This window comes from Pyrus communis, chromosome 2 (assembly GCF_963583255.1).
Source record: "Pyrus communis chromosome 2, drPyrComm1.1, whole genome shotgun sequence".
In the NCBI taxonomy this organism is placed as follows: domain Eukaryota; kingdom Viridiplantae; phylum Streptophyta; class Magnoliopsida; order Rosales; family Rosaceae; genus Pyrus; species Pyrus communis.
The window spans coordinates 33767794-33827968 of record NC_084804.1 but is presented as its reverse complement, the minus strand read 5'-3'; the positions used below and the strand labels follow the sequence as shown (position 1 = coordinate 33827968).

The 60175-nt window shown below is 37.5% G+C and overlaps 4 protein-coding genes across 12 annotated transcripts; 1 reads left to right on the top strand and 3 right to left on the bottom strand.

The window, feature by feature from the left end:
• Nucleotides 1-26540: 26540 nt before the first annotated feature.
• Nucleotides 26541-27301, top strand: LOC137723119 (vacuolar iron transporter homolog 4-like). Its single transcript, XM_068462291.1, has one exon. The coding sequence runs from the start codon at nucleotides 26615-26617 to the stop codon at nucleotides 27299-27301; it is 687 nt and encodes a 228-aa protein (XP_068318392.1). The 5' UTR covers nucleotides 26541-26614.
• Nucleotides 27302-29497: 2196 nt separating this feature from the next.
• On the bottom strand, nucleotides 29498-38427 carry LOC137724391 (eukaryotic translation initiation factor 5B-like). The gene is made up of 12 exons (XM_068463137.1): nucleotides 38246-38427; nucleotides 35169-37949; nucleotides 34970-35077; nucleotides 34779-34879; nucleotides 34577-34667; nucleotides 34377-34487; nucleotides 34148-34213; nucleotides 32666-32725; nucleotides 32015-32572; nucleotides 31250-31369; nucleotides 30216-30335; nucleotides 29498-30133 (listed from the first exon to the last, which is right to left on the bottom strand). Exons 2-12 carry the CDS (start codon nucleotides 37890-37892, stop codon nucleotides 30068-30070), a joined length of 4125 nt encoding a protein of 1374 aa, XP_068319238.1. The 5' UTR covers nucleotides 37893-37949; nucleotides 38246-38427; the 3' UTR covers nucleotides 29498-30067.
• Nucleotides 38428-39872: 1445 nt separating this feature from the next.
• Nucleotides 39873-42612, bottom strand: LOC137724360 (cytochrome b-c1 complex subunit 6-1, mitochondrial-like). The gene is made up of 5 exons (XM_068463110.1): nucleotides 42473-42612; nucleotides 42324-42355; nucleotides 41639-41723; nucleotides 40154-40243; nucleotides 39873-40077 (listed from the first exon to the last, which is right to left on the bottom strand). Coding segments are annotated over exons 2-5 (210 nt in total). The 5' UTR covers nucleotides 42326-42355; nucleotides 42473-42612; the 3' UTR covers nucleotides 39873-40044.
• Nucleotides 42613-43447: 835 nt separating this feature from the next.
• LOC137724359 (protein WHAT'S THIS FACTOR 1 homolog, chloroplastic) lies at nucleotides 43448-50097 on the bottom strand. 9 transcript variants are annotated; one of them, XM_068463107.1, is made up of 4 exons: nucleotides 45836-50097; nucleotides 45681-45732; nucleotides 45534-45596; nucleotides 43448-45439 (listed from the first exon to the last, which is right to left on the bottom strand). In XM_068463107.1, exon 4 carries the CDS (start codon nucleotides 45395-45397, stop codon nucleotides 44171-44173), a length of 1227 nt encoding a protein of 408 aa, XP_068319208.1. In that variant the 5' UTR covers nucleotides 45398-45439; nucleotides 45534-45596; nucleotides 45681-45732; nucleotides 45836-50097; the 3' UTR covers nucleotides 43448-44170. The 9 variants fall into 9 exon arrangements, with proteins under 9 accessions (XP_068319208.1, XP_068319205.1, XP_068319209.1 ...); XM_068463104.1 differs by having other exon boundaries at nucleotides 45534-46735; nucleotides 46939-47023; nucleotides 49870-50097; XM_068463108.1 differs by lacking the exon at nucleotides 45681-45732 and having other exon boundaries at nucleotides 46939-47023; nucleotides 49870-50097.
• Between the last annotated feature and the right edge of the window lie 10078 nt (nucleotides 50098-60175).

Genomic DNA, 60175 nt, shown 5'->3' with positions numbered 1-60175 from the left:
AAAGCCTAGGAAAGCTAGGTTTTTGGTGATGATGTGGTGATGTGATAAGCCTCGGGTTTGATGGTGATGGAGTTATGATAAGAAGCCTAGGTAGGCTAGGTCTTTGGTCATGATGGGATAAACCTAGATGGGTTTTTATTTGAAAGTTAGCCACACGGGTCGTATGTCATTATGCAAGTTAGAGTTGTAGTCGGACTCCACAATTATATGTGTCAAGCAAATATCTACCCTATAAATCTATAAATACAGGGCGTTGTGCAACGTAAAAAGGCCCTCCAATTCAACACACAATTGCTCTGCGCAAAACCTTTCAAACATCTTGAGATTTTTTTTTTATTTTCTTTTTCCACCGACACATCTTCAGTTTAGATAAACAGCATTGTTGCCGTAAAATCAGCCGACCGAGGAGCATCTTCAGTTTGGATAAACAACACTGCGTCGAGACCGACTGGTTACCTATCCAAGTCTCGGCCGAGAAGGGTTTCTGAATCCTTATTAGCAGAGGTCATCTTATTAGCCTTTTCGGCGAAGTAAAGTGTTACGAATTACAACATTCGACACATTGAACGCCGAGTGATTTTATGATTAGATATTCACAAGTGAGTTTCAGAGTTCAACATTTTGACGGCCGAACCACATTTACCATCAAGACACACATCACCTTTGAGTACTTGTGTCCATATAGTCTGGTGTCGATTCGACGTGTTTATACTCTCACAAATATAATCACTGTGACCGAATTCGGCGTCGACGATTCGTGAACTTCGCAGAACCAGCAGCCTTGTCTTCAGGCTCAAGAACCCAAAGACCGAGACGTGTTCTTTCTCCGGTCGCAGTTACAAGATCAATAAGTCAGCAACGCACTCAACGCAACATCAACAAATTTTACTCCTCGGTCGAGCTCGGCTGACGAGTTGGCACGCCCTGCATCAACCGAATGATGTAGTTAGCTCATTAGTTACTCGGCCTGCGCGCCACGTAGGCTTTGTAATTTTTAGGGTCAACATTTTGGCACGCCCAATGGGACACAATACTAAAACTACGAAGTTCACATGATATACCAAGATCACAATCAGGATGAGATTCGACGCCTATTCGAGGAGATTGTCGAGCAACAAAAGCTCCTTGGCCGAATCGTCGAAGCAAATAAAGAAAGGGAGAAATCTTTCTCTTAAATGATAAAAGTGAAAGTTCATCGCAGCTTACAAGATCAATGGTTAAATGACGATAAATTCGATATTATGAGTGGTTCGATAAGAAAACGCCTTTTGGGTTCAAATCAATTCCATTTGAAGAATGGTTGGATCAAAAGACCGAGGGACAATTTTTCGCTTCGGCCACAACCAACATTTGGCCTAAAAAAATTGTTAATTTGGCCGAAGAACAAAGGCCACCTATTTTTTCGATTGAGACTGAAAATATGGTCCGCCAGAAAGAAAAACCTAAGCCACCTATTTTTTTAGTCAAGACTGAAAGTGTGGTAGGCTTAGAAGAAAAACCTAAGTCACCTATTTTTTCGGTAGAGACTGAAAGTGTGGTAGGCCTAGAAGAAAATGTTCAAGTTTCTGAGCCAAAAATTGACTCAGAAAATGATTCATCAGATGAGTGTTCCAATGACGAACAAGACCAATACACGACTTCAGATCATAAAACCACATCAATTGATATGGTAATTGGAGACGTGGTTTTAGATGCCGAAACTACGCCAATTGACATGGTTATTGGTGATAAAGCCGATATGATGAAGTCCTGTTCGGCTAAGTTTTTCGAGTTAAAAGCCGAAATTGGCGAAATTATGCCTGGGGGGCATAATAATTTTTCAACACATTCGGCAGCTGATGATAAAAAATCTTTCGTCAAGCCGAACATATTTGGAGATGATATGTTATTCGGCTTTGAAAAATCTCAAAGTGAAAGTTTTGATGTAAAAAGATCTCGGTTTGGAATAAAGCATCGTTGGCCTCCTCCTGATTATGATTGAGTTGTTTTCATTTTCTTTTGCTAAAACAAAAGAAAAAGAAAAAAAAAAGGAGAATAAAGTATTTTCTTAATCATTCGACCGTGCAGGCCGAGACGTAAGAAAATAAGGGGGTCAACGAGCAGTACGAATGGTTAAGCATATATGCAACATATATTTGTACAACAAGTCAACATGCAGTTGCATTCGTTGTTCATTGCGGCCAATTTTTTGTCTTGGCCGAGGACCTTGTCATGCATTTGTTAGGAGAAGAATTCGGTCACTTTTCTTTTCTTTTGCTAATATATAGGGGTGTGATATCCACACACCCCATTTTACTTCTCACACACCTTTTAAATTTTCGACCGTCGGATCGGATGAATTGAAGAAGATCAACGGACATAAATTATCAAAGGTGTGTGAGAAGTAAAATGGGGTGTGTGGATAGCACACCCCTATATATATACTTGGTGTAGTGTGCAATTTGTTTGAAATGACAAGCCAACATCATTATAGCCTTGGTGTTAAAGTCAGCCTACATCAGGCTACTTATATATATGGCACCTTTTTCTTCTCGGTTGTGGCAACCTAAAATAATATATATATGCCAACTACATGTACAGCAGTGTCACATCAGGTTTATATATACATATATACATATATATATATATAGGCAGGTCGAGCTCAGGAACAGTTTTTATTGACCTCGACCCCAATTACTCTCGGCCTCAGTCCTGCTTTATGGCATTGGCAAAACAGAGGTGGCTTTAATGTCGAGGTACAAAATTTGTTTTGGCAATACGATGAAATGTTGTTGACGACGAACAGTTAATTTCCTTAAACATTCGGCTTACAGGTCAAAGTTCAAGGAAACTGGGGGGCAATGTTTGGATCCAAATTTACACCATTGGCCCATGCAATCGAGACCGTTGATTGAGCATAATTCCAGACCGACGGATGAAAAGGTGAAGGTAATTTTATTATTAAAAGATATTATTATGATTTTATCATAATAATTATCTTTTAATAAAGAATTGTTTTTATATAAGATAAATGGGATGCAAACTATATCTCAAGCTTTGAGATTCTTATCTGGTCAAGCAGCAATTTGTGTGCAAATTAAATGTTGGTCAAATAAAGACTATGAGGAGATACATATGAGATTGAATGGGTGATTGACTGATGCCGTGCAAGAATTGGATGTAATGTATTTGATGGAAGATGGTCTTTAAAGTATCAGATAATAAGGCATGCATGATGGGATTATATTTCATTTTATTATACATGCATGGGATAAAGGCTACTGCGGCTGTTTTGTAAAAGATGATGAAAGCCTAGGAAAGCTAGGTTTTTGGTGATGATGTGGTGATGTGATAAGCCTAGGATTTGATCGTGATGAAGTTATGATAAGAAGTGTAGGTAGGCTAGGTCTTTGGTCATGATGGGATAAACTTAGATGGGTTTTTATTTGAAAAGTTAGCCACACAGGTCGTATTTCATTCTGCAAGTTAGAGTTGCAGTCGGACTCCACAATTATACAGCCGTGTCAAGCAAATATCTACCCTATAAATACAAGGCGTTGTGCAACATAAAAAGGCCCTCTAATTCAACACACAATTGCCCTGCGCAAAACCTTTCAAACATCTTGAGATTTTTTTTTTATTTTCTTTTTCCGCCAACACATCTTCAGTTTGGATAAACAGCACTGTAAAGGCAACCGGCGAACATCTTCAGTTTGGATAAACAACACTGTTACCGTAGAATCAGCCGACCGAGCAGCATCTTCAGTTTGGATAAACAGCACTGCGTCGAGACTGACTGGTTACCTATCCAAGTCTCGGCTGAGAAGGGTTTCCGAATCCTTATTGGCAGAGGTCATCTTATTAGCTTTTTCGGCGAAGTAAAGTGTTACGAGTTACGACATTCGGCACATTGAACGCCAAGTGATTTTATGATTGGATATTCGCAAGTGAGTTTCAGAGTTCAGCATTCTGACGGTCGAACCACATTTACCATCAAGACGCACATCACCTTTGAGTACTTGTGTCCATATAGTCTGGTGTCGATTCGACGTGTTTATACTCTCACAAATATAATCATTGTGACCGAATTCGGCGCCGACGATTCGTGAACTTCACAGAACTAGCAGCCTTGTCTTCAGGCTCGAGAACCCAAAGACCGAGACATGTTCCTTCCCCGGTCGCAGTTGCAAGATCCAGAAGTCAGCAGCGTACTCAATGCAACATCAACAAATTTTACTCCTCGTCTGACGAGTTGGCACGCCCTGCATCAACCGAAGGACATAGTTAGCTCATTAGTTACTCGGCCTGTGCGCCACGTAGGCTTTGTAATTTTTAGGGTCAACAGAAAGATTTATGCTTTCTGAAGAATTTAAATCTGGAGAACTGCAATCTTTGTGAAGGAGAAATTCCCAAGGATATTGGTTTCTTGTCTTCTTCAGAAATACTAAATCTTAGTGGAAACCATTTTGTTAGCCTTCCTGCAAGCATCAGTGGGCTTTCTAAGTTGAAGTATTTTGAATTGCAAAATTGCAAACGGCTTCAACAACTGCCAACCTCTCCATTAAACAGAAAATTATTATATAGGCACGGACTATTGTGCTTCCTTAAAAATGCTCCCATATTTACCACATGCTTGCAGAGTAAACGGGTTTTGGTTGTATTATGTCAATTGCTTCAGTTTGGCTGGAAATCATGGTTGCAATGCCATGATGTATCCAATGCTAAAGAGATTCCTTCAGGTATTTCCTTTTCTCCTATCATCCCCCGTCTCCTTAGTTGTGTACATTTATTTACGTTGTTCCTTTATGCAGGAGCTCTCTCATTTTTTGGAATTTTTCAGTATAGTAATTCCTGGAAGTGAAATTCCTGAGTGGTTCAACAACCAATGCATAGGAGATTCGGTGATTGAGAAGCGACCTTCGCACTCATGCAATAGCAAGTGGATGGGGTTTGCTGCGTGAGCTTATTTGTAGCTAGTCCAAAATTTTCAGCTTCCACTAGGGAACTAAATTCGCTAGGACATCATAAACATGTAATTCTATGTACTTGCAGTTTTGGTTCAAACAACACACTTCCAGAGGGGGGTATGAGCATTGGAGTTTGTCTTAACAAGGTAGCGTCAAATCACCTTTGGTTGGTCTTTCTATTTAGGAAAATTCCTTTTGCAACGAGGCCATGATCATGAGGCCAATCGTTGGAAGAAATGCAAGGATCGGATTCGGTTTCATTTCAAAACAAGATATGTTGTAAAAAACAAGACATGCTTGAAGGTGAAGAAGTGCGGACTCCGTTTAGTGTATGAACAAGATACAGAAGAAAGAGCTAAACCGGACGATGAAACAATATTCCAACAAAAGGATTTCTTTGTGTGAGGATATTACCAATTGTGATTTTGACGAATCAAAAGCTGTACAACGAGATGTGATTAAGCAAACACATGAACAATACAGTAATGAAGCGGGACCCAGTGAAAGTGGAAGTTCCTCCAAAGACCAAGTTGAAGAGGCATAGTTTGGGGAAAGAATTGTCATAGTGAGTTCACTTTCATTTGTAATTAGGAGGATTTTGTTCCCCGTTTAAGTTTGTATAATTAGGGTCAATATTACTGCATATTATTACCTTGTAAATCAAGTTTGTAATATTTATATATTGCCTCCTAAGTGAGAAGAATAATATTAGACAATTGAAATCTCAAAATAAACATAAATTAGAAAGATCCTAGGATTTTTGCTCTGCTTGTTCCTTAAAAAATAAAAAAAAAATAAAAAAAACATTTATGAACCCCTCCCATGGAGAATGTTCGCCCCGTCTCCTCAATGTTGAAATTTCCATCACCGATTCCACCCTAAACGCTACTAATCCCAATCCTACCATGAACTTGATGTCTAAGTAAGAGTCACGATCTAGGCAGGTGCTTCGGCGAGTCTAGACGGGTGCCTAACCCACCTAGACTCGCCTAAGCACCCGTCTAGACTCACCAAAGCATCTATCTAGATCGTGACTCTCGCTTGGACAAAAAATAAATAATTTTCATTTTGCATTTTATTTTTTCAATACTTGTAAGATATTTGTTAAATACTTGGATAAATAGTCATTATATGTTTGTTCCCCATGTTTTTAATATGTTCTTACTTTATAATCTGTATGTCATTTTACTTTGCAATTTATGTATCATATTACAATTATGTATTTTTTTTAAGTATAATTAGATATTTATGTTTATGTTTTATATAAAATTAATAATCTGCCTATGCTGCTAGGGCTCAACCAACTGTCCAGTTAGCACCTATCATCTTTTAAAATCTTGGTAGTGTGCGGAAAAATACGTAACAAGTGAATTATATAACAATTCTACTTGGAACCTACAACATAGTAATGTAAGGTCAAGTCCTTTCTGCTTTTACACTTTTTTCTTCATTCCCTCTAGAATTTGTTTCTCATCTCATAGATGGACATATTGGACCATTGTTTGGCACACCGTATAAGACACCGAATAGTACTATATAATAAGAAGTAGGTGTTCGATGAGTCTTGTACTAAATAAGCATCAGATTATTAGTCTAGCCCCACCTATTTAATACCTCATACGCCTACTTGTTTATTCCAAGCAAAACCTTGGTATTATTTAGTCGGGTTCACCGTTCATGCCCAAAACGATAGCACGCTCGCTTTTCTCCAACCTGTAGATTGCAAACTCTTTTCTCTCCTTCTTTCTCCATCCCCACCTTCAATCAGCATCAAGAAGATTTCGAACTGAATCCAGAGGTGGCAGATAGAACCCAAAGTGTTGCCGATCCTGTTCACAAGATATTATCTGAGTTTTTGGCTTAATTGTTCCTTGATTTTGTTGATGTGGGTAAGCTCAAAACTGGGTGAGATTTCATCTGGGTCTTTGATTTCAATGGATTAGAAATCTCAAAATTGGGTTTTTTTTATTTTATTTGGATTTTTTTGCTGCACTGATTATAACGACCTGTCCCAAATTTTATGAAACACGGAACATCGAGGGTAATTTGTAATTTCACTTTGGTTGGGATATTTATTTTAAATTTTTCCTTTGGTGGATCTTGTAGTGTAAGCCACTAGGCCCACAAGTTGTCTCGTGTCCCCTCTCTGTCTCCATTTTCCCAGTTGAACTCTCTCTCCCACTTTCTCATTTTTCTCGACCTCATTTCTCTTTAACTCCCTTATCTCTCTCAGCTCTCCCTCTCTCGAACTGTTTGATATCTCTCGTCCCTCTCCTTTCCCTGCAAGTGCAAACACCTAGCCACGATCACCACCCCGGTGAGACTACAATACCATAACCTAATCTTTTCTACCCATTCCCGCGTCCATAATCGAAGGGACGAGCCTCGAGCGCGCTGATCTCTTTCCCTCTGCATAGGGAGGCATTATTCATCGTCTCCCCAACGAGTCACGACGAGATAGCGTCGTTCTCGACGGAGGAAACTACTCGGAGAGATTTCCCCAAATTTCGGCAAGAACCTGAGCCTTCCAGGCCATTTTCCAGCCAACTCCGGCCGCGACACTACTCCAAATTGGTGTGTTTATTAGTGGCGATTTCGTCCTCCCTTGTTCGAACGGCTCTTCGATGACGGAGTATCTATAAGTGGACCCCTTCCAAAATGCATGATTTAATTACTAGAAATGCATACATGAAAAACATGATTTTATGACTACATTTTATGAAACGTTTATTGAGTTATTAGATTTACACTTTATGAAATATCATGCTTTATCGAATTTACATTATTGAGATATTTATAAATATGATTTATGATATGATGTTTGAGCTATTGAGCTCCGATTAAGATATATTTTAGAAAGATTATGTTCATGATTTTCTATGCTTGCTTAGTGGATATTCATACTCTGTGCCTTCGGGAGGGCAATGTAGTGCCTTTGGGCGAAAGATTTATATATGCCTTCAGGCGGGCGATGTGGTGCCTTCGAGTGATTGTGATACCACTACTAAGGATTTTATATATGATATATGTTTTATGAAGGTTTTATGGCATGCTAGGGTTTTCGGAAAACCTATTACTTATTATGCTATACTCAGATTTCTTGTTATCAAAGGATTGTAGTGGAAGGGTTAAGTATTAAGTTCTTTTTCTTGCCTTGTAAATAAGGACTTTTAGTTTATAATCTTGTATGCTTGAATGGAGGGAGTTCAGAGCTCCTTAAGTCATTAGTGAGTCATCAGCTTTTAACTTGTAATGCCACTAGAAAGTGTTCTTTGACTGGTAGTTTAGTCTTCATCACTTGTCACTTCAATTATAGACACGTGGCTTGTGTCCCTTGGCTGAGAAGGCCTTAACTTGCTTCTGGGCTTGATGCTAGGCTTTGGGCAAGTTCCCTTTTAATTGGCATCTTTGAGCTTTCCCCCATTCAAACCCAATGTTCAAATATTGACCCAAACACGGCCCGTAGCAAATCACCTGATTTCCAACCCAAAACCAAAGCTACCCGAAATGAGCGAAATTATCATTGTTTTAACTTGATATATCAAATTTACTATTTTCACAATGGGGGAAGAAGCCCCCATTAATATTCAAACCGACCAAATAATGGGATCTTCAAATGCGATTGATTTGAATCTGTTGTATACTCGAATGCCTTTGATTGTGAATTATCTTGCCAAGATTGAAGGAGATAATGTGATTACAAAATGTTCATAACATGTTATATCACAAAAAGGAAAAAAGAACGGAAAAATAGAAACTATAGGAGGTGGTTGATTAATTGATCAAACTGTTCTACACATGTAACACCAATCTGAGCTTGAACCAAACAGATGAGGATCAAAATGACTGGCCTCAATAGAACCAATCCAAACCCGTAACTTGAGACACAAGGAAAGGAAAACTCGCGACGATGATGATGCAGATCTTGCTTTTAGCTTCAACGGCTGGCTTTCGTCTGTTATCAAAATTGATCTTGCGTAACAAACCATTCCCTACAATTAGTTCGAGCCAAATCGATTTTGTGTGACGAACGTGCCCATAAAGTACGATCGAGATCCTAAACCTTCTATCGATCCTGGTCATACAACGTTGATTCTAGGAATTGAAAAGTGGTATGCGTATCTCCATGTCTTGTGCAATGCCATTAGTTCCTAGGCACTCATTGAAAGGGCATGAATTTCAATTGGAAAGCTTTCCAATATTTGTAGTACGTTTGCTATTCAAGTTGTTAACGTAGGTGTCAAGGATCGCAAGATAAGTGAATCTGACAATTTTGTCACTAACGCAGATCTCACAAATCTTGTCTAATTTCATGCTACCACGCGTCCGGTGGTATCCCTTTCACATGCATGTTTGTGGAAGGTCTCATGTTCAATTTTTGATACCTAATTATACTTGGCTCATTGTTGTGTCTTAATTCAAATCTTCATAGTATCATTGCATTAGAATCCAACTAGGTTCAAATTTTGCGAATGGCGAGTTTGATATTAATTTATTCTTTTCACTTTAGACCCTGACAAGTTTAAATATTTGCGATTCAAACCCTCTCTCTCTCTCTCTCTCTCTCTAGGTGTATTCCAATAGAATCCAACTCAACTTGATATGGATATGTCTGGCCAATCCAACAAACATCACGCACCATCACAGTAGTACTAGTCCCCAGTGGTTGAAGCAAGTGTAAACCCCCATCCCAACAGCACACACACACACACAGAGTACATAATTGGGGCAATAAAAGAGTGACAACACTTGTATTGGCTTTTTTTTTTGGCCAGCATATTGCATACATGCTAGCTCAATCACCATTACTTGTTCCATATGCAACTCCAATTACGATAACATTCAAATCGGCCACCACACGAACCACTAATGTTACGATAATGTGTCTGAAAGGGAAGAAATTCTTCCACAACAGCTCAGAATTAAGGTAGCGAAACCCTTGCATGAGGTTCTCATTCGTTGTGAGTTTATTACGAGACGATGTAGGCGTCCGCACAGAAGAATTCCTTCTCTTAGTTTAATACTCTAGGTTTCCACGCTTATGGATGAACAGCTCCGAGTCTCTGAATATTGAGTGTAATTCTCAAGGAGGTTTTTGGAGAAATTTTTGCATGCATCTAACACATTTTACAGTGATTTGAGACACAACGTGGAAGTCCCATGCAGGTGTGACTCTACATATATTTTTATTTAGTACCTGATATTATATCACAAGTGCTTATTATGATAAATCTTTGGTGGTCTGAAAACTAAGGGTGTATCCACAGATATAGGCCAAAGTGTGGCTTTTGCCTCCCAATCAACAAGAGGGCTTGCTCCGCCACTACCGCTGGAAAATTCTATAGCCTACATTCGTTCGCTCAGTTTGTCTAAGGCCATACACATAATTGACATTTTTGTGCACGGATTTACGAAATCAACTTAACACTCATTAATTTTATGGTTAAAGAAGAGATTTTGGATTTGAATTAATGTACTTGTCGTGGATGCTCTAATGATTATGGCGTTTCTCTTCAACCACTCTATGTTCTGAATTCAAACTTTCTTCTACTCTTTTAGTGTAAAATATAGCTTGCAGTAATAATAAAAATACTAATAATAATGTACTAGAGCGTTTCTTGTCAATAATGTGGAAACCTAGAGTAATAATGTACTAGAGTGTAAAATATTAAGGGCATACCAGCAAATATATCCAACACTCCTCACAAACAGTCAACACCCCCAAAGCCTATCCAGAATAGCTCACGACAGCAATGAAGAACATGGCTAAAATATTAAGAGTATAATTCCTTTAAGCAAGCGGCATTTTACCATAGTGGTGAAAAGGAATTGAGTCCTTGCATAACGGCGTGGGTTCGAAACCGTCGGTAACTAATCTAACATTTAATCTAACAAAACCTATCGCTTGACCAAAATAAAAAATAAAATAAAAAAGTCCTTTAAGCCTCATTTGTTGTCTAGAATTAGCGTGAATTGGGCAAATCATTAGATTCAGTGAATGTGAAATGAAGAACTGGATACGCACTTGTAACTTTTTGTTCAAATGAAGATAGATGATTGAGCTGTCTTGTCCAAATCCTTCCATATTCTGATAATTAGAGGAATTAGTTTTATTTATAGCTAATCCATTTTCTACCATCACTTGAACAAAAAAGGAAAATAAGCATCCAATTTTTCATTCAACCGTACGCGATCGAATATAGTGAGTTATATATCCTAATTAATCCTCGACGATTAAAAAAAAAGCTATAGTGTTTCTATTAATGAGGTATGTAAATGATTTTATCATTCTTAGTAATGTACGAGTGATTGTAGCAGGTTTAATTCTAGCCTTTCTCTTCTTGGGTATATGTATGAATCCTCAGCTTTAGCAATACATAGAAAAACGTTCCATTCTTGAACACATTTATGAAATCTGTTCATGTTTGAAATGTCGAATATCGACAGAAAAAAAAAAAACAAAAAACTTATGAAAAGGATTTCAAAACTTTTAATTTTAACCGAAAATCATCCACTAGTTTTTTTTAATGGTAAGGATAAAAATAAGTAGAAAAAAAAGCGGGTGCAACTTGTTAAAATGGTACCAGGCATGTTGGTTTAGGTTGATAAAGATTCAAACTTGATTAATCGTTTGAAGAAGTTTTTGTGTTTTTGTTTTTGCTAGAGAGAAGACGGAAGAGCAAAAACTTTCTGTATATTTCTTAATCCCCAAAGACAAAGTTACAAGACTATATCTTTCCACAGCCGGTCTAAAAACAGATCCTAGAACTAGGGACCTAGTACTTCTCTTCGACCATTAATGGTTCATGAAGAATATCATCCATCCACTTGGAAGAAGATGAGAATGCTCAGTACAAATAATAAGTAAACCACCAGCTGTAATCTTTCTAAAACTAGGAACAAAAACTAGCCGTTGAAATTAAAAAGTTCCTACTAATTTTAGTAAGGTCTTCATTTCTTCATGCTTTTCTGCTTCCTTTCTGATTTCATCTGCAGGATTACCTTCTGCAGGTTGATTCTAAAGCTAGAAGGCAGCTTAATTCTCAACAGCCTCTCCTAAGCTGCTTACTGGCTTCACTCCTAACTTCATCCTCAAGTAATTGAATCGATCTTTAGGCAAGGCTTTTGTAAATATATCTGCCAACTGTTCTTCACTTCTGCAATACTTCACATCAATGGATCCTTGCTGCAATGCTTCTCGAATAAAATGATATTTCCTGTTTATATGTCTTGTTCTCTGATGAAAGACTGGATTTTTGGCCATTGATATTGCAGACATGTTGTCACAAAACAATGGTGTTGCATCAGCTTGCAATTCACCAAAATCATCCAACACAAATCTTAGCCAAATGGCTTGAGCTGTTGCTCCAGCTGCTGAGACATATTCAGCTTCTGCAGTTGACAATGCAACTGTGTTTTGCTTGACTGAGGCCCATGAAAAAACACCACTTCCAAAGCTAAATGCATATCCAGATGTGCTTCTACTGTCATCTTCACTTCCAGCCCAATCTGAGTCACAAAAACCAATCAAAACAGCCTCCTTGTCCCTTGTGAATTCAATACCATAGCTGAGAGTGCCTTGAATGTATCTGAGAACTCTTTTAGCTATTCCCATGTGTTTTTTCGTGGGACCATGCATAAATCTTGATAGCAAACTAGCAGCATACATTATATCAGGCCTGGTTGCAGTTAAATATAACAAACTGCCAACAATCTGCCTATATAAGCCTTCATCAGTCAGCTCACTTCCATCAATTTTCTTCAGTTTCTCACCAGTGGGAAGAGGAATTGTCACAGACTTACAATCCTCTAGGCCAAACTTTGCAAGTAAGGACTTTGCATATTTACTTTGATGAATAAAGACCCCTCTTTCAGTTTGTAGAACTCCCATTCCCAAGAAATGATGTAAGAGTCCTAAGTCAGTCATCTCATATTTCTGCATCATGTCTCTTTTAAACTCATTGAGCAATGTATTGCTACCTCCAGTGTATACTATATCATCAACATATATAGAAACTATGATCATATTTCCTTCATCATCAGTTCTAGTATATAAGGTAGCCTCACTAATGCTTCTTTTGAAATTGCAGCTTGTGAGATAAGTGTCAATCTCACTGTACCAGGCTCTAGGAGCCTGCTTCAAACCATAAAGAGCCTTCTTTAACTTATAGACCTTGTGGCTTGCATTTTTTACTTCAAACCCTTCTGGTTGCTCAGTGTAAACCTCCTCCTCAAGTACTCCATTCAAAAAAGCTGACTTAACATCTAATTGGAACAGCTTCCAACCCTTCTGTGCTGCAAGTGCAATTAAAGTTCGAATTGTATCTAACCTTGCTACTGGAGCAAAGGTTTCATTATAATCAATGCCAGGTTTCTGAGCATATCCTTTTGCCACAAGCCTAGCCTTGTGTTTTTGAACTGATCCATCTAGATTCAGTTTGGTTTTGAACACCCATCTGACTCCTATAACAGGCTTGTCTGCAGGTCTTGCCACAAGCTCCCAAGTTCCATTTTTCTCAATGGTTTCAATCTCAGCATTCATTGCTTCCTTCCATGCATTGTCTTTAATAGCTTCATGATAGGTTTCAGGCTCAATGATAGTCATATGACATCTTGCATAAATATCTTCTAAGCTTCTTAGCTTTACAGGTGTATCACTTGGTGTTGAGCCTTGACTAGTACTGCCATTGTTACTTCCAGTAGCATGTTCATCACCAGACACTAATTGAGTGAGATTTGGAGAGTCACAGCTTTGAGTTTCATGAATGAGCCCTTCTGGTTCAGTTATCTCTGGATTCTCATTTTCAAAACTGAGTGGTATTAAAACAGTTTCAACCTGCTTGCTTTCCCAATTCCAGGATTTGTTCTCATCAAATACAACACTTCTTGAGAGTATAATCTTCTCAGTTTGAAGATTATAGATCCTGTAGCCTTTCTCACAACTGCCATAACCCATGAAGACTCCTTTGCTTGCTTTATCATCAAATTTCTGTCTCAGATTTGATGGAATGTGGCTGTAACAAATACTTCCAAACACTTTCAAATGTTTTACACCTGGTTTTCTTCCTGTGAAAGCTTCAAATGGTGTTTTACCCTTCACTGAGATTGTAGGACACCTATTCTGCAAGTACACTGCAGTTCCAACTGCTTCAGCCCAAAAAATCACAGGAATGTTCTTCTCAGCCATCATTGATCTGGCCATTTCACAAATAGTTCTGTTTCTTCTCTCAGCAACTCCATTTTGCTGAGGGGAGTATGCCACTGTTAACTGTCTCTCCATTCCAATATTAGAACAGAAATTCAAGAATTCATGGGAGGTATATTCACCTCCTCTGTCACTTCTCAGCTTCTTAAGCTTAAAACCACTTTGCAGCTCAACAAAAACTTTAAATTTCTTAAACACATTGAACACATCAGATTTGTTCCTTAGAAAATACACCCAACACATTCTTGAGAAATCATCTATGAATGTTATAAAGTATCTGTTGCCACCAACAGATTCATTCTGCATTGGTCCACAAACATCAGTGTATACCAGTTCTAATGGTTGACTAGCTCTCCAAACTTTCTCTTTATCGAATGGTTCAATGTGCATCTTCCCAGAAACACAACTCTCACAGACTTCCTTCATCTCAGATAATGCAGGCAATCCAAGCACCAATCCTTCTCTCTGCATCCTTTTCAGACTGTTAAAGTTCAAGTGACCAAGCCTTTTATGCCAGATCCTTGACTCTTCTTCAATTGAAGCTTTTCTAGCCACTGCATTTATAGATTCAAAAGACAATGGAAAACATCTGTTCCCTGTCATAACAACCTTTGCTACCACATTTTCAAGATTACTATCATCAAATATCACAGCCATGTTACCACCAAATAGAACATAATAACCGTGTTCCATCATTTGACCAACACTTAACAGATTTTCATCTAATCCTGGAACCAGCAGCACTTCATTTATGTATCTTTTCCCTCTTCTTGTCTCAACTACAAGTGTTCCTTTTCCTGTGGCTTGAACGAGATCACCAGTACCCATTTTCACTTTGCAGGTCACTGACTTATCAAGATTGATCAATAAGGACTCTTGGGAAGTCATGTGATTACTGCAAGCACTGTCCACAAACCACACAGAATTACTTGATGCAATTGAGCTTGCATGACAAGCATAGAACATTGTTCCTGTGACCAGATCTTCTTCCTTTGCACAATTTGCAACTTGTTTACCATTATCACAGTCCTTAGTTAGATGACCAAATCGACTGCACCTGCCACATTTGGGTTTTCCTCTATATCTGCATATACCAAAGTGATATTTGTCACATACTTGGCATAGTGGTTTCACATTCCCTTGACTGCCACTGGTTTGTTTGTTGTGTGCAGGAAACTTGTTGTTCCAGCCACCACCAGCACCATTATTCCAGCTGCTATTCTGACCCCAGTTCTTTCCCTTCTTATACTGACCAAACTTTGGATTTGATTTATACTGAGACCCTTTAAAGTTTCCAGTGCCACTTCCATTTCCTCCAACTTTAAGACTACTGAAAGCCCTCTCAGTACTTGTGTATTTGTCTCTCTCATCATGCAAGTCTTCTCTCTTATCATAAACTTTCACTGAGGCTAGGACTTCTTCAATCCTAATAGTATCTAGATCTCTGGTTTCTTCAATAATCGACACTATGGACTTGTACCTTCTACTTAGACTCATCAACAGCTTTTGAACAATCCTTTTTTCTGTTACATCTTCTCCTAGAGATTTCAAGTTGTTTACTATCTCAAAAAATCGAGCCAGGTAGTTATCCAGAGATTCAACATCATTCATTCTTAGATATTCAAAATCAGCTCTAATGGCTTGTAATTTCACAACTCTTACCTTTTTGTCTCCTCTGAACTCTCTTCTCAAGATTTCCCAGGCACCCTTTGCAGTCTTCTCATTTCTGATTCTGGGAAAAAGTTCATCAGTGATTGCTCCTTGAATAAGACTTAGAGCCTTGGCATTCTTGATCTTTTCCTCCTTTGTAACAACTGGTCTTTCAACTGGAATGTGCTCTGACTCACTTTCTTCTTCTTCCTCAGAGATCTCCTCTCTGGAAGTTTGTTGTCCAGCAAGACCAACTTCAACCACATCCCATAGATCGTATGCTATGAGAATGGTTTCCATTTTTACAGCCCAAAAATCGTAGTTTGAACCATTAAATTGTGGTGTTCGTAAATCACCACCGGAGGAGCTTGATCCGGCCATCTTCTCAGGTAGCACAACACAAATGGTTATAAAGGTACCACCTTTAACCCTTTCTGGATTTGTACCTTCACAGAATCACGTCCCTTCTTCGAAATCAGACCTGGAGGCTCTGATACCATGTTAAAATGGTACCAGGCATGTTGGTTTAGGTTGATAAAGATTCAAACTTGATTAATCGTTTGAAGAAGTTTTTGTGTTTTTGTTTTTGCTAGAGAGAAGACGGAAGAGCAAAAACTTTCTGTATATTTCTTAATCCCCAAAGACAAAGTTACAAGACTATATCTTTCCACAGCCGGTCTAAAAACAGATCCTAGAACTAGGGACCTAGTACTTCTCTTCGACCATTAATGGTTCATGAAGAATATCATCCATCCACTTGGAAGAAGATGAGAATGCTCAGTACAAATAATAAGTAAACCACCAGCTGTAATCTTTCTAAAACTAGGAACAAAAACTAGCCGTTGAAATTAAAAAGTTCCTACTAATTTTAGTAAGGTCTTCATTTCTTCATGCTTTTCTGCTTCCTTTCTGATTTCATCTGCAGGATTACCTTCTGCAGGTTGATTCTAAAGCTAGAAGGCAGCTTAATTCTCAACACAAGCCCAGTTGTCAACTGGCTCCGTCTCCTCCCATCACTTTGTTTTGCAGTAGTCTTCGTCTCCTCAGATCCCATCACTTCGTTTTGCAGCAGTCCCTTCTAACAAATTTCATAGCCGAGTTTCCTCTTGGGCGCGAAAATCAAGTGCGGCGCAATCCAAACACACTTTTCAAGGCCTTTGTTGAGCACTACTACGTACATGTTCGATGCCAACCACACAGCCATGGCTAATCTATACCAGGAAAGCTCAATGCTGAGCTTCGAAGGTCAGAAGATCCAAGGAAGGCTCTTGGGTATATTTGTTTCAGTACAACATGAAATGTATATTTGATTTGATTTAGCTAATCTATGATTTGGTTAACCTATACCATGAAGGCTCAATGTTGAGCCTCAAAGGTCAGAAGATCCAAGGGTCACAAAAGCATCATGGCCAAACTTACTAGCCTCCCCTTCTAGCAGTGCCAGCACTACTGTGATTTTGCCTATGGTTTTAGTGATTTTGGCTTTTGTGATCGAGGTTTAGTCGATCTGCTAGAAACTTGATTTTGGCTTTTTTGATTTGGGTATCTCATGAAGAGAGAGTGAAAAGGAAGGGAGGAACGACTGGGTATCTCATGAAGAACGCCATGGGCATGGGCCTCACCACCATCATCACCATCTTGTTGCTCAGGGGATGCAATGAAACCGGAGAAGACTATTTCTAAAACTGAACAAAAAAATTGGACCAAGAAAGAGACACTATTTATGAAACTGGATCAAGAACTAGACACTATTTATGAAGCATGACTAAGAACTAAGCACTATATATGAAAGTGGATCAAGAACTATGCACTATTTATAAAACTGGACCAAGAAAGAGACACTGTTTATGAAACTGTACCAATTACTATACACTATGGACCCAATATAACTATGCACTATTTATAAAACATGACCAATAACTAGGCACTATTTATAAAATTGGACTAATAAATAGTGTAGTACTGTTTAATTTCACAAATAGTGTTATGTTTCATAAATAGTGTTTCAGTGTCATAAATAGTGTTTTAATTTCATAAATAGTGTTCAGTTTTATAAACAGTATTTGTGCGGGAGGCACGCGCGTCTCTGGTCATTTTTTTTTAATTTTTTATTATTAGAATTGTGTCATTTTCATTAAAATTTAAGTTCCTTTGTCCTTTTTATTAAAATTTAATGATTTTTCATTAATATTTAATTTCTTTTCATTAAATAAAATTATAACTTGATTTTTGGTTAAAATAAACTCAACTCAGGCTCTTTTCATTAAAGCTTTTAAAAACAAAAAAAAAAAGCAAAGATTATCGTGATCTGATAAACCAATTGTTGGGATACCCTACTTTAAATATATTTTCAGCTACCTAATATCCAAAGTTGTTGCGTGGCCATGATCGGGGAGATTTTGGCTTCAAGTAGACAAAACAATTTGGTGGTCCACTGACAAAAGTAAAAATATATGCACATATTTTCGAAGTTTATTTGGTACGGTACTTGGCGTCTTGTGAAGGTTTTGTGCGAAATTTATAAAATGACATATTTTTAAAATAGTTTTTAAAATAGTTTTTCGAAAAAAAAGGTAGAATAATATATTAATTATAAAAAAAAAATCAAAACAAATTTTAAAACTCACTGACTTACAAATGTATATTAAACAATAAGAAAAGAGCTACAAAACATAATATTCTCTAAATAATTAAAAGTAGTTCAATCTTAAACAACAAAACAAGAAAAAACAACATGTGAATATATAGCATTATTATATAATAAATTGAAAAACGAAATTTAGGGTGTTGTTATTGGCACTCCAAATATCTCATTGTGACTCCAAATATCTCATTGTGACTCCAAATTTTTGTATTTAGAAGGATAAAGTTTTCACTTATGAGGAGTGAAAATGAATTTAAAGTGTATAATATAAATAATTTTTTTCTTGGAGAAATTAGGTTCACATCCTTCTTTTTGTTACTCCATTGATTAAAATCCTATTCATTTTAAATTTTTGATCAAGGTCCTTGGGTATTAATAACATCATTAATTATTTGAATAATAAAATATTTTTATTTTTAAAATATATTCCTTTAGTGTTAAAAATGTTACAATTAGTATATTTATATTTATGGCTAAATTTTTTTATCATATATTTTTATTTTGAGCTTGTACCTATTTTTAATTTGCAAATATTTTTTTAATTTGTACCAATTTTCTTTTCATTTTTAATTTGCACCCATATACTAGTTTCTTTTTGTGCCCATATTTTTTAAAGTTTTATTTGTGTTTGTATCCATGTGTATACCGTCACGTGGCATTGTATATTTAATCAATGATAGAAAAATTACATTGTAGCATCCCACATCGCCCATTAGAGTGATCCTTAAATGTATATTCCCATCCTTACCTAGCACGAGGCCTTTTGGGAGCTCACTGGTTTCGGGTTCCATCGGAACTCCGAAGTTAAGCGAGTAGGAGGCCAGAGCACTCCCAGGATGGATGACCCACTGGGAAGTTGCTCATGAGTTTCCAAAAATAAAACCATGAGGGAATGGTAAGTCCAAAGCGGATAATATCATGATACGGTGGTGGAGCGGGCCAGGAAAGTGAGCCGCCCCAGACCAGGATGTGACATACATATGGTATATTTATGTTTTATGCCTAAGACCAGTTCCACCGGAGGTGGACTTGCCCAGCACCCTGTCCAAAACACAAGCCAGCACCTTGTCCAAGTGCTCCAGCCCGCAAAACAGCCTGGCACCCAGCCCAAGCCAGGCAACAAACCAGCCCATTTTGGACAAACCCAGCAGCTGGCCTATGTTGGTTGGCGCGTGCACAACACTCGCGACTGGGCGCGAGTAGGAGACAAGGTTGCAGGCGGCGGGGCCCGCTTGTCAGCCCACTTGTGTTTACCCGGATGAGGGCTACGTGGCCCTCCTCAGAGTCGTTGGATTTCCAACGGCTAGTTTTTGTAGGCCGTTGGATTTCCAACGGTAAAAAAAAATTTAAATTTGACTTTTAAAATAGACCGTCTGATCACAGATCAACGGTCCACGTTTTTTTCACCAAAATTAAAAATTAAAAAAAAAAAAAAAGGCCCAACGGTCAGAATTTTGACCGTTGGCCACGTGGCAGCTCGTTGGCTGTTGGATTTGATTATTTTTCAAATCCAACGGTCCAGATTAATTACAACATTAAAATTTATTAAAAATTAATTAAAAATTGTGAAATTTTTTTTAAAAATACAGAAAAATTTTAAAAAATTAATTTTTTTTTTTCTATAAATACCTAACCCTCATCTTCCACCTTACACCACATTTGAATATTTTCTACACTTTCTACACTTTCTACATTTGAATATTTTGTACACTTTGAGAGAAAAAAATGACTTCGTGGAAGCTCATTGAAGATGTTACGTTGTGTGAATGTTGGGTTCACACTACTCATGACCTGATTACGGGTAATGAGATGAATAAGCGAGAAATGTGGAGTAAAATTACGAAATCGTTTTGCGATGTACATGGAAAAGATGCCAGATCTAGTCAAGGTCTTCAAGGCCGTTGGAAAAAACTCAACGCATCCTTTACTTGTTGGAAAAATGCCATCTCTCATGCTTCCGGTAATCTGCGTAGTGGGACAAGTTTAGCGGATCAGATAACAATATTTTTATTTATTTATATGCATTCCACCCACATCAATATTTTAATTTATTTAATTTCTTATGTAATTTTTATGTAATTTCTTATGTAATTTATATGCATTCTACGCCCATCAATATTTTAATTTATTTATTTGTATTACACCTGTATTTTTTAATACTATCTTATCCCACATTTTTATAGACACTACAAGCACAAGCATTCTACAATGCAAAGAACCGTAACAAATCATTCAACAAATGGGAATGTTGGCAAATTGTCAAAGATTGCCCTAGATACAAAATTGTGGCAACCGGTCCAGAAGTTGTCATGCACGGTATGGGTCTACACAGTTCGCCAGAAGCAGACACGGCCGAACAAGAAGCCAACACATTTGAAGACACGGAAGGGACGCCTGAAGAAGTGTCAGAGACCCAACCGACTCGTCAGTCCCTCAGGCCTCAAGGTAAAAAGGCATCAAAGAAAAAAGGTAGTTCTTCCAAAAATGACTACACTAAATATATGGAGGAACTTGCTTGCCAAGGTGAATTGAACATGGCATGGGAAAAGGCTAGAGATGAGGAAAAAGCTACTGCTATGGCAGCAATAATAGCAGCTACTGAGGCTCGTGATGTGGCGGCTGAGAGACAAAGAGAAATAGTTAATCGAGAGAACGAGATGATTAGAGAAGCACTTCATCGAGAGAATGAGATGCTTAGAGAAGAAAGGATAGCTCAAGCAGATTGTGACACTATGAACAAGTCTCTAGTAGGACTGTCTCCGAATTCAAAATATTTTTGGACATCAGAAAAAAGAGATGTCGTGCGAAGGAGGCGTGCAAGAGATGCTGAAACAAGTCAAGGGGGTTCTAGCTACAGAAATCCTAGCAACGAAGATCCTAGCACCACATATCCTAACTCCACAGACTTCATATAATTTCGTATTTATTTGTACTACTTTATTTAATTTGTTATGTAATTTCTTAACATCTTTAGAACTTTATTTAATTTCTTATGTAATTTCTTAGAACTTTATTTAATTTCTTATGTAATTTTTGTACTTTATTTAAATATTTGAATAAGATTACATAAACTCACCAAATAAACATTTGAAAAAAAAAACACCAAATAAAATTACATAACCTCACCATATAAACTTAAAAAAAAAAAAAAAAAAAAAAAAAAAAAAAAAAAAAAACACACTAAATAAGATTACTTAAAAAATATACACTTTATTCTTCAACCACAAGCTTTATTTTAATTATCTTCGCCTTCGTGCAATCCCCACTGGTGGTCAATCAAGTCATTATGGCGGGTTATGTGCCAGTATGGCTCTTGCAATGAAGTGTACCGCTGAACGATCAATTCATTGTAACGTCCATCCCGTTCCAACGGCTCGTGTTGCACGGGATCTTCAGTCCGGTCATGAGCATAGTAGATTTTTGTTCTTGAGTTGTTCATCGGATCCGGCTCGTATTCATCGACGGCATCATAATCATACTCGTCTTCAACAATCATGTTGTGGAGAATAATACACGTCATCATGATGGATCGAAGAGCCTCGACATCAAACATTCTAACTGCAGCCCTGACAATCGCCCAACAAGCTTGCAGGATACCAAAACAACGCTCGACATCCTTCCTACACCCTTCTTGACACTTTGCGAAGTGTTTTTCTTTTTCACTATATGGATGTGGCACTGTTTTGACAAATGTTGACCACCTTGGGTAAATACCATCTGCAAGGTAGTATGATCCCTCGTATTTATTACCATTAACCCAATATGTGCATCTCGGCCCATTTCCTTGTAGCAGTTCGTCAAACATTGGAGATTGGGCAAGGACATTTAGGTCATTCTGAGCTCCTGGAAAACCGAAAAAAGCATGCCAAATCCATGTATCAAAAGAAGCCACCGCTTCCAAAATGATACTTTTGGCTCCTTTTCTGTCGCCATAAGCTCCTTGCACACACTTGGGACAGTTTTTCCAAGTCCAGTGCATGCAGTCGATGCTTCCAATCATGCCAGGGAAGCCTCGCATCTCACCCTTCCTTAGAAGCATTCGCATGTCCCTTGGCGTGGGTTTCTGAAGGTACTCATTGGTGTAAAGGGCTTCAATTGCAGAGCAAAACCGCATCAGGGACTCTAGAACTGTTGTTTTTCCCATCCTTGCGATCTCATCCACTTGATCTGCAGATGCTCTATATGCAAGCATTCGCAAGGCAACCGTAATTTTTTGCTCAGGAAGAAGACCTAGACCATGAAAAGCATCCTCTTTTTGCACAAAATATGGATCATGGTTGCAAACAGCACTCATGATTTTATCGAACAAATTTCGTTGCATTCTAAAACGACGTCTAAAAACATGATCAGGTAAAACGTTGTTGGGAATAAAATAATCTTCCAAGAGATCTTTACCTCGTCTTTCCCTTCTTCTATCGATGTTTGCCGCACGTCTGGGTTTGGCTATCGGACCCACAGCTTCCATGATACGGCGGGAATGTGAGGCCATCCGCCTTCTATGGTGATCATCCTTATCCTCCTCCATTGCGAAGGCCTCATCTCCACCTCCACCTTCGTCAAGATTGACCAATTCTTCCTGTTGTGCCAACTACCTTTTCTGCTACTCTTGCAACTGTTTATACACTCTCCTTGAAGAAGACATTGTAAGAACTCAAGATTTGAAAACAATAAAGAAGAATTCTGAGCTAAAAAAAAGGATTGAGTTTAGTGTGAGGATGGATGTAGGGATGTAGGGTTTTTATGGACAAAAAAAGAGAAGATGAGGTTCTGGACAATGCCACGTGGCACTACATGATTGATTGAAAATCTTATCGAAATCTTGGCTAAATTATTGTAAATAGGAAGTGACACGTGGCGTGTCGGGATTGGTTGAAAATCTTATCAGAAATCTATCTACAAAATAGTACGTTCGGATAATGACACATGGCGTGACAAGATTGGTTGAAAATCTTATCGAAATCTTGCCTAAATTATTGTAAACAGGAAGTGACATGTGGCTTGTCAGGATTGGTTGAAAATCTTAGCAGAAATCTATTCACAAAATAGTACGTTCGGATAATGACACGTGGCGTGACGAGATTGGTTAAAAATCCTATCCGAAATTAAAACTATTTTTTTAATTTATTATTTTATAAAAAAAAATTATTTAATATTTTAAATGGACTGGGTGCCAACGCATTTTGTAAGGGTGGAGATCGTTTGTGCCAACGCATTTTTAGACTGGGTGCCAGCACATTTTTTTTGGGGTGGAGATGCTTTGGCATATTACTGTTCATTAGGGTCTATTACTATTCACTGAAGTGGATAAATGGGATGGGTGTTGGCGCAAAGTCTTTAGGGGTAGAGTTGCTCTAAACTTTGCATCATATATTTATATTTTTAGTTTGTACCCACTTTTAATTTGCAACATTTTTTTTTAATTTGTAGTATTTTCTTTTTAGTTTTATTTTGTACCCATGTATTAATTTCTTTTAGCACCTATATTTTTTTAAAAATTTATTTATACTCAAAATTTTTTAATCTTTTATATGTACCGTAATTTATTTATAATGTACCCATTCTTCTTTATTAATGTACCACTTTGTTATATGTGAAATGTACCAATTTTTTTAACACTATGGATACATTCTTTTGCCATTTATTATTTCTTATTTTTGCATAGTTTTTATCCATTTATTCAATCAAAATGTTTGAATTTTTTTATTGTAACTGTTTCTAATAGTATTATAATGAGGGATTTTAATTTATAGGATTATAAATCTCATAAAATATCAAACAATTAATGTCAAAACTATAAAAATATAAATATTAATAGTAATATAATGAGGTGTACAAAGTCAAGGGACTTTGATCAAACTTCGAATACTAGTATATAAGGCTTTAATAAAAAAATGTTAAGGATTAGGGATCGCATCCAAAATATCCATTTTTTCTTATATATAGCATGACAAATTTTTTTTAGAACTCCTTCAAATTAGGGGCCATGTGTGATTGCACCTTTCACTCTCTCTCAACGCTCCCTTTGTATTTGTACACAAAAGCCATTTATTATCCCAAAATGAGCATAAATAAACAAGAGTAATGCTAGCTAGGTAGATCAAAATTTTAAATTAAATTCTCAAATTAAATGATGTTTCATCAATATAAAATAAACACGTTAATCAACACTTGAATAATAATCTAATTATTAACAACCATATCATTTAATTTATAAAATTTAATTTAAAATTTTGGTCTTCACGTTAAAAAAAAACAATCAGTGATTTGAGTGGGAGTGTGTCGGACGCTGAAAAGAAAGGGCGAGAAGATAAAGGAAACCCTAATTCGTTTTTTGACTGAATATAAAATCAAGAAGGTCTTCCTTTTTCTTAAATTATCTAATCCCCACTCTTTCTTTTCCACACTCGGTGCTTTCTTCCTCAGCAATCCATTGTTGATCATTTTAGTAGGTTTTTTATTTATCAAAATTTAGTAAATTCTGACCTAAAAGATACATGAAGGTCCAAACCATCGTAATTTTTTTTTTTAAAAAGGAACCAGTTAGCGACGAAATCACTGTAATCCACTATTTTGAGAGATGGAAAAACTCACAGAGATATTTAAGTTTTCTTCTTACTATCATTATGTGATTTACCAATGCCAAAAGTCCATCCCAGGACGAGTCCTTGTACTTAATATTTAAGTTGGTGTATTGTGGCATGCATGATTGAAAACCGACCCCAAGATTTATAGCTAGGTCTTCACCATATTTTATTTACCAAAACGGAGAGTTGTCCCGACTTTGAAACCTCTTGCAACGCCGGAAAGAAAAATACTACTAGAGAATTTTATTAAAAGAATTCCCACTAAAGGATTGACAGAGAACTTATACCTTGATGATTTCTGATTACACTGGCATCCGTATGGCAGCTCAACGGAGATTCCGGATCGATAATCATACCAAATCATTCGAACAGTTTACTTAGAGAACATTACACAGTAGTTCACTCTAATTTGTTTCATATGCATGCACATGGAATCAGGTGATTTAGGTCCTTTTTCTTGTTGGCACAAATTTTGGTTACAAATTGGAGCTTCTTTTTTCTTTCTGGCACGGATTTTGGTGATTACAGCATATACTTCAAAATCGCACCAAATAAGAAGGTATACGTAGTTGTGCTTATGCATGCCCATGAACTGGCTAAGCTACACGAAAAGAAGCTATATAATTAAACAAAATAATAATAATAATAATAGAAATAACATAACCGAAAGAAATAGAAAAGGAGATCAAGGGAAGGGAAAGCCTGAATTATTGCTTCTGTTTTCATATTTGTAAAGGAGGTTAATCAGGATTTGTGTTGCCTCTTTTTGTCTTTGTTTGATAGTGTCATGCTTTGCATGTGGACTTGTTTCCGGTGTAACTGCCTTGGAAGTCTTACGTTTCCTCTTAAAATTTGATGTTGGTAAAGTTGTTTGTTTTTTGTGTTGCTCTTCTTCCTCAGCACTAATCTCTTCCGGTCTGCTGATTACGTTATACTGTTAGCTCTAATCGCCAATTTTTCCGTCTTAATCTCAGATATTTGAAGCTTATTGTACAATTGCGTTAGAGGCAAAGTCGGTCGAGATCAAGCTTCAAGATCATGCATGCATGCATGCGGTGCAAGTAATCCCGATTTTATTTGCTTTCAATAGTTTGAAATCAGCCATATTGTCAAAAATTTAAGCATCATAACTCGTATTACAAAACAAGGAAATTTAGAGACATATGTATCCCATCTGCTTTTAAATTATATTTTCTTTCGGAAAGAATTTGTTTCCCGCCCTATTTTTTGGTGAAATTAGTCAAATTATAAACTCATCTTCTTATATTAATATTTTTTTCCTAAATCTGAAGTATTCATCTTCTTCTATTTAAATTAAAATGAAGCAAAGAATATGTTTATAGTGGTATCTTATATAACGAAAGCAATAGCACTAGGTAAACACACTTTGCTTTTTTCAATTCTTTTTTCAATTAGTGTACCCACCTTTGCCTCCATGATTGAACTTCTCCCTCCATAAATACCCTTGTTGAGAGCGTGCATGTGTCCTCCACACTTCTCCAATATCTCTCTACTCTCTTCCTCAGTCCACAACACACCCATAAACCCTAATTCCTCATTATCCGCTTCTCCCGTTAATTTTTCCATGGCGCCAAACAGCCAATCACCCCTAAGTGCAGGCAAGTGTGCCATCCCAATGACCACAAACGACCTCGAGCACCAAACAACCCTAGACCAAAAGGAGTTTGACTACTCCAAACGTTCCCAATGGCTCCGCGCCGCCGTCCTAGGTGCCAACGATGGATTAATCTCAACTGCGTCGTTAATGATGGGAGTTGGAGCTGTGAGACAAGACTTTAAGGCCATGATACTAACCGGGTTCGCCGGACTAGTCGCTGGGGCATGTAGCATGGCCATTGGAGAGTTTGTCTCCGTGTACTCCCAGCTGGACATAGAGGTGGCTCAAATGAAAAGGGACGATCAGAAAAAGAAAAAGAACCAAGAAGTACACGTGGTAGAAGATGATGGTGGCGATGGAGATGATGAGGAGGGTCTGCCCAACCCTTTACAAGCAGCAGCTGCATCAGCACTGGCGTTTTCAGTGGGAGCAATGGTCCCATTGCTAGCAGCGTCGTTTATAAGGCGGTATAAGGTGAGGTTAGGAGTTGTGGCCGCGGCTGTGAGCTTGGCATTGGTGATGTTTGGGTGGTTGGGGGCTAAGTTGGGGAAGGCACCAGTTATGAGATCAGTGACGAGGGTTTTGGTTGGAGGTTGGATGGCCATGGCTATTACCTTTGGGTTAACCAAGTTGATTGGCTCAAGTGGGCTATGAGACCCTTTGATCTGACGCCCATTAATATTGTCCTACAAGATTTTTCGTTATTTTTTTTTTTTTTGGTTCTTATTTTATTTTATTTTTCCCTGTTGGATTTTGTGTAATGAAAGATAAGATGTTCGTCGGGAGTGAGATGTAACTTCTTAAAGAAATGAAACGCATATTTGTAGTATGAGGAGAGATTTTTCAATGTGATCGGAACACAAGGTGGTACACCACATGTTATTATACAAATTGTGAGATATGTGTGTTAAAAACTTAATAACTTAAAAAATACAATTTCCCACCACTTATATAAAAACACGTGATGTATCATCCGTGTTCCAGTCATAATAAAAAATTTATTGTAGTATGAGAAGTAATTTCGTACACTTCACTCCTCATGCATCTATTTTTTTATTTCCCTTAATTTCTTTTTAAGTTATTCAATTTAAAAATAAAAATATTAAAATGTGCATAAAGAGAAAAAATGGTATGAATAAATCACTTCTTTATGTTGGTTGTTTGAATGATGAATTGATTGATTAATTTTAGTAAGAAATCACAGAGTTCTCAAGGAGGAAGAAGAATGGAATACATTGCTCCGACAGTTTCATTGACTGAAATCGATTACAAACACTCTTAAGTGTGAAAAACAGATCCGAGAAGCAAGGAAAACAAAGATGACCCATTGGAGTTTCACACGCTCTATACGAGTCAAGAATTCTAAGCTTCCTCGCATGGACTGCACATGTTTACTCAACTATGCACAGCTGCCATAGTGCTATGCACTCTTGAGATGTTATAATCCTAGCCGTCTATTACACCATAGAACTATAATTCTAAGAACTTAAACAGAAACTGAAGAACAAAGCTTAACAATATTTTTTTATATAGAACAAGGCTTAACAATATTAGAAACGATTGATAGGTCCCTAAAAGAGACCAAAAAAAAAAAAAATTTGTAATCGCAGGTGTACAGATGTTAAGATAGTATACAAAATAAACACATAATATATATCGTTCCAAAGAAATTGATCTAATTCTTACCGTTACACTTAAGTTCAACTACAACTCTACATTAGCTAAACAAAACATTAGAGCATCCAATTCACCCTTACATCGTACATGAATCCTAGAGCATGGATGGCATCTACCTCTAAGTAACAATTCATGGTATCAATTTGCAAGGAGCTTAATTAAACTCATTAAGATGGTAGCCAATCACACTAGATAATTAGCTAGATAGAATCAATCGTTAAATATAAGAAGAAATTTAAGTTGAAATCTCTCTCCATGTTGCCACATCAACAGCCACACCATGTGATTTATCCATTATGTTTGGAAATGATTTTGGGATGGATCAAATTGGAAACAAAGCCTTTTAATTTTATTCCAAAATTTCAAAATCGGATCATATCAGAATTTTCAATTTCAAAATTTTCGAAATCAGAATAATCTTGAAATTTTTGAAATTCATCTATTTACAAGATTTTAGTATTCTCTAACTTTTCCGTACATACAATTTATTTTATTTTTTAATATTTGGTATAAACCTACGTATAAATTCAATTATTTTTATGATATAATTAACATAAAAATAATGAATAAAAGGTATTCAAAACTAACAATAAACTACAAAACTTTCCAATAAATAATTTTGGCAAATAACTATAATAAAGCTAGAATATTTCAGAAAACAAACTAGCAGAATACATTCTGAACACTTCAAAGACTTCTTGAAATGTCTAAATGCACGACATTTCAATTTTTTGAAAATATTCAGATTTAAAAGAAAAAATAAATAAATAAATAAAAAGGTTCGAATGTATAAATTCATAAGATGTTAACGTCAAACTGAGAAACACCATATCAAATTGCACCCCTAATTATGTTTTTGACCAACACATACTACACTCTCTAGTATTCAAGTATGGAAGGAAAGCGTTCAAGGAAGCACCGAGGGTTAAAACACTAGAACAAAATTGTAGTATTCCAGAGTCAAGAAATCCTAAGACTCTCCATGTACTTTCCGTCACCTCGTGTTTCCCGTGACAACATTATAGAACATAGTGCAAAATGATGAGGTGACAGAAAGCACATGTAGAGTCCCCTTTGAGAGAGTTTTCTTGACATTTCTCTTCCAAAGTACAGTCATTCGTGTACAGAGGCAAAAACGTTGAGGTCCTCAGGATCGAACCATCGAGAAATCAATGAGGGCACCGAGAGAGTAATTTCTATTTGACGTTTCCTTGTATTATACCGTTAGCAAAACAACGATAACACACATACGTGCCTACAACCTTACAGCTTTAATGTCGAATTCAGATCATTCCTGTCGGGTTATCCAAGAGGACTGAACAAAACTGTTTCGGCATGACAAATCAACCGTTACTCATCCAAAGCAGCGGTCGCGTGAGGCCAAAACATATTTTCTTCCATCAGTATCAACTTGGATCAACTTGCCACGGCATAGGGTGGTATCATAAACTCTAGAGAAACTAAAGTTCAAAGTGGCAAAAGAAAGTATCGACGCTACATGGACAAAAAATGCAATGCGGACTCTTGGAAAAATGACCTCATGGAAATGCTAACCGGAACTTCTTCTCCCCCTTCACATATGATTGCCTTGAATTTAAGTGCCCAAAGGTATTTGTGCCGCTTACGATCAAAAATAGATCCGCAACGAACCTTGGTATCCCTTCTGATTGCAGCTGAAGTCAGTAAAGCCTCCGAGTGTCGTGCAAAAAAAGAATTTGCTCAGATATATAGCACTAGCTTTTCTCATGGAATCTCGAAAAGTTTCTTCAATTTCACAAGCAGCTTCCACTCGTCCATTGACAGTTCATCCTGCATATTTAAATTACAGTTAATAATGATGGTTCACATTACATCGTCCAAAAGGTAAATTGTATGAGAAAATGAAACTTACTCGGTAATTCACTTTAAGTACATCAATCGAATTCCTTGAGATTTGGCTGACAAGTTCATCATCAATCTCAAAGTGCCTACCAAACATCTTTTGCTGTTCTTCGGAATTTGACCCAATAATCTGCAAAAACACAAGAAGAAAGCTGCAATAAGCATAAGGACAATTAAGTGCAGAGGTTTCTTTTCAGCATTACAAAGAATTAAGTTGGAGAGAGAGTAAGAGAAAAATCAGAAGAAACACAACAAACTCCAAATGATCAGCTACAAAACACAGGGAAAGCCAAGACCAACAGTATTAAGAAATGGTCAGCTAGAAAAGAGAAAAAAAAAAAAAAAAAAAAAAAAAATCAAAAAGCAATCAAACAAACTAAAGGCAAGATCACAACCGCAATAACAAAGCCAATCCAGATGACAAAATTAGCACACAATCAGCTAGCCACAATCACCGAGGAAAACAATAGTAGGTAAGAACCAGATCACCGTCGGATTCAAATATCAATTAACAACGTAGGAATCAAACCTCAAAGGACATGAACCTCATAGGAGAGTTTTTACTGATGCCTACAAATTCTATCATCCTTTTCCTCCCAACACATATGGGTAAAAGGCAATGTTATTTCACAACTATAGACAATAGGCCGTGGAATTAAGTCAAATTACAAAGATTCTATTAAACGACTCCTGAACCCTGTGAAAGAATTTATATTACATAAAAAATGTGTGCGCAGTTCCTTAAAAATTTATAGTAAAATCCGTCAATAGCACTTACACTTGTAATGATAGCTAATATCAAACGGTGTTCAGCATTGCTTAGACATTTCTCATACAAAAAGTCATTGATCTAACAAGAACCCAAGTATCTACAACACACTAATCATAAATGATGGATATAAGCCATTTTGACAGGACAGATTTACCCACGACAAAAAAAAGCAGCAGAAACAAACATCAAAGGTTGCAGAAATGCAACACCGACTAGCAACACGTGTGGTGTGTCCGCACATATATATGTCAAGCGATATCATACATTCATACCTTAATGGCTAATTTCGACCCCTTCTTCGCCATATCAACAGGTTTGTGGTTATTTTCAATGGATGCAATGCGCCCAATAGAAATAAAATCCCTTTGAGGAATACAAATTGGAGTACCCACCTGCAAAGAGCATATAATAAAAATAATAAGAATTTTTAGCCAGTATACCTAATTTTCATGGGATTGTAGTTCAATCGGAGCTGAACTTAATTAACGAACATTTAATTGATACAATACAACACTTTGAAAGGTGTAGGAAAAAAAATCAGACATAGCCGGAGTTGGACTCGTTCATATTAAACCAAAAACAGAACTAGCAAACATTTATTAGACACTATTCAAGAACTAGTATTCATATGATGAAGGTAAGGAAGATTAGAAAAACTGAGCAAGCTAACACTGCAAATCCTTTAAATCAATCTGCCAGACTACCAGAGTTACATCTTTAGGCTTTAGCAGTTCCTAGGGAACCTTAGCAGGTTCCTGGGGAACACTTTGTCACAGTTTTTTCAAATAAACTGTTTCCACTGCCTACGTTATACATCCAACAACCCTACTAACTCCTTGAAAATTACAGAATCCTTCTACTTGCGGCAACATTCCATTTTAAGTCTCTTATCAGATATTTTAAATGTTAAGTATCCAAACAAAAGAATTAATAAAGAACTTTTAAGAGAAAATAAAAAAGAGAGACAAATTAAGATGGTAAACAATCATATCCCACTAAAGAGCTGGGTAAACCAAATGGAGTCCATATAATAATACCTTCAAAATGCCATCGAGAACGTCAACCCCCAAGATAATTGGATCTTTCTTGTTGAAAACACAGTTGGGCATAATCTTGAGCACGCAAGGAAAGACAGCTTCATCAGCAGATTCCTTCTTCTTTTCCTCCTTAATATTGTCAATATATGCCTTAAATTGATCGAACAAGTGATAGATGATATCAGCAATAAAAATCTTCACACCTAAATCGTCTGCCATTTCTCGGGCCTCTGGCGTAACTTTGACATCAAATGCCAAGATGGTGGCAAACTCCTTTTTCTTTTCAAGCATTACACTGGCCTTCATGACATCCTTTTTGTGTACAGGGCCTATGCTAATACCACTAACAGGAATGTTTACGGCTGGTGTTTTCAAAAACTCTAGCAATGCTTCCAAGGAACCTAGAGTAGATGCTTGTACGCAAACTCCCTCACCAGTCTTGTCAATTCTATTCAAAACTGACTTCATGTCTTCCATAGCTGTTTCCTTGATATCCTCCAAGTCATCATGAGGCCCTACCACATGTAGGGCAGTACCAGCAATAGCATGTTCAAGACCCTGCATAAAACAAACATCAAAAATCAAGCAAATCTCACAACAGGAGTTCAGATAGGTAGAACTGGATTGGCCTTGATTTCAACATAAATTTACCTGTGCTGCAATTTTGATACCTTGTGCAGCCTTGATTTCACTATGATGCAGATACGCTCCCTGAAATAAAGATCCATAGAATCGTCATCTGATGCCAACATGGAATGTTGTTTATGGACAAAAAAAAAAAAGTGAACCTTAGATCCCACTGAATTGGATTTGCACAATGAAAAGAAATCGAATATTTGATAAACCAAATGTATTCAATAGTTATCAGAACTGGAATCCGAAATGAACCATTATCCAAACTACGTAGAATTCCTACAAACATCATTTTGTCCTAAACTAGTTCATCAAGAATAATTATCCGAAAATGGCACTGAACCCACCCTCCATATTTTTTAACCCCCATCAAGTTTTATAAGATATCAGTCTACTATTTGCATTGCCAAAATGCCCTCACCTCCTTTCTCACCCCCATCAAGTTTAAAAAAGATATTTATGAATCAGGCAGGTCCAATTCTGGACAGGCTGGACTTCCCTCCTATAGCTATTACTTAATTCAGCCAAACATGCCTACTTTACTTCTGTAGCTATTACTTAATTCCATTTTTCTTTACATTACTTGTCTATAATAGAAAAGGAGCATTCAAACATCAGTTTCGGCTCTCTTCCACTCTTCTACAAAACTACCTGGTTCCATTAGCAGTCATATTAGCCTCAATATCTTTGTTTCCTTCCATTTTTCCATTTTTTGTGTTATGTAATTTTACATATTTTATTTTCTCCCTTTAAAGTACTATTATGTACAGGTCCATTTGGGATAAATAATATTCAAATGTAGAGTGAAAATAGGAAATGTGGGGTGGGAATAGCGCCACTCTTCTCTAAAAGCTTTTTTTTTAAATTACAAAAAGAAAAATGAAAATGAAAAAGAAAACAAAAAAAAAAATCAAAAATCAAACAAGCATTGAGGAACAATGCAATGCTTGTAATCACACAGAAAAGTCCAAAGCAACGCAGCCATGCGGCACTTAAATCATAAGGAGCACTATCGTAGGCAAACAATTTAACCTGAACCTGAAACTAAGCATTGTTACTGTTTTTTGGAAATGCACCCAATGGCAATACCTAGGAACAGGACATTTTTAGAGGTGCATGCACCATGAAGCAGATCCATTGTGGGGTAGGAATCACTTTGGCATCTTGTGGGCTTCACTTTCCACCGAGTTTTTCACAGATATGTTGGCTGATGTTACATGAGATGTATTTGGATTCACCAGAATAGTTTGGCTGCTGTTTCTTTAGATGTCCGGGATTTACCTGTACCTCGTGTGTTACTTGTTCGCCTATATCAAATTTTGAACCTTCTATTTTATGATAATATCAATATTTTCCCTTTTTTATGCTGTTCTACTTGCTCTTCAGTGGACTTTCACTGGGAGCAACAGATTTCATTCTCACACCAGAATCACTAAATAGCTCATTGTAAATGCATGACAAAAAGCAGAAAAAAGTTGAAAAGAAAAGAAAAAAACCTACCTTCACACGAAGTTCTTTCATTGGATGTGGAGTCAATAAAGATCGAATTGTAGCAACAATAGGTCCCTAAAAGAGACAAAAAATTGATATCAATAATAATAATTACGTGTAAAATACATCACATGTTACCTACAATCATTTGCCAGCAATTCTAAAGCAAATATTGAAAATAGTTTTATAATAGTCAGACTTTACAAAAATTGTCACAGAAAAGGTTTTAGATTCTTGCCTGCATGCCGCAAACCACTATTTGATCTCCTTCATGAAGCACACCATTAACCAATACAACATCAATTGTTGTCCCAAGGCCTTCCACAACCTTAACCTCCAAAACCGTACACTGGTTCACAAGAACAGCCTCCCATCAACTCACATATAAACAGTTAAGCACCTTTACATTACTGGAAACAAGGTGAAAATATATTAAACCTGGATTTCATTGCTGAAAGTGAGTTTCTCAACCATAGTTTTCTGCGTCCACTGAACCAATAGTAATAGCAAATCTGGAATTCCTTCACCACTGCGATATTCAAAACCCATATTTCAGGACATAGTGGAGAGCAAATTACTAAAAAAAACCTCTGCAGTAGAGACTAAAAATTAAAAGATAAGGTTATTCCACAAGCCATACCTAATGGCACTTGTAGGAATAATACTGTAGGTTTCCCCCATTTCTTTATTCTTATAATACAATTCAGTATTTAAACCCTGCTCCTTGAATTGAGTGATAATCTGGCAAACCATACAAACAATTGAAATTTTAGAAACACCAAAAGTCAAACATATAAAGTGAACTAAAGACAAAGTTGCAGCACACAAGACCTGTACAAGCCTCATATTGAACTCATTTTGTACATCCTTAGATTGTTGCTTCATTGCTTTCACAATTGGTGCATTGCGGCAGGTTTTCCACCCGTAGAGTCTGTCCACCTAACAATTTGAATTCCAGAAAACAAAAATTAAACATTTATGAGCCGACAGTAGTAGAGATCTGGACAGTAGAATTGACCATAAACCCCACCTTATTTAGTGCAACAATAAATTCCGTATTCCTCATTTTCAAAAGGTTGAGTGACTCTATTGTCTGAGGCTCTAAGCCATGCATAATGTCAACAACCAATATAGCAATATCACATAAACCTGAGCCCCGTGACCGTAAATTAGTGAATGACTCATGCCCGGGGGTATCAATGACCAACAGACCAGGGACCTTCAGCTTCGCATCAGCTTTCAGTTCTTTAGTCCTCTCACGAATGTTCTCAGCAGGAAAATATGTTGCTCCAATCTGCTGAGTAATACCTCCAGCCTCACCTTCCTGAACATTTGTGCCTCTGATACAATCCAGCAGCTTAGTTTTACCAGTATCAACATGGCCCATAATGCAACAAATAGGTGAACGAAGGTTATCTCCACTCTCTTTGGGGTCAGCATTAGAAGTTGGCGCTTCTTTTTTAACAGAAACGCTTTTCTTCTTACTTTTGTCAACGTCATTATCAGGTTGTTTTTTCTTATCCTCACCATCCTGAGATTTTATTGGTTGAGAAGGAACGGTTTTCTGAGCAGAAACTGATGGCTTGGCACCTGAACTCTTTATGTCTTTTTTTGCAACAGGTTCAGGCTCAGAGTCAATCTCTTCATCAGAAAATCCACGTTTAACAGAAAGGTTAACATCATCAAAGCTCTTAACATCCCAAGGATCATCATCGTCATCTTCTTCTTCTTCTTCTTCTTCTTCCACTCCATTCTCTTTAACAGATTCAGCAACTTCAGATTTATCCTCCAGATCCAGTGACTCTACATCTTCAACCTTGTCAAATTCCCCAGACTCTGGCTCGGGGATAGTGTCCTGCTGGTCTCCCTCTTCTAGGTTTTCCACTGGCTTCGCAGAAGCTGCACCATTTGCATGAATGGGTGCTGCTTTTGTCTTCTTTTTCTGATACATAGGCCGTTTAGCCTTTTTCTCATTGTCTGTGGTAGGGAGAGGCAAACCCCCAGCATTAGCAAGTATCTGGTTTCTCATTGCCTCCCGCCTGCGTTGTTCTTCTTTTTGCTTCGCAGTTAAAATCTTGCCTTCCTGTCTCTTCCTTTGTAGCTTCTCCTTTTCCCTTTCCTTTTTCAGAATCCTGGCCGCCTCCCTTTCCCTCTCAAGTTCTTCCTGCTTACGCCGCTCCTCTTCTTCTTTCCTCTGTTTCTCCTCTGCTTCCCTTTTCAATCTCTCTTCTAGTTCCTGTCGCCTAGCAAGAGCCTCCTGCATCTCCCTTACATGTTTTGGAAGTTTCTTATCTGCTACTTTACCTTTCACTTCTTTCTTCTTGGGGTCTGTGGGTTCAATTTGGGTTTCTTCTTGTTTATCATCCTTAGTAACCACGGGAGCAGTAGCAGTCCCCGCTGCCACTGCTGCCTTTTTCTCCTTTTCCTTCTCCTTCTTCTTTCTCTTCTTCTTTGCGGCAGCAGACTCCACAGTCTCATGTTCACCTTCCTTTTCACCAGAAGCATCAACCGGGGCAACCAGATCAGGTTGAACCTCAACTTTCTCCTCTTTCATAGTAGCCTCAGCTGGGGTCAATGTTGTAGGACCCTCACCTAGCTCAGCAAGAATTTTATCCAAGTCATCTTCTTCTTGAGCAGTCCGTCCACTCTTCTTCTTTTTTTTCTTACTTTTTGAAGTTTCTGGAACCTCTTTACTCTTGTTAGTTTTAGAATCATCAGCTTCGCTTTTATTAGTTTCGATACTTGGTTGTTCCGGTTCAATTACATCTGTATCTTCACTCAATGCAGTAAAAACATCATTACCTTTCTTTTTGGAAGACTTCTTTTTACCTGTGAATGCAATCACAGATTCATCTTCATCATCAACTGTGTCATCACCAACTCTAGTTGGTTCGGATACTGAAGTATCTTCATCATCCCCCTCATCAAGCAGGGCTGAGCTAAAAGAATTACCACCGCTCTTCTTTGAGCCCTTTGATGACTTCTTTTTCTTACCGGAGAATGTAATCTGAAGAACTTCATCGTCCTCATCTTTCTTTTCATCCTTATCCTCATCTGCATCATCGAGAACATCAAAGCTAGCTGCTGCAAACACACTCCCGCCCTTCTTTCCACCCTTGGATGGCTTCTTCTTCCCCGTAAAAGAAATTACAGGCTCATCTTCATTCTCACTATCGTCATATTCTTCACTCTTACCCACAGAACCATCAACAACCTCAAAATCACTATCGCCTTCATCACCAATCGCATCAAAAGGGGACCCAGTAAACAAACTATCACCAGTTTTCTTTGACGATTTTGAAGCCTTCTTCTTGCCAGAAAAACTCACCACTGGAGCATCCTCCTCATCATTACCGGTTAACCCAGATTTCTCATCATCAACACCGTCTTCTTCATCTCCAAGCAGCCCAAAACTCGAAGCGCCGACCACACTATTCCCACCACTCTTCTTCGACTTTCCCTTCTTCTTTCCAGTGACAGCAACTTGGGGAACCTCATCTTCGCCCTCGTCCCCCTTTCCCACATCATCGAGGTCGTCCTCATCCCTGCCCTTCTTTGAAGCTTTTGAATTACCCTTTTTGCCCTTCTTTCCAGTGACAGCAACTTTCTCTTCCTGCACCTGAGACTCCTCGGACAGCTCAGTTCCAATAGAATACTCATCGTCTTCGATTACCACAGCCTTCTTCTTCGACCTTGCACCCGCAGCAGGTTGCGGGTTCTCATCGTCACGAGCAGTCGGCTTCTTCCGACCCATCAAGGTTTCGACAAATTATAATCTGTTTCAACAATTATCGAAGCCCCTTCCAAAATCCTAATCGCAAAACCAAGAATCACAATCAATACAGATTATACAAACACACATCACACACATCACACACATCACACACATATACACACATATGTATATATACACACACAAACATACATATTTAGCTATTGTATGTTTCGAAATCTACAGAAATAGATCCAGATTTTACAACCATAAAGCAGTACCGCAAGAATTTGATCCTAAACCAACACGAAACAAAATATACACACGCATATATGTGTGTGTGTATAGAGAGAGAGAGAGAGAGAGAGAGAGAGAGAGAGAGAGAGAGAGCTTACTTGGGGCGGCGTAGAGGGAGTAGAAGCAACAGAATCGACGGATTGCGGAGGAAAACGATCGGGTTCGAATGGATTACAATCGAGAGACAGAGAGACAGAGAGACAGAGTTTCCGGGGGAGGGAGAGAGAGACCGAGAAAAATAAGCGTATTTGTCCCTTAAAAGTTTCTAGGGTTGGGTACGGGTAGTCTGCCTTCTGGGTTTCTAAGAAAACTGGAAAAGCTGCTGTGGTGGGCTTTTTTTTTAATTTTCCACCACTTTGGGCATCCGTCCAAAAACTTTCAAGAAAATACTGAATTCGGCTTTTAGCTTTTTATATTTAAACCTACTCGACTTTAGTAAAAACTCAAATTTTAGGTTTTAAACTTGTTCCAACGCAAATAGGATTTTAGTTCAAAACTCATTTTTGGCCAAACTTAGGTTAAGATTTCCCCTTAGTTAGTAGGACTGGCCCACTATATATGTGTATTTTTTTTAGTTTTATATTTATAAATTTATTGAATCAAATGGTTATAATCAAGTCTAATAGTAAAAAAAGATCTAATGATCCAAATTTATATGAAACGGCTAAAGTAAGTAAATAACAAATCTATTATGTGTTTTATATTTTTTTTCCTAGTGTCCCACGAGTTTCATGGTGTCCGTTTAGTAATTTTTCAATATTTATCAGAATCTAAATATTTTTAGATTAAAATGTTTATAAAATTAAATTATAGTCTACATAATTTTTTTTTAAAAGGTTACTTTAAGGAAAAAAAATTATCTTAAAATTATTATTTAATAATCTCATACTACAAATTTAACCTAAAAAGGTTGAAAGAAAAAAAAATGAATTAAACTTAAAATTTTTGGACTAAAATTAAACTTAAAATTTTTGGACTAAAATTTTAGATTTTAATCAAAGGTTGGAATTGGTCTTACAAAACTATATTTTATTTTATTTAATCTGTCAAACGAAAAATACAAAAAAATAAAAGATTCAAACTCGGACATGAATGTTTTTTTTTATCGGAAAAAACATATTATTAAAACTCGTACATGATAAAAACATTCAACCATCGCACACCTTCCCTATCCTCTCCCCATGCCTGCCCGTTGCCCAGTTCCTTCAACTCATCCACCAAGCATAAGTCATATGTTTATCAAGAAAGAAAAAGCCATCGATTGATCATTCCAACACGCCAAGGAGAATTATTATCAGTCACCACGTAAACCCTGCACTATTGTCGACACCAAAGAGTTCCGGCGCCGCCATGGCCGTGAAAAGCAACCCATGTATTCCTACTGTTTGTACAATACACTCGGTTACACTTAAGTTTCTCTCCATTCCAAGGCAGCACTCGGCATTTTGTTCGAAAAAGGAAGCTGAATGTATAGGGGACGAAGCAAATATTGCAAGGACATACAAAACTTTCAACCTCGGCTGTCAAAATATTGCAGACATACATCACAGATTGCGCACAAAGATAAACCCTGTTATAGCATCATCCGCCCACGCACGACTGATACTGCTTCTCCCATCAATCAATAATTGTCGATAGCAGGATGACAAGAGGTCCGTGCTATTAAACTTAGACTAGCAAAATTCACCTTATTAGCTATATGAAATCCAAAAACAGCATGCCTTATTAACCAACTCACAAAATCTTCTTTTTATTCTATTTCAAGACCTCTCGACAAGATTTGAATAATGTTGCTGGAAACAAAAACTGGCAAACATCATGGCGCGGTCTGAAAATTCATATCCAATGTAAAAGAGTAACAATTAAAGGATGGGGAGACCGTAGAACTCTGACTCCGTTACTTGAGCTTTTGAAATAACTTTGGCGCAACCTGCATTGCAGAAGGCAACGATCATCATCTGAGCGAGAACAAAATTTTCCTACAGTATAATGAAATGAAGACTTACACATTTGTCAACACAAGATATGTAGTCAAAGTACTGCCCTGTGCAATGCTTGTTTCCAGTGTCATCACCTTCAACCCTCTTAACACATGCCTACAACAAATAAAATGGTTCAAATAATTTCAGTACAATTACCAAATTTTAGTCCATTCAAATCAATACGTGAAAACCCCCTACCTGCTGAAGTATATCAAAACAAAGACCTCCAATTATCATGGCATTCCATTTCCTTTTTAATTTTTGAAGAAGGAAACACAAATGGAAGAAAAAGTTCAACAACTTAATCTTGTCACTCAAAATTATTGACAACACACAGAGTAGAAAGCACTTAATGATGGAAGGAGGGAAAAGGGTGAATAACGGGTAGACATCAAAGCGTTAGGCAGACATTTTTATCCACATAATTTCTAAGGTTGAGCAATAACTGATGCTAGATAGTTAAAGTTGCTAGAAATTTTCCAATGCTAGCAGCCATTCTGCTGATTATAAATCCACACCTTCACTGCATAACTGTGGCAAGAAGTCTGCAATGTTCATGGAGCTACATACAGCGCAATAAGTTCCAAAATTGTAAGATTCAATTTCCACAGTAAATCCAAAAGTCAACAGGTTCAAGTGATATAGATTTTGATTGGGGCTTCACCGTCCAGTAAGACTTAATCCCTTGAGTAAAGTTCAAATTATAAAAACATCCATAACCCACACCCCTTCAGGAATAACAAAAATCCTTCAGTAAGTATATGTTCTATACTTTTTCCCTTTTCTCACACAAACTTATCCGAAATTGAAACATTTTTGCAGTCCCTTCCAGGACAGGCTTACTCATTAGTGGATGAGAAGAGATAACAGCTTATGAAGATCCTCAGTGTACGTACGTTGTAAAGTGAATTCTCTATCTTTTATTTTTATTTCTAAAAGAAATATCCTTTCATTGAAGATAAATTTCAATCTCTATTGCATACAATATATCTAGCTTGTCTCCCTCTTTTTGCAATTCACACATCATCTCGCAATAAACCCCAATTAAAACATGTTAAAAGAGCTTGCTTAATCACTTATTTACAACAATTCCAATCTTGATCATCTGATAGCCTTCTTTCATGCTATAACCTTTGCACAACTACTCTTTATAATGTTAGCCTGATATACATGTAACAACTTACAATTACTAACTTTAAATTTGATATTTATATATCATCTCCAAATTGCTTCCACAAATGGAAAAACTTAGAACACTTACGCATTTTTAACTTATCAGACCACATGCAAACACATATTTGAAGCCTTTCTTGTTTGTAATCCCCATCGGTAAAGAGAAAACAGCCCGTACAGGTAAATATGACTATCTTGGGAAGCAAAATGAGGAATCTAAAAGTAAGCTAGTAATTTTAATAAATAATCAGATCCAACTTCAATTTCATACGAAAGCCAATTCCTGGTGCTAGAAGTTGCAACACACAGATTTTTTGAACAACACCAGTAAATTACCTGATATTCAATCAGAGGCTTCACACATTTAGGCTGGCAAGACTCCTCAAGATACTTCTTTTGATCAACAAGTTCATCATCCGCCCTTATAGAGTAAACAAAAAGAGATAAATAAACATAATTGTTTAAAGTTTACACGACGACAGAGAACCTTAACCCACACATTCTTGTTCCGACCAAAAAAAAAAAAAAAAAACAAACACATTCTTGCAACTACAACAATGCCTGAGCAAATATTGTTAATGAACGTTACATATGAAATGGACAAGTAAACAACCATTCTACAACTACAAACCATAGTCATTTACTAAACAAACGGGTATTTATTTTGTAACACAGATGCCTTTTGAACAGGTATCCCTTTTCCATGACGTATCGTATTCTAGTTTTTAGAGATTTTACGTATCACCGTGTCATGTCGTACCGTATATCGATGCTTTATAGGTGCCAACCAACCCACAATATACAATCTGACCATTGAATACCTCATCAAAAGAAAGCATACAGAAATCAAGTATCCGATATTATTAATTATTACTAATTAAAATGACCAAGGAATCCCTTTGGGTTTGTGATTTCTTAATCACAGTACAAAAATCTTCCATTTTATTTTTATAAATTTTTAAAATTTGCAAATCTGACATTTATGGGATATCAAAATTATTAAAAACCCAGAAATACTCACATTGAGAAGAACCGAAAAAGCTCTCAGATTTCCTGCACAAAAACAATCAAACAAAATAAATTAATTAAATTTACAAAAAACAATAACCAATGAAATTAGTTGTGTTTTACAAATTTAATTAATTGGGGGCCGCGAAGAAGAAATTATACCTTGTGATTCGAGGAGAAAGGTCGGCTCCGGAGTTGTGCAATGGCTGTAATTCACAACAGAAGAGAGAGAAACAAACAACCGAGAGATGAAATGGAAGTTGAAATTTGGAATTTGCGAACCACACTACCTGAGATTGTGGGGAGCTGTTGAATGGGTCTCTAAAGACTTGTCAACTATTTAAACTTGGCCCACTCTACCCTTCTTATTTTTGGGCTTGGGCCTACCGCTGATTTTAATACAGCACAACGGATGTTCGTTATAATAATTTAGTTACAAATTTACAATTCACAAGAATTAAACTTCAGGATTCTATTATTCACGAGAGTTAAATTTGTCCTCTTACATACAAGTAATGAAAAATATTATTAGACCGTAGTGAGCTGAAGACCTATAGATGCTTCGATTAAAAAATACAATTATGAGAAAAGAGGTTCAAGGCAAAAGGGTTAGAGGAAGAACTAGGAAGACTTGAAAAGAAAAAAAAAAAAAAAAAACTTTACGAAAATGCATAGAGTATTTGAAGCTAACATAAGACTTGGTGCAAAATTGAGCGTATTGACGTTCTAGGATTCATGAAACCGAACTCAGTTAAGGAATAAAATTTTGTTGTAGTTGCGTAGTACCAAGTGATCAACTGCTAATTTTAGTTCTTTTAAATTTTTTTCTTTCAGGTCTACATTTTATATGCATTTCACGTTTAAGCGTGATTATCATAACAGGTGACATATTTTAAAAAAATTTCACATAGCACCTTGAGGTTTCAAAATCATATCAATTTATGTCTTCTATCTCCATGAAATTGATGATGTGGGAAATGTGGAACTCGTTTTTAGGATGTGTAAAAACCACCCTTACAATAGTGGGACCAAACTGGGTGGTTGGTTGTTTGGTTCTAATCTAAGTACTGCAAGTTTCACAAACTATTTTCACATTGTCAATGAATTACTGATTTGCAGCTCCTAATAATTAGTTACTTAAAAAGTATATTAGATAAAGTCTGAATAACTTGGCGATAAAGGAAGACCAAGCCTTCCCAAGTTGCTTGATAGACCCACCATCTACAGAAAAAATAAAAAATTCAAGTACCGGTCTTCAATTGATGCTAGTAGTTAATGACACGTGTCATAATACAAATGAAGAAAATGATATATTTTTTCACATCGCTCCACTCATTTTATTTTATGACACCTGGAGTACCCGCTTGAATATTGAAAAAATTTCTCCAACATCTGCTCGAGTTTTTTTCTCAGCCAGCTTGAGCTTATCCTAAATTCCTAATTCCAATCCTCCATGAGTTTTTGTTATTTCGCCGATTCTAGCTCTCCTCTCCCAGCCAGAACGTCTGCAGATCACAATGCCAGCACAATAAAGCAACACTTGCTATATTACAACATATATACGACCAAGCCGGAATTGCAAACCCACAATGCAGGGAACATAGAAAGCACCGCCATGGCCATTCGATATTGCATCTGATTGCAGTCTCCATTGTGGGGAAGGATTGTAAAACAGTGGCTACATACAATATCAACCAGATGAACAGACGGTGATGGCCATTGCTGACTTGAGGCAGTGGGGACTGGGAGTCCGGCCGCAGTGGGCTTGCTTGTTTTCTACATCATCTTCTGGTGATATTGATTCCTCCTCTTTGCAAAGCAGTTGGATAAGTTTCATTCCTTCCTTGCTGAATGATATTGTCATGGGGCACCGTCATCAAAGAGAACTTTATAGAATCGCTTTCGTTCTTCTGGATCAAACAACCCTCCTCTGTCACCCTGATCCTCGAGGTCAGACTTCTCGGAGCTCACGTCCTTGTCTTCATTTGATCTACCCAAAACCATGCCTCTCTTTTTCTTCTTTTCTAGATTTACCAAATGACGTCTGCAGTTATATTCATGAAGCCCCTCCTGCATAAGTTCCCCAAACTTCTCCTTCACAACAACAAGTGGATCTTTATCAACCAGTTCTTGCCCATTATAAGCTTCTCTAAGAAGGACAGTATAGCTCTGGTACTTATTTGAGACATAGAATATGCCAGGGTGCTTAAGCAACAAAACATTCAATTTCTCGGGCAAAATGAACTCTCTCCGAAAATTTGCCAGCTTCATAATTGATGCTTTCTTCCATAGAGTCAACGACAACAACTCATGCACCAAAGCCACCGTCCTCTTCTCCATCTCCTTTGATCCCTCCGCAAAGCCTTTGGAGTCCAAGTAGGGTGAAATATAACGAGTCGCGTTAAATTCATGAAATCTTTCCCATGACTTGATCCAAGTTGAAGGCAATGAGCTTGTGAAACATGGTTCGGTTCCTTGCTTGTGAGCTGAAGCTTCTATAGCAGAAACTGCCAAATCTGGATTCCAAGACACTAGCTCAATCTCCATGGAACTCCGCCGCCCACTATAATTAACAATCCGAAACACATCAGAATATTTTGGCACAAGTCTAATTAAATAGTCATCTGGGAAACCAAAGTTCCGCTTCAGTACATTAAGCTTGACAACATTTAGTCTTTGATTGGAGCTCATCATAAGCAACTTTGCTAATCTCTCCACAAAGACATGTTCCTGCATATCTTTGACAGATTCTTCTTCTTCTACCAAAGAAATCATCCGTTTAGTTAGCTGGCAGTAATACTCATCGCCTTGCAGATAGACTTGAAAGCAACATGGGTATTTTTTGAGCCAATTGAGAGCCTTTCCTTGAAGATCAAGGGTCTTGAACTTCTTCTGAATGAAGGCCACTGTTGCTACGTGATCAGGGCACCTAAGGATGATGTTTTTTATTTGATTATTCACTATCCATCTGCGATTTTTAGACAGAGCAGATTCAAGATATGGGTCCTTCTTCATTGACCATAGAGAAAAATACCGAGCAAAGTTTTGAACAGGTCTTGGGTTTCGAAAGTGCACTGTAGCAGCCATATTTCTCTTCTTTATGTATCCTCAATACCTTCAAAATGAAAACTAAAAGAAAAATGGTAATAAATTAATACAACTGTTTGGGAGAACAAATTCATGCAGAACACAAACTGGATAGCATGACAGACAACGAACTTACAAAGTACTGCCCTGTGCAATGCTTGTTTCCAGTGTCATCACCTTCAACCCTCTTAACACATGCCTACAACAAATAAAAAGGTTCAAATAATTTCAGTACAATTACCAAATTTTAGTCCATTAAAAACAATACGTGAAAAACCCCTACCCACTGAAGTATATCAAAACGAAGACCTCCGATTATCATGGCATTCCATTTCCTTTTTAATTTTTGAAGAAGGAAACACAAATGGAAGAAAAAGTTCAACAACTTAATCTTGTAACTCAAAATTATTGACGACTCACAGAGTCAAAAGCACTTACTCATGGACGGAGGGAAAAGGGTGAATAACGGGTAGACATCAAAGCGTTAGGAAGACATTTTTATCCACATAATTTCTAAGGTTGAGCAATAACTGATGCATGATAGTTAAATTTGCTAGAGATTTTCCAATGCTGGCAGCCATTCTGCTGATTATAAATCCACACCTTCACTGCATAACTGTGGCAAGAAGTTTGCAATGTTCACAGAGCTACATACAGCACAATAAGTTCCAAAATTGTAAGATTCAATTTCCACAGTATATCCGATTGTGAACAGGTTCAAGTGATATAGATTTTGACTGGGCTTCATGGTCTAGTAAGACTTGATAGAAATAACAAAAATCCTTCAGTAAGTATATGTTCTATACTTTTTGCAGTCCCTTCCCAGACAGGCTTACTCATTAGTGGATGAGAAAAGATAGCAGCTTATGAAGATCCTCAGTGTACGTACATTGTAAAGTGAATTCTCTATCTTTTATTTTTATTTCAGAAAGAAATATCCTTTCATTGAAGATAAATTTCAATCTCTATTGCATACGATATATCTAGCTTGTCTCACTCTTTTTGCAATTCACACATCATCTCACAATAGACCCCAATTAAAACATGTTAAAAAAGCTTGCTTAATCACTTATTTATGACAATTCGAATCTTGATCATCTGATAGTCTTCTTTCATGCTAGAACCTTTGCACAACTACTCTTTATAATGTTAGCCTGATATACATATAACAACTTACAATTACTAACTTTAAATTCGATATTTATATATCATCTCCAAATTGCTTCCACAAATGGAAAAACTTAGAACACTTAATAATTTCTAACTTGTCAGACCACATGCGAACATATATTTGAAGCCTTTCTAGTTCGTAATCCCCATCGGTAAAGAGAAAAAAGCCTGTACAGGTAAAAGCCAACGGTACAAGTACAACATAATACAAACAAGTAGATATGACTATCTTGGGAAGCAAAATAAGGAATTTAAAAGTAAGCGAGTAATTTTAATAAATAATCAGATCCAACTTTAAGTTCATACGAAGGCCAATTCCTGGTACTAGAAGTTGCAACACACAGATTTTTTGAATAACACCAGTAAATTACCTGATATTCAATCAGAAGCTTCACACATTTAGGCTGGCAAGACTCCTCAAGATACTTCTTTTGATCAACAAGTTCATCGTCCACCCTTATAGAGTAAACAAAAAGATATAGAAATGAACATAATTGTTTAAAGTTTACACGACAACAGATAACCTTAACCAACACATTCTTGTTCCGACCAAAAAAAATAACAAACACATTCTTGCAAACTACAACAATGACTGAGCAAATATTGTTAAAGAACGTTACATATGAAATGGACAAGTAAACAACCATCCTACAACAACGAACCATAGTCATTTACTAAACAAACAGGTATTTATTTTGTAACACAGATGCCTTTTGAACGGGTTTGCTATGAAATCTACTGTTAAAACAAACTCAATAGCTGCATTTTGTAAGACTAATAGCATACATGCCTGAAAAGCGAAAAAATAATGAAAGGATCGTACATTTTAATGGCTTTGGGTATATCCACATATTCGGGTAGATGCTAACCCAGCACGAAAAATGTTTTGAATCCAAAAAAGCAAAAGTGAATAACCAACCCTTATTTTTGTATATTCAGTTTTTGTGCTTGTTTCCATTAATAATCAAACTAATATCACTAACAAGAAGGGGGCTGGTGCCAACCTATGAAGCACATATACTTTAGTTTGGTCGCGTATCCCTTATCCATGACATATCGTATTCTAGTTTTTAGAGATTTCATGTATCACTGTGTCATGTCATACTGTATATCCATGCTTTATAGGTGCCAACCAACCCACAATACACAATCAGACCATTGAATACTTCATCAAAAGAAAGCATACAGTAATCAAGTATCCAATATTATTAATTATTACTAATTAAAATGACCAAGGAATCCCTTTGGGTTTGTGATTTCTTAATCACAGTACAAAAATCTTCCATTTTATCTTTCTAAATTTTAAATTTTGCAAATCTGACATTTATGGGATATCAAAATTATTAAAATGAAATCCTCTGTTTAGTTAACTGGCAGTAATACTCATCGCCTTGCAAATAGACTTGAAAGCAACATGAGTATTTTTTGAGCCAATTGAGAGCCTTTCCTTGAAGATCAAGGGTCTTGAACTTCTTCTGAATGAAGATCACTGTTGCTACATGATCAGGGCACCTAAGGATGATGTTTGTTATTTGATTATTCACTATCCATCTGCGATTTTTAGACAGAGCAGATTCAAGATATGGGTCCTTCTTCATTGACCATAGAGAAAAATACCGAGCAAAGTTTTGAACGAGTCTTGGGTTTCGAAAGTGCACTGTAGCAGCCATAATTCTCTGTTTTATGCATCCTCAATATCTTTCAAAATGAAAACTAAAAGAAGAAAAGGTAAGAAATTAATACAAGTGTTCAGAAATCAAATTCATGCAGAACACAAATTGGATAGTTACAATGACAGGCGATGAACAAATGAAAGGTCGAAAGGAGATAAATGGAGTAAATGAAGATTAACAAAAGAAATACCTACAAACAAAGACTAAGTAACCAACGTTAGCAATCAATCTCTTGACAGTAGACTAATGTCATTTCATGTTTTAAGCAACAAAAGTTGAGGTTTTCATTGTATAACTGTGGTGATAAAAATGACATTAAAATGCTCATAACACTACATAGGGTGCAATAAGTACTTGGAACAAGTCTGATATTTTTTATTGGGTTTGGTTGGAGAACAAGTCTGAGTGGTTAATCCCATGCGGGCTGGAGGGTTTCATTTGGTGCCATTACTCCTTTTTGTGATTCTATCATCCTTTTGGAACTGGAAGAGAATGTATACGATTTTGAAATAATATGAAGGGCAGGCAAAACAAACCCATTAGAAAACTTAGTGCAACATATTCAACTTTCATATGAAATTCCATTAGACTATATAATCCACTACATATGAAACATAATAATCTTCTAGAAGCATTCAATCAAGTGAAAATGAACATAAAAGCATTCAATCAAGTGAATATGAACATAAAAGCATTCAATCATCTGATTATTTTCTCTACCAACTTGCTCAGCAACCAAACAGGAAATTGAATAGGTTAGAAAATGGCTTCATATTTTTTATTTGGTCGTGTTTGTTAACACTGATGTTAATGGTACTTTTCATTTGGTGATATTTGTGTTTTCTGAAGTGAGTTAGAGCAAAGAAACCTACCATGGGCAAAGAAACCTTCCAATGTTGTATGACATCAGTTGTATGGCATACAACCATGCGAGACTCGTATGACATCAGTCATCTCGTACACAAGTGACTTGGACAAAATTTCCATAAGAGATTATTGAAGAGGGGTAGTGTCACGACTCACCTCATTTCCTAAACAATCAAACTTCTATTAGGCCTTACGTTTCTTATTAATTGTTAACCCAATGGCCATTCCACGGTCACTTTTATTGGTAGCTTTAATTTCAATTTCAGCCATTTTCTAAACTTGATTGCAACATTGAACTTAAAATTTACTCCAATTTCAGCAATAAATTAGTTAAAGGAGAGAATCATGGAATGATAAATTAGTAAAAGCCTTTTACAAGCACAAAGGAGACTACCAGATCCCTTCTACAAGGAAATAACAAGAACTAATATATAGTCCTGAATCCTGATCACAGAAACGGAAGTTTCATGATTATAGATGAGAAATTGAATTATATTTAGATATAGGGTACTTCAAAGGGTTCAAAATCGAATATGTTAACGGATCGGCAGACTATAGAGCCATAAATTTGCTATAAAGATGCATCATAATAAATTTGCCATCCTCTATTTTAGGGTTTAAGGAGCTCTAATATTTGCACAGAAACTTAAATTACACTTAAAACACCAAATTCCGGCAACACTCAACAAATAAAACCCTATTTATCATATGTTGAACGATTAAAGCGAAAAGCAAAACATTGAGAGAGAGATGTGAAGGGACCTTCGGAATCGAGGAAACGGTGAGGAATTCCAGCGGAGGTTGGAGCGGAGGAGTAGCAGATGGGTGGGTGGTGGCTGCCGTCTTCCTTCGTCTTTGTCTTCGTCTAACGGAGTGAGAGAGAGGAGCGAGACGGAGCGAGAGAGAGAGAGAGGAGCGAGAGGAGCAAGAGGGAAGAGAGGGACCGGCTGAGAGAGGGCGAGAAAGAAGAGAGAACTGTAAGGCCTCTTTGACAGCTGTATAACACAACGGATAGGATAAATAGTACGAATGAAGGTGTTTAGTGCAATTTTGTACTAAATAGTATCCGGATTAATTAAATTGGTCCTATACGTTTTATACAATGTATGCCCGCTAAATTATCCTCCCAAAATCCTCTGTATTTATTAGTTGGGTAGTTTCGCTTCCTCCGCTCTTTCCTTCCCGTCTCGCATTGCGCCCTGTGTCTTCTTCTCCTCCTCCTCATCCTCTACCTACTCCTGCCAAAACCAACCCATCTTCGTTTTCCCCAATTTCTTTATCCAACCCCACCTGCAAATTTCTTCTTCTCTCTTTGTTCCGCCCAAACCCAAGAGCTTTCGGTTTCCCCAATTTTGCTATCCAATCCCACCTGCAAATTTCTTCTTCTTCTCTATCTGTTCCGCCCAAACCCAATCCTTTTCGTTTTCCCCAATTTTGCCATCCAATCCCACCTGCAAATTTCTTCTTCTTCTCTATCTGTTCCGCCCAAACCCAATCCTTTTCATTTTCCCCAATTTTGCCATCCAACCCCACCTGCAAATTTCTTCTTCTTCTCTATCTGCTTCGCCCAAACCCAAACCCAACCCTTTTTCGTTTTCCCCAATTTTGGTTTTGGTTGGATGACGAAAATTATGAACAATTTCGTTGAATGTTATTAAAATTTTACTTCTTTATTTCTATCTATTTGTCCAATCCAATTCCCTCTGCAACAGTTAGACAACTGTAATCGAGTGGGGGACCTAGGAGTGGAGCTGAACTTCTGGAATTGCACTCATGTTTGTTGTTCTCACTGGCTTGGTGTACTTCCTCAACAATTCTCTCGCAATTGAGTTTCGTTGGGTTGGATTGAAATTTGGGTTTGATAATTGAGAGAAAAAAAAAACTAAATTAACAGTTTTAATTTTGTTGATTTTTTAACCTGTGATGTTTAGCAGCGTTTCCATTAATCATCAATTATAAGTTCTATAATCTAGCACATTATTGAGAACACAGTATAAATAATACGGTTATTAGTCTGATATTGCACCAAACGTCTAACTAATTTAGTCAGTACTATCCGATAACTATTTATCTTATCCGACTAAAATAGTCAGTACTGTCCGAGCTGCCAAACGAGGCTTAAGGACTCTTTTCCAATTGCACCGCCCATTTTTTACAATTAAAAAGAGTAATTTGGAAAATAATTTATAAAAATTAATTAATTAATTAATTGAAAAAAACGCCTACTTTTTTCAATTGCACAGTTAAATTTTTAACAAATTGCGCACATGTATACATTTTGATGTTGCGCTACTGGTTTTTCCACAATAACAATAATATACTGAAAATGTGATTTTATCCCTTCAAATTCAATTTTTTTTTTTAACACAAAACCCACAATAATATATTTTTTTAACAAAAACCTGATACTAGACTCCACCTAAGTGACAAACATAATAAATAAATTTCAAACCCACAATGTAGATCCCAAGGCCAGCACATAAAGCAAAACTTGTTATATTACAATATCTATATGACCAAGTCCGAATTGCAAACCCACAATGCAGGGAACATAGAAAACACCGTCATGGCTATTCGATATTGCATCTGATTGCAATCTCCATTATGAAGAGGGATTGTAAAACAGTGGCTATATACAACGTCAACCAGATGAATAGACGGTGATGGTATTTCTGACTTGAGGCAGTCAAGACTAGGAGTCAGGCTTGAGTGGGCTTGCTTTTCTACATCATCTTCTGGTGATATTGATTCCTCCTCTTTGCCAAGAGGTTGGATAAGTTTCGTTCCTTCCTTGCCGAATGATATTGTCATGGGGCACTGTCATCAAAGAGAACTTTATAGAATCGCTTTCGTTCTTCTAGATCAAACAACCCTCCTCTGTCTCCTTGATCGTCGGGGTCAGAGATCTCAAAGCTCATGTCTTTGCCTTCATTTGATCTACCTAAAACCATGCCTTTTTTTTTCTTCTTTTCTAGATTTACGAAATGACGCCGACGGTTATATTCATGAAGCCCCTCCTGCATAAGTTCCCCAAACTTCTCCTTCACAACAACAAGTGGATCCTTATCAACCAGTTCTTGCCCATTATAAGCTTCTTTAAGAAGGACAGTATAGTTCTGGTACTTATTTGAGACAAAGAATATGTCGGCGTGCTTAAGCAGCAAAACATTCAATTTCTCGGGCAAACTGAAGTCCCTTCAAAAATGTGCCAACTTCATAATGGATGCTTTCTTCCAAAGAGTCAGCGATAACAACTCATGTCAACAGATTCAAAGGCACACCACGGCCAAGGTTAAGCTTTGATACCAATTTGTCACATCCCGGCTTGGGGTCCATTACATCCCCGGCCCGTTCCACCACTGTAGCACGATATTATCCGCTTTGGGCCCCAATTATGCCCTCACGGTTTTGTTTTTAGGGAACTCACACGAGAACTTCCCAATGGGTCACCCATCATGGGAGTGCTCTCGCGAGCTACTCGCTTAACTTCGGAGTTCTTATGGAACCTGAAGCCAGTGAGCTCCCAAAATGCCTCGTGCTAGGTAAGGATGGGAATATACATATAAGGATCACTCCCCTGAGCGATGTAGGATCTAACATATGTAACACTTGATTTTTCGAGCAGAGTGTGATTCTAAAGCCCCCACACTAAAAATAAACGAAATATCCCCCCCCCCCCATAAATCCCTATTCTTAGTCTAGCTAATTTCATAAGCAGAATCACAAACTGAAACAGTTATGTTGTCCCTGTATAAGTTCCAAAAATGTGAGATTCAATATCCATAGCAAGTCCAAATGTCTATAGGTTCAAGTGCTATAGATTTTGATTGGGACTTCATAGTCTGTAACACGATCCCTTGGGTAAAGTTTGAATCTAAAAACACCTGTAACCCACATCCTTCATAAATAAATAAATAAACCCATTCTAAGTATACGTTCTATAATTTTCCCTTTACTTAGACAAACTAATTTCATATGCATAATCAGAAAATGTAACAATTTTGCAGTCTCTTCCTGGACAGACTCTTTAATCTTTATTTTTTCACGCTATAACCTTTGCACAATTACTCTTTGTAAGTTAGTCTTCTATACTTAACAACTTACTATCACTAACTTTCACTTTTGATAAATTATTAACAATTTGCTTCCACTAATGCAAATATAAGTTTGAAGCTTTTTGACAAGACACTTCTGTTTGGGTTAATATTTAAACTTTAGGCTTCAAAGGGAATGAAGCCCAAATGAGCTCAATAAAGAAGGTCTGCCCGAAGCCTAGAGTCAAGCCTAGGTCATCCATCTCAAGATAAAATGATAGCCCTCATTAAATGCAAAGACTAAGTGCTTACAAGAGAAGTGACAACCGATGGAAATCCACCTACTTCCGGCCTATCTTTTGGATGGCAGAACATGTAAAAATGCTGATGATTCATTACTCTTCAGTTACTTTTGGGGAAGAACAGAAACAACACAGTTGGGTTAATTTGTCTATAAAATGAGAAAGAAGGCCCAGAGACAAGGACACTCGACTAATCAAACAAACAAACATACAACTTGTCTCTCATTCAAGCTAATACTCAGAAAGCTGCGTTTTGTCCAGATTTTGCACCCTTTCAGCCTTAGATTTCCCATAGAAAGACATCTTTTGTCTATGTAAAAGCTCTGCTAACTTCCCCAAATGTTGTAACATTGATTTTCTTACGTAAACTCGTTTACCCCTCATCCCTCTTTATTACTCACTGCAAAGAAAAGAGATTGCAAGATGCTTTAACCTTGCCCGATAAGGTGAAATCTTGCCCGACTCTCTTTGTTTTTACCTTTCCATTAATAGATATGGTGTTATAATGTATCCATCGGTATATATGCAAGTCATTTTCGATCTTCTGATGATCCAAAGTTCTATTAACTCTCAGATCCAGTTCACTTAGCACTTTTACTATCGTAAAAGTAAATGAAACTGATGCCTTCATCAAATTTGAACCCCTCCCCTTTAAAAGCATACAAGATAAACAAAAATCCTTGATCTCAGGGCATAGAAAAGAACTTAATATGGACTTAACCCATCCATGACAATCATTTGATGATGAAAGTCAAATAACTTAGGGTGCAAGTAATCGGCTTAAATACACTCATTCTACATCTGTTATACAGAGATGGCAGTGGCACGCCTCAGTACTTAGTTAGTTTTGATTGCGAGCCTCACGGCCTACATCTAAGGCCCGACAAAGACACCTTTCAGAACTAACTCTGTCATCTTCTTGCAGCCCAACAAGCAAGCGAGAGCCCGACAGTCAACCAAAGTGTCAACTCCTCAGGGAGCTGTGTGCTCGAGCCAGGGACTCTTTCTAGCGAAATTCCTGCCCGAACAACTTCATTCTGGAAGCTTTTCTAGTTGTAATTTCCATCGCGTGAAGAGAATGAAACATGGATATGGAAAAAAGACAAACATAGAACACAATACCAATGAGTTAATACCATTTAGAAGTAAGCTAGTAATTTAATGAATATTAATCTGATCCAACTGTAAGTTCATACAAATGCCAATTCCTGATACTCAACGTTGTAACAGCCAAAATTTTTTAACAACCACCCAGGAAATTATACAGAAGTACATCACCAGATATTCAATTAGAGGCGTCACACATTTAGGCTGGCAAGACACCTCAAGATACTTATTTTGATCAAGACGGGTAACTTTAACCTTAGCAAACACATTATTGCAAATGCAACAATGTAACAAATATTGTTAATGCCACAATAAAGTCATTGAAAATAACCATGAAAGCTCTCAGATTTCCTGCATAAGAACAAATAAAAAAGGAAATGATACCAAGTGTAGTTCAATAGCGAATGCAAAAAAGAAAAGCTTTACCTTGTAATTCGAAGAGAAAGGTTGGCTCTAAAGTGCCACAATGGGCAAAAGAGAGAGAAAAAACCGGGGGAGGAAATGGAAGTGGAAGTTAGAACCGACAAAGTGGAGCTGTAAAATGGGTCTCTAGGTTTTGGGTTCAGGGACTGGTAACGCTGAGAGAGAAGATGATGATGAATTTTGATTCATGAGGAAATTGCAGCAATGTCTTTTAATTTTAACTTAATTGAAGTAATGATTTATCTTTTAATTAAGGCTTATTATATTAATATCCTACAAATTATTGAATAATTCTCACATATTTAATACAATCCAAATTTTCTTGTTCAAGGAAAGTAGTGACTTTCTATATGTGGCTTTCTCTCCGGGGTGAGAGACCTTCAGAGTGAGTGATTTTCTCTCCTTGGTGATAGTAATTGCTTTTTTTTCCTTCGGTGCTTATTCTTTTTAGGTAGTTTTCTCTGAGCAATTTGGGTAGTAGTCTGTTTCTTCAGTTCAGTGTGGGTTCCTTCGGGTTTTAGACTTGTTCTTTGCCTTTTCCTACTTTGTCGGTTGGTTTGTCAGTGGTTTTAATGTTGGATTCTTTTGGGTTTCAGCTGGTGGCCCATTAATTACCCTAGTTTTCTAGTTGGTATCCGACTAGGTGTCAAGAATTAGCAGAGGAAGCTCTGGGTTTAGTTGTTGGGGGGTTGGTAGGGTTTTAATTCCCTTACTTACCCTCATGACACATAGTGATGATGCGATCTAACTGGGATTAGACAGGCTTTGGGTGGTTGGCTCTATTAATTCCGGTCCCTCTTATAGGTGAGTAGGTGGTGGTACCTACGATTTTAAAAGGTATTTGTCATACATGATGTAGGAAAATCAGAAAATCTTAGGCCTAGTTTGGCAGTTGGGACTGTACTAACTATTTCAGTTGAATAGGATAATCTGTCATCGGACTATACTGACTAAATTAATCGGGTGTTTGGTTTAGTATCGTACTAATGATCGTATTATTTATAATCTGTTTGTTATCGTATCGGATAAGAGATTGGATTATATTATTTTTACTAAAAAAATTTATGACTAATGAAGAAAAGGAATTTTTTTTTTTTTTTATAAAAATTCACAACAACCAAATGCATTAAATTAAATAAAAATAATCTTGATATTGTGTTTTCTATTTGTCCTTTATTTAAATCAAATTATAAAATAAAATAAAAAATCATTTATTTCCCAGATCTTCTCCACCGCATAGGATTCCCTAACATTCACCACACTAAATGGGATAGACAACACAATCAACATAGACCCTATATACCCAATAGCATGAGACTTCTTCCCAAATGTTCTATGCATGTGAAATTGCTTCCTGATCTCTCACATTTCTTTCCATGAGGAGTTAACCCAATTCCAACGATGCTGTGGCGATGTTGGGCAGTAGGTGAATGCAGGCGGTGCTCCGACGACGTGGGTTTCAGTCGGATCTAGTTCAAATCCAGGATCGATGGCACACGAACCTTTGCGGGTCCCACAACAAAGAATTGCAGAGGAGGGCGATGACTGCAACAAGAAACTAAAGAGGAGGGCGACAGATACAGAGTGCAAAAGGAAGAAGAAGAAAGGAGAAGGAAGAAGAAGAACCTGGGATTGATGATGGCAACGGAAGTAAGTTTGTAGAACGATGCAAGAGAGATAGATGATAGAGCGAGGACACCAACTCGACTAAATAATACATAGGTTTCTGGAAGGATAAATAAGTAGGCATACACCAGATAAAAGATGTGGGCCCAATTTAAGTAATACAGGTACTATTTAGTACATAGTTGCACCAAACACCTTGCTTCGTATAACTTATCCTATTCGATTCTTTATACGGGCTACCAAACGAGGCCTTATAGTCTATCTGCTGCATTTATTGGGTTCAACTCACGGGTACCTTCCAGTAAAGTGCACACCAGAAGAGGGTCGGCTTTTAGCAACTCTAAAAAACGGGTTTCTTCTACTCATTATTTTCTGGGACGCTTTTGAGAACTTGGGTGTGCATAGTCAGGTTTGTGTTGGTGAGCAAATTAAAGTGTTCAGTTTTCTCTTAAATTGGACTTTCATTGTATCTTTGCTGTTTCTTTCTGGGATAAAAGGTTGAGGTGTATGGAAGGGGAGAAGATCCATGGCAAATTCTGAGGTGGAGGAGTTGGTTGTCCACTTGGAGAGGTCTGTGGAGTTATCATCTATAAATACTGGGATTAAGCTAGTGGGGGCTGCACTGGTTAACCGAACCCTCAATAAGTGGGGGGTATATAACATTTTGCGATCCGCAGGGAAAGAGTTGGGGAAGGTTGAGATAAAATGGGTCCGCGATAATCTGTTTATTATTACTGTTCCGGATCAAAGTACGGCGGCACAAATTCTAAACTAGGTTCCCTAGGCAGTGATGAAGCAAAATTTCTCAGTTAAACAATGGCCCCATGAGCTGGCTTTGGAGGAAGTTCAAGTGGACTTGGTTCCGTTTTGGGTTCAAATTAGAGGAGTGCCCTTATTCCTTAGTTCAGAAGTTAATTTTAAACGTTTGACTCATGAAATATGAGAGTTTATGGAGTTGAAGATCCCTCTAAGGCTAGAGGTTTTCTTTGTGTAAGGGTGTTGGTAGATACTAAAAAATCATTGATTAAGGGTTGTTGGTTACCACAGGAGACGAACAAGGATATGTGGGTGAAAATCCGTTACGAAAGACTCCAAGATTTCTGTTATCGGTGTGGGAGAATTGAGCACCTTAATATGAACTGTTCATGTGATCTGAGTAGTGGTGGGGCTACTAGATATGGGGAATGGACTAAGATTGAACCAATAAGGGAGATGGTGGACCTTCCCACTTCTTATTTGGTTCGTGCTAGGGAAAAAAGTGTAGCTGGCACTGTGCTTTATGATCACACACCTAACTTATAGAATGAGACATTCCAGACTGAGGGGAATTCGGAATTTGTTCCTCTCCTTATAGCACCATCGTAGAAAGGCATACGACTGGGTACACACCTGGGTAGACCATGTAGAGTCAGACAGATTAGTATTGTTACTCGAGAGAGTCTTAGTTCTGCACATGAGAGTCCTAATCTTCAGTCTTCTCATAGAACGACATTAGCACAGGGTCTGGATCAAAGAGGTGCTATGTCAAAGGTACCTAGTATTCCCATCAATCGAATGGGGGGGATATCTAGTTGAGCAGAAAAGGGAGCTTGACAGAAGGTGGGCGATGTTGGGGAATCAGGGGAAAATGGGACATGAACAAAAAGCTGAAGAGGTCATTTAATCACCACTTAAAAGGGTTTGAAGTGCTAAGTGGAGTGAAAACAGTAAGGGGAAAGCAACAGAAACGTCTAGCATGAAGAGCATTAAAGAATGGTGCCTTATGTTGAAGAGAGCGATTTATGCGAAAGAAAACTTACAGGAGGTTTCGATTGGGTATCAGGAGATGGGGGATGTTTTGGAGGAACTTTCAGAATCGAAAAGAGATGCATTTATGGCAAGAAGGGTGGGTAAGTCTTCCCAGGGTTGTGGCGACTGACCTTCAACAACCGCAAATCCACCATAAGTTGTATTTTCTAGAACTGTCGTGGTCTGGGGTCGGACACGGTAGTTTGTGCCCTTCATGGGCTCATTAGAAAATATCAACCCTCAATGATCTTTCACTCTAAAACTAAGATGAAAGATCATCGCATTGATGGAGTGCGAATGCCTATGGGTTTTGTGGATGGATTTAATGTGGCTCCGCAGGGCAGGGCATGTGGGCTTAGTTTGTGGTGGGATGCGTCAATGGATGTAGATATTTTATTCTCCTCAAAACACATCATAGATACTAAGGTTCGAGAACTAGGAGAGAAAACTTGGGTGAGGTTTACAGGAGTTTATGGCACCTCGTACATAGTAGAAAAGGAAGAGTTATGAGGTTGGATGAATACTTATTTTTTGCCCTCTACGATCTCGTGGTTGTGTGGAGGGGATTTTAATGAATACATTTGGGAGTGAAAAATCTGGTGGGGTTGGGGGCTCTACGTATAGACCAAGATACTTTGAGCACTTTATGAATTGTGCGGATTTGTTGAATGCTGATTTTAAGGGTCGGCCTTTACTTGGCGTGGTACATGGAATGAGGTTCTCATTCAAGAGCGTATTAATAGAGGGCTCTTCAATAATTTTTGGCAGGAGTTGTGGCCTAATACAGTTGCTAACCATGTGACAATATTGGGCTCTGACCATTATCCAATCATTATTCCAAGGGAGCCAGATATTCCGAAAAGTAAGATGAGATTTCGGTTTGAAGCCTTTTAGGCTAAGGATGATGAGTGTAGGGAGTTGGTGAAATAGTGCTGGGTTGGTCCATGTGAGGGGATATCTATGGATTGTTGGCTTAAAAGAATTAATACTTGTCGGTCGAAGCTGATTCAGTGGAGAACAATCTGGGAAAGGTTAGGAGATTGTTTGAAAGGCATTTTATGGACCTATTCACTACTTTTGGGCTGAGGGAATGAGGCTCGGTTTTGGAGTGTATCCTACAGACGGTCACAGCTGGGATTAATGATTCTCTCATTCTGCCTGTCTCGGTCGAGGAAATTAAATTAGCTGCTCTCCAAATGGGCAGTCTTAAAGCCCCAGGGTCGGATGGGTTTCAAGGTGTCTTTTATCATACTTATTGGGAGGATCTTGCTGATAATCTCAATGAGTTAATTTTTGAGCTATTGGATGGACGTGACTGCCCACGTAAGCTTAATGCAACACATATTGTCTCATTTCTCCCATGCAAAATTCTTTGGTGTCGGGTCGACAAATCTAAGATAGCATCGGAATTGCACATGAGCTATTTCATTTCCTTAAGCTAAGAAAAGCTCAAGGAAAGTTTGAGTTTGGTGTTAAACTGGATATACACAAAGCCTATGATAGGGTGGAATGAAATATTCTTGATGCTGTTATGGAGAAAATAGGGTTTTGCATTAGGTGGAAGAGGATTGTTATGAGCTGTCTTTGTACAATTAGTTTCGTTGTCATTCTCAATGGGCAACCTGGTGACAAGTTTGTGCCCTCACGGGGTCTTCGGCAGGGGACCTTTATCCCCTTACTTATTTCTTTTAGTTAGTGAGGTATTGTCTTGTATGATTCAATCAGTTGTGGATAGGAAGTATTTGGATGACGTTCATATGGGTTCTCATGCTCCTGTCATTTCACACC

What these genes read in the sequence shown, in the direction of transcription:
- LOC137723119 (XM_068462291.1), top strand. Translation starts at nt 26,615, where the DNA reads ATGGCGCCAAACAGCCAATCACCCCTAAGTGCAGGCAAGTGTGCCATC.
- LOC137724360 (XM_068463110.1), bottom strand. An exon ending in AGCCTCTGATTGAATATCAG is followed by an intron (nt 40,244 to 41,638) that starts GTAATTTACTGG and finishes TATTTGTTGTAG; the next exon opens with GCATGTGTTAAGAGGGTTGA. An exon ending in TATCTTGTGTTGACAAATGT is followed by an intron (nt 40,078 to 40,153) that starts GTAAGTCTTCAT and finishes TCTGCAATGCAG; the next exon opens with GTTGCGCCAAAGTTATTTCA.
- LOC137724391 (XM_068463137.1), bottom strand. Translation starts at nt 37,892, where the DNA reads ATGGGTCGGAAGAAGCCGACTGCTCGTGACGATGAGAACCCGCAACCT. An exon ending in TTATTGTTGCACTAAATAAG is followed by an intron (nt 35,078 to 35,168) that starts GTGGGGTTTATG and finishes TCAAATTGTTAG; the next exon opens with GTGGACAGACTCTACGGGTG. An exon ending in CTTTCAGCAATGAAATCCAG is followed by an intron (nt 34,488 to 34,576) that starts GTTTAATATATT and finishes CTTGTGAACCAG; the next exon opens with TGTACGGTTTTGGAGGTTAA.
- LOC137724359 (XM_068463105.1), bottom strand. Translation starts at nt 45,397, where the DNA reads ATGGCTGCTACAGTGCACTTTCGAAACCCAAGACCTGTTCAAAACTTT.